The sequence below is a fragment of the Ahaetulla prasina genome, chromosome 2, assembly GCF_028640845.1.
Source record: "Ahaetulla prasina isolate Xishuangbanna chromosome 2, ASM2864084v1, whole genome shotgun sequence".
In the NCBI taxonomy this organism is placed as follows: domain Eukaryota; kingdom Metazoa; phylum Chordata; class Lepidosauria; order Squamata; family Colubridae; genus Ahaetulla; species Ahaetulla prasina.
The window spans coordinates 89570445-89642533 of NC_080540.1; the positions used below are offsets into that span (position 1 = coordinate 89570445).

Below are 72089 nucleotides of genomic sequence, written 5' to 3' on the forward strand. Positions count from 1 at the left end.
GAATTCTACATGCGTGGTGGGTTAATGTGACTGAGTGGGTGTGGCCAATTTTTTTTAACTTTTAAAAACATTTTTTCTACAACCTCTTCGGCCGAAGAAAAAGTGCTTTTAAAGGCTCCTCTGACAATCCCAGCTGAGTTGCTTGATCGTCAGAGGCTTTTAAAAGCATTTTTTTTTGCCTTTAAAAGAAAAAAAAGCCTGTGACGATCAGGCAACTCAGCTGGGATCATCAGAGAAGCCTTTTAAAAGAATTTTTTCTACAACCTCTTCAGCCGAAGAGGTTGTTAAAAATGCTTTTAAAAGCCTCTGACGATCCCAGCTGTGGCGCGCGATCATCAGAGGCTTTTTAAAAAAACTTTTAAAAGCGTTTTTTCGGCCGAATAAAAAATGCTTTTAAAAGTAAAAAAAAAAACAACCCACCTCTGATAATCGCTCAGCTGGGCATTGGGGATGGGGGCAGGGATTTTTGCTACCGGTTCTCCGAACCACCCGCCGCCATTGCTACTGGATCGGGCAATCCGGTCTGAACCGGGAGCATTTCACCCCTGATCTAAACCTTAAAAGGAATCCAAAATAATAATGGTTTTCAAGGTCAGTTAATTATAACTTGCCCCAACACCGCAAAGTTCTGTGTTGTCGTGATAAAGGTAGTGGGGCAGGAAGAACATTAAAGTTTCAGTGACTTTCTTGATTAGGCTGCAAAGGGGTAACCTCCTTTACCTGGAATAATCAAGTTGGAATTTCCTACCAGAATTCCTACAATGCTGTCAAGTCTCGCTTCTTGTACAAGGCAGCACTGAATAAAACAAGAGTTGGGTATTCAAAACATACACACAGAGGACTTTATTTTATAGAAATTGCAGAAGGTAGATGTTCTTCACAGTCTGGCTCCTTTTGGAAAGATACCGCTTGACTTCCTGTATTCCATTTTTCAGACATTTTTGACATACCTGTAGAGAATATGAAATTGGAAACCTATATGGGGTAATAAGTAATGGGATGACTAAGAATCATTTTCATATCTAGGACTAATACAAGAACAACTCTTAGTCCCAACTAAGCATTAACAAATTAGAGGAATACAGAGTGAGTTTCCATAAACGTTCCATGACAATCTGAGGCCTGGGAACCTGAGTGTCCCAAAATTAAAATAAATGCACGAGTATATTCGGTATGAGATCAGAACTTTGCCAAATTATCAGCAATGTTCAGGTGTGGTGGAGAAATTGTGCACTTTAGGTTTTACACACACAAATCTGCTTTTTCCAGTCAAAATCTTTTATCTTTTATTAATAAAAAGAGGAAGGATGAGACAGAAAGCCAATCCAGAGACAACACAATTTTGTACGTGCTGGACATAAAGAGAGACAAAGGACGACCCTTCTTGAAAATGAAAATAAAAAGTTGATTTAAAAAAAAAATAGCAGGAGGGAAGGGATGAGGTGTTTCCTTAAAAATATAACTCTTAAGTGTCGAGGAAAGGGAAGAAAGGAAGGAGAAACAGCAATTTAAAAAATTATTCAGTAAACAAAGCCAACTTTTTGTCTCTGCACATGCCTCTTCTGAGATATCTTCAGACATCCAGATCGTTTCAGTTAATGATACAAGGTGTATCCTATCAAGCCCATATCCAGGTCACTTGAAGCACACAGTTTCTTAGCTTTAAAAGTCATCAGTAAAAATAGTTATAAATTAAATTCAATCTCTGACATTTGTTTTTGTTGTTTAAAAATATAAATGAATAATTCCTTTCTAATTAATGTACTTCCATTCTTCAGGTTGAATTCCAAAGCCACTGCAGAGAGGAGAAAAAAACAGACAAAATTAGGAAAAGCACTGTGGTGGGGAGGTGACACAAAATAGGTGGTATTCCTGAAATTCTTTTGGCAATCGTTTTGCCCTAAAATGAGGTCTTCTTGTTGGGTCTTCTTAAAAGGAAGGTAGTTAAAAGAAGTGTTTCAAACAGATTTGGATATTCAGCAAATCCAGAAAAGAAGATTTCTCTTTTTCATCTCTGATTGAAGTTACCTAAAATGGAAAGTACCAGAAAACCTTAAAAAAACCCCACAAATGAAGCTAAAAGTAGCAGCAGTAGAACTTGATGAAATCATTAGGGTATCAACTTCAAAGCTATGGCGATCTGAAGCACAGAAAATTTCTGTAATGCAACGTTCAACGCCCCCCAGTATGGGATCAAAGTTGGGCATTAGAAGTCAAAAATATCTGGAGGTCATCTGACTGGGAAGAGATCTAATTTATAAATATCTAATGTAAACAGGATTGTCTGCAATGCTAAGACATTGATTAAATTAATTAAAACTCTACTATATTACAATCATGCATTAGTAAATATAACTAATAAAGACAAGGTGAAACTGAGATCAGTTTCAGCTCAACTTCTGATAATTACAGCCATGCAGATTTCCTGACAACATCTCAGGAGTATTTGCCATTGCTTTCTTCTCCTTTCAATCAAGGTGGTTTCACATACATGGTACATGCTATTCTTTGGGGAATGGAAAAGAAAATTAGCCATTGCCTTCCTTTGTACTTTGTTGTCTGTCTTCTTAGTCTGGATGACTGCCCAGTTTGGCCAACACAAACCATCTAAAGCCCTCCAAAACATCTTAAATACAACAGTCATACTATGCAGGGCAGACAGGCAGAATATTATCAGAGTACATCTATGAACACCAACTAGCAGTCAGAAGACACAATGAAGACTTCTAAATATCACAAAACATGGACAGACTCAACCATAGTTTCAACTGGGAGACTGTGAGCATCCTAGGCCTCGTCAAGTTGAAAAATGCTAGAGAATTCCTGGAAGCCTGGCACTCAGACAAATCAACCATGAACAGTTACATGGAAATAAAACATTCAAAGCAGACGATAAAAAACCCTAAGAAAAATATAAGAACCCATATACTCTCCACAGCAGCCAATAACCAGATAAGCAGGGATCACACACAGGGTTAACAATCAAGCAGTTAACAATACCCTTAATCAAGGAACTATCAAGGAGAAAACCACACACCCCACTAAAACTGGCAGAGTAAGGTACTGTATATTAATAGGGAGCAAACTCCACATTCACTGGCACGGATGTTATCTACCTGGATAATAAAATGTCTGCAAGCAAACAACCAAGCCCAAAGAGTAACAAGGACTCCACAATTCAATCCTGAGCCACAGTTACTCTTTATTATTGTAACTGCCATGGGATTTCTACGATGTCTCATCAAAATATTAACCTAGCCCAATCTTACTTAATTTGAAGGTATACCTCCAGGAGATGGACCCCAATCCCTTTGTTTCTCTCCCAGAACCCCTCTTGATTGTGTCCACAAATTTTAGTTGTGCAGTTCTTTGATATTTATAGGCGGGAAACGACAGAAAACATTTGTGTATGTCCTAAAATAGGTTGATTCGTTTCAAACAAATTGACAACAAAATGAAAATCCTGACCCCATCTTAGTTTTTATCTTTGCTCTTTTCACTGCATCCATAGCCCTTCCACTATATATTAGATGCATTCCCACATCTCACAAGGACTAAATGTGATGTGAATAGTGTTCCAATATCTCAGGGGCTGCCACAAAGAAGAGTGGGTCAGCCTATTTTCCAAAGAACTGAAGGCAGGACAAGAAGCAATGGATGGAAACTAATCAAGGAGAGAAGCAAACTAGAACCAAGGAGAAATTTCCTGACGGTTTGAACGACTTGCCTCCTGAAGTTGTGGATGCTCCAGCACTGGAGATTTTTTTAAAAAGAAATTGGACAACCATTTGTCCATAGAATTACAGGCAGTGGTGAAATCTAAATTTCTTTCCTACCTGTTTTGTGGGCGTGGCTTGGTGGGGGAGGTGTCATGTGACTGGGTGGGTGTGACTATGTGACTGGGGGATCAAAAGACAGAAATTCACTAACAATGTCCTGCTGGAGCAGGGTTGGATAAGATGACCTCCAGGTCCCTTCCAGCCTTGGATTATCCTCTGAAGCTTCGTTTAGTGCAAGGTTTGTAGTCCTTCCTTCCTCTCCTTTTTCCTCCCTCCCTCCCTCTCTCTTTCTTTCCTTCCTTCCTTCTTTTCTCTCTCTCTCTCTCTCAAACGAACCCCCCACCCCCCCACGTTTTGCCTAGCAGGCTTCATCTTTTTTACCTTTTAAAAAATACTTTTAAAAGTTAAAAAAAAAAAAGCCTCTGAGGATCAGGCACCTCAGCAGGGATCGTCAGAGCCTTGTTTTAACCCTTTAAAAGCATTTTTTTACAATCTCTTTGGATGAAAATGCTCTTAAAAGTAAAAAAAAAAAAGGCTCTGACAATCGCGTGGCTCAGCTGGGCATGGGGGGGGGGGGAAAGGAATTTTTGCTACCGGTTCTCCGAACCACCCGCCGCCATTGCTACTGGATCAGGCAATCCGGTCCGAACTGGGAGCATTTCACCCCTGATCTAAACCTTAACGGAATCCAAAATAATAACGGTTTTCAAGGTCAGTTAATTATAACTTGCCCCAGCACCGCAAAGTTCTGTGTTGCAGTGATAAAGATAGTGGGGCAGGAAGAACATTAAAGTTTCAGTGACTTTCTTGATTAGGCTGCAAAGGGGTAACCTCCTTTACCTGGAATAATCAAGTTAGAATTTCCTACCAGAATTCCTACAATGCTGTCAAGTCTCGCTTCTTGTACAAGGCAGCACTGAATAAAACAAGAGTTGGGTATTCAAAACATACACACAGAGGACTTTATTTTATAGAAATTGCAGAAGGTAGATGTTCTTCACAGTCTGGCTCTTTTTGGAAAGATACCGCTTGACTTCCTGAATTCCATTTTTCAGACATTTTTGAGATGCCTGTAGAGAATATGAAATTGGAAACCTATATGGGGTAATAAGTAATGGGATGACTAAGAATCATTTTCATATTTAGGACTAATACAAGAACAACTCTTAGTCCCAACTAAGCATTAACAAATTAGAGGAATACAGAGTGAGTTTCCATAAATGTTCCATGACAATCTGAGGCCTGGGAACCTGAGTGTCCCAAAATTAAAATAAATGCACGAGTATATTCAGTATGAGATCAGAACTTTGCCAAATTATCAGCAATGTTCAGGTGTGGTGGAGAAATTGTGCACTTTAGGTTTTACACAGACAAATCTGCTTTTTCCAGTCAAAATCTTTTATCTTTTATTAATAAAAAGAGGAAGGATGAGACAGAAAGCCAATCCAGAGACAACACAATTTTGTACGTGCTGGACATAAAGAGAGACAAAGGACGACCCTTCTGGAAAATGAAAATAAAAAGTTGATTTAAAAAAAAAATAGCAGGAGGAAAGGGATGAGGTGTTTCCTTAAAAATATAACTCTTAAGTGTCGAGGAAAGGGAAGAAAGGAAGGAGAAACAGCAATTTAAAAAATTATTCAGTAAACAAAGCCAACTTTTTGTCTCTGCACATGCATCTTCTGAGATATCTTCAGACATCCAGATCGTTTCAGTTAATGATACAAGGTGTATCCTATCAAGCCCATATCCAGGTCACTTGAAGCACACAGTTTCTTAGCTTTAAAAGTCATCAGTAAAAATAGTTATAAATTAAATTCAATCTCTGACATTTGTTTTTGTTGTTTAAAAATATAAATGAATAATTCCTTTCTAATTAATGTACTTCCATTCTTCAGGTTGAATTCCAAAGCCACTGCAGAGAGGAGAAAAAAAAAAAGACAAAATTAGGAAAAGCACTGTGGTGGGGAGGTGACACAAAATAGGTGGTATTCCTGAAATTCTTTTGGCAATCGTTTTGCCCTAAAATGAGAGTTTGTTGGGTCTTCTTAAAAGGAAGGTAGTTAAAAGAAGTGTTTCAAACAGATTTGGATATTCAGCAAATCCAGAAAAGAAGATTTCTCTTTTTCATCTCTGATTGAAGTTACCTAAAATGGAAAGTACCAGAAAACCTTAAAAAAACCCCACAAATGAAGCTAAAAGTAGCAGCAGTAGAACTTGATGAAATCATTAGGGTATCAACTTCAAAGCTATGGCGATCTGAAGCACAGAAAATTTCTGTAATGCAACGTTCAACGCCCTCCAGTATGGGATCAAAGTTGGGCATTATGGGGCATTAGAAGTCAAAAATATCTGGAGGTCATCTGACTGGGAAGAGATCTAATTTATAAATATCTAATGTAAACAGGATTGTCTGCAATGCTAAGACATTGATTAAATTAATTAAAACTCTACTATATTACAATCATGCATTAGTAAATATAACTAATAAAGACAAGGTGAAACTGAGATCAGTTTCAGCTCAACTTCTGATAATTACAGCCATGCAGATTTCCTGACAACATCTCAGGAGTATTTGCCATTGCTTTCTTCTCCTTTCAATCAAGGTGGTTTCACATACATGGTACATGCTATTCTTTGGGGAATGAAAAAGAAAATTAGCCATTGCCTTCCTTTGTACTTTGTTGTCTGTCTTCTTAGTCTGGATGACTGCCCAGTTTGGCCAACACAAACCATCTAAAGCCCTCCAAAACATCTTAAATACAACAGTCATACTATGCAGGGCAGACAGGCAGAATATTATCAGAGTACATCTATGAACACCAACTAGCAGTCAGAAGACACAATGAAGACTTCTAAATATCACAAAACATGGACAGACTCAACCATAGTTTCAACTGGGAGACTGTGAGCATCCTAGGCCTCGTCAAGTTGAAAAATGCTAGAGAATTCCTGGAAGCCTGGCACTCAGACAAATCAATCATGAACAGTTACATGGAAATAAAACATTCAAAGCAGACGATAAAAAACCCTAAGAAAAATATAAGAACCCATATACTCTCCACAGCAGCCAATAACCAGATAAGCAGGGATCAAACACAGGGTTAACAATCAAGCAGGAAACAATACCCTTAATCAAGGAACTATCAAGGAGAAAACCACACCCCCCACTAAAACTGGCAGAGTAAGGTACTGTATATTAATAGGGAGCAAACTCCACATTCACTGGCACGGATGTTATCTACCTGGATAATAAAATGTCTGCAAGCAAATAACCAAGCCCAAAGAGTAACAAGGACTCCACAATTCAATCCTGAGCCACAGTTACTCTTTATTATTGTAACTGCCATGGGATTTCTACGATGTCTCATCAAAATATTAACCTAGCCCAATCTTACTTAATTTTGAAGGTATACCTCCAGGAGATGGACCCCAATCCCTTTGTTTCTCTCCCAGAACCCCTCTTGATTGTGTCCACAAATTTTAGTTGTGCAGTTCTTTGATATTTATAGGCGGGAAACGACAGAAAACATTTGTGTATGTCCTAAAATAGGTTGATTCGTTTCAAACAAATTGACAACAAAATGAAAATCCTGACCCCATCTTAGTTTTTATCTTTGCTCTTTTCACTGCATCCATAGCCCTTCCACCATATATTAGATGCATTCCCACATCTCACAAGGACTAAATGTGATGTGAATAGTGTTCCAATATCTCAGGGGCTGCCACAAAGAAGAGTGGGTCAGCCTATTTTCCAAAGAACTGAAGGCAGGACAAGAAGCAATGGATGGAAACTAATCAAGGAGAGAAGCAAACTAGCACCAAGGAGAAATTTCCTGACGGTTTGAATGACTTGCCTCCTGAAGTTGTGGATGCTCCAGCATTGGAGATTTTTTAAAAAAGAAATTGGACAACCATTTGTCCATAGGGTTACAGGCAGTGGTGAAATCTAAATTTCTTTCCTACCTGTTTTGTGGGCGTGGCTTGGTGGGGGGGGTCATGTGACTGGGTGGGTGTGACTATGTGCCTGGGGGATCAAAAGACAGAAATTCACTAACAATGTCCTGCTGGAGCAGGGTTGGATAAGATGACCTCCAGGTCCCTTCCAGCCTTGGATTATCCTCTGAAGCTTCGTTTAGTGCAAGGTTTGTAGTCCTTCCTTCCTCTCCTTTTTCCTCCCTCCCTCCCTCCCTCCCTCCCTCCCTCTCTCTTTCTTTCCTTCCTTCCTTCTTTTCTCTCTCTCTCTCTCTCTCAAACGAACCCCCCACCCCCCCATGTTTTGCCTAGCAGGCTTCATCTTTTTTACCTTTTAAAAAATACTTTTAAAAGTTAAAAAAAAAAAGCCTCTGAGGATCAGGCACCTCAGCAGGGATCGTCAGAGCCTTGTTTTAACCCTTTAAAAGCATTTTTTTACAACCTCTTTGGATAAAAATGCTTTTAAAAGTAAAAAAAAAAAGGCTCTGACAATCGTGTGGCTCAGCAGGGCATGGGGGGAGGGCAGGGATTTTTGCTACCGGTTCTCCGAACCACCCGCTGGATCGGCTGATCCAGTCCAGACTGGGAGCCTTTCACCCCTGTTTACAGGTATAGGGTTTCTTGCTTGAGCAGGGAGTTGGACTAGAAGACCTCCAAGTTCCTTCCAACTCCGTTATTCTGTTATCTGACTTTATTGCAACTTGAAAAATTATTCTGCAAGAGTTTTATTTCTATTTGTTCTCTTCTAAGAACTGAAAATCATTGTTAAATTCTAGAAGAAAAAAAAAAGGTTCTTTCCCATTCACCCACTTCGAATTCAGTTTCACCTAATTGCCTTTCTATGTCTGATAACCTCCTGACATACCTACAGCTCCTCTTGTTCCAACTGAGCACAGGAAAGGATCAAGGATGATGGCAATAGATTAAGGCAGAGGTTCCCAATCTTTTTCGCCCGCGGCTCCCCCGGAAATCCGACCTGCAACTGCACATGCGCACCAGACGCGCCCGCGGCTCCCCCGGAAATCCGACCTGCAACTGCGCATGCGCACCAGACGCCCCAGAAATGGCACATCAGCGCCGGACCCAGCGGGCGCAGATATTCCGCGGCGCCCCCATGACGATAGCGCGGCTCCCTGGGGAGCCGCGGCTCACAGTTTGGGAATCACTGGATTAAGGAGTGCTCATCTAACATATAATTTTCAGGGATGGCTCAGCATACTTACATGTTCATGCCTCTTGAAGGTTATCCGTTTTCTGAAAGAATCACAAAGCAAATGATTTCAATTTGTTCTTTTCACACATAACACAGAGGAGATAATAATGTGCTAAGTAAGAAATGCAGACTGTGTGTGTGTGGGGATGGGGTGGAGGCAAAAAACACTCAAAGACTCCTAAATTCTTCAATGAAAAGAGCTCAGTTTCAAAAACACAGTTTGGCTTTGTGATGAAGAAAGATACATTTCTGGGGAATGATTAGACTATCTTTTGAGTAAATATGCTCTGAAGGTTCTGGAGGATAGGTAAAAGCTAAGCAAAGCAAGCTGAACACGAGAAATTTGCCCTATTCAACATGCGTTCAAAAGAATAGATGGAACGTTTCATACTAAAGAATCCTCGGCCTCTAAAATAACAAAAACAACAAAATCTGTCACTTCCTTTCTGATTTGGTTTAATCCCTTCCAATAAGAAGAAGCAAGTCTTTTAGATTATATTAAAAGAGTTATTTATGACCTTGTCTGTATTTCCAAATGAGGAATGTTTTTCAGTATCCCACCTCTGATATATTACCCAATCCACTACCTAGGCTAAAGCACCTCTTGCCCCAAAGGAATCTCCTAGAAACATGGCTTTTGTGCAGAAGCGCACAAGAAAATTACTCTTCCATTTAATAATATTCCTCTTCCATCACATTAGTAACAATCAACCTAGGGGATTTTCTGGGGGCCACGTGTGGCCTCGAATTGTACACCTGTGCTCTGAAAACAGTTTTGGAGCATACAAAAAATAATGTCATGAGCCTAAGGGTAGCTCTATATACTCACTGAACTAAATATATGCCTGAGTCAGATAAATACAGAACGATGAGACCAATTGCTCAAAGTCTACTGATCCATTCAATATGTCCCTGTTCAGGACTGTAACAAAACCAATTAATCATGAGGTGATTCCCACTCTGCGCACTCAATCCTATACTGGTTGATAGGAAGTATTTAATTTGTACCGGGTACATATATCATACAAAACAGTTCAAAAAAGGTCCCAAAGGTGCTTTTTCAAGAGGCAACTGGACTTTCTAGTTTTTCTTTGAAAACATTTCTCAGTGAACCATGTGCAGATATGTACATTGGGGAAACAAAACAACCACTTCATAAACACATGGCACAACATAGAAGAACAAACCCATCAGGACAAGATTCAGCAATCCATCTGCATTTAAAAGACCAAGACTGCACTTTTGTAGATGGCAAAGTCCACATTTTGCACACAGAGGACCACTGGTTTGAAAGAGGGGTCAAAGAGGTCATCTATGTGAAAACTGAACAGCCTTCTCTCAACAGAGGGGGAGGGATACAACATCATCTGTCTCCAGTCTACAACACAGTCCTTTCAACAGTTTGAAGAAGGCTCCATACCCATTTTGCACCACTCGGGTGATCCGGAGGACATAGATAAACCTCCAAGTGGCCTCAATGACTCTCTAAAAGAATGCAAATGACCAGCTGTCTGCAAGGAATATACCGTAAATCCTTCTATTCCTCACCATCCAGTCAAGAGCAGAAGAAAACTTGGATGAGAAGCGGAAATGTCTTCAAAGAGAAACCAGAAAGTCCAGCTTCCTCTTGAAAAACCATCTTTGGGACAACCATGACCTGGATGACTGAGAATCTTCATAGTTCAAAACAAGAATATTCTTTCCTACCTTCTTTTTCTTCTTTTTCTTCTGTGACCCATCTGCATCAAGTCCTGCCACATTTTTGCTCTTCTTTTTCTCTGTAAGACATTTAACAGTATAGGGTGAACAATTCAGATTGCATCTATAAAAAAAAAAAAATTCTGGAGCCACAAAAAAGCACATTCTCAGCTTTGAATCATTTTCAGTGCAGGACCACCGGTACCAAATTCCCCAAGATACTTTATTTCTTGGATTCCAACGCCATTTAAGGAAATGATTACTACAACATATCAAGAACCTGCATATTGTGAACGAGTGCCAAAGTGGTGCTACAAAAATCTAGTGCTATGTCAGTTGTTTTTCTACAAACATCCAGATTTGTACCAGAATATTCTATTTATTGCAATTGGATTTTATTGGCTAAAATTATATGCAAAGATACCTTGATTTGAACAAACTCACATTTAGCAGATTTCAAGTCCAATGGATCAATTTACCATCCTTCCCCCGCCCCAATAAAGGATAAACGCATTGTAAATGAATATTCTAGATGAGGCAGTTAAATTAATTTTCCTTCATTTATTCATTACAGAGCAATTTATACCATTTGCCTATAAACTGCCTCAGTAATGTACTTCAAAACCCTCTCCTCAAATGGACCATTAAAACGAGGTTTCACTGTGTTGTTGCTAATTTAATCCAGGCATGAGGTCTCAGGTATTTATTTCCTCACTAACTAGGATAGCAAAAAAGGTGGTATAACAAGGAAGTTCTCTGAAGGCAAGAAAATTAAGCCAGGATTAAACAATTGAAGGACCACAAGGAACTTTTAATGCAAGTAGTCCTCAATTTACAACAGTTTGCTTAATGACTGTCTGAAGTTACGACACTGAAAAAAGTTAGTTATGACCAGTTTTCACACTAATGACTGTTGCAGCGTCCTCATGGTCATGTGATTTACATTTGGATGCTTCACAACTATGACGGGTGAAGTGTCCCAGGATCATGTGATCACCTTTTGCGACCGTCTGACAAGCAAAGCCAATGGGGAAGCCAGGTTCCTCATTACAACAGGGTTACTAATTTAACAACTGCAGTGATTCACTTAACAACTGTGGCAAGAAAAGTCGTAAAATGAGGCAAAACTCTCTAACAAATTTCTCATTGAACAACATAAATTTTGGGCTCCATTGTGGTCGTAAGTTGAGGACTATCCGGAGTTGCTTGCTGGCAGGGACAAGCACTGGGCAGTTTTATTTTTATGCTCATCACCCCGTTTCATTTCACACTGCAAACTTTCAATTCAGGCATATTTGGAATGTTAACAGCATGTCTGGGATAAGGTCACAAGAACAGCTGCTCTGGGGAATCAGGGTTATAAAATAGCCATTTACTAGGAGGCTAATTGGTGTTAATGCTCCTTATCATTCCCTTTTGTCACTATGATGCTATTACCACCAACATCCAACATACCTTCGCTTTTTTTCCTGAACAGATGGGCACATTTGTAAATTTATCTGCAGCCATGTGCTGTTATTTTCTATGAATTCCTAGGAGGATAATTCCCAAGTCTTTCTTGGGCACAAAGATAATTCTTAAGCTTGGCTTGTACCATGTTAGTGTTCAAGCTTCACATACATGGCACCACCCAGAAAATCCCAATAACAATCTACACCATCATTTGTTTAACTCTGAACTTGGCTAAGAGAGTCGTTAAAACTCAAACATAACACCATGCTAAAGTGTATCCAGAGTGACACCAAATCTGCTTCACTATCTGGACACATAAACAAGACTAATGCAGAGCATACAACAGCTGACCATTTGCAGCTCAACTGACTCTTCTTCCTAGGAGAGAAGATTGCTCCATCTATGGAAATAAGATGGTATTCCTCTGAAAATTTAATATTTTCAGTATTTATAATCTGATTTAACAATGTCCTTGAGTTTATTATGTATTATACACTAATTCTGGAGTGACTTCAAATAGAAAAGATGGTATGATTTCCTGAAACCCTGAATAAAAATCTTAATTCACCATTTCCTAAACTGTCACCCTCTGAATATGTTGAACCTAGCTCCTGAAAGTCCTTTGCCAGCGTGGTCAAAGGCAGGTTGCTATTATTGCCATAAAATGTACTCCCTTCTCTTCTCTGAGTGATGGTGACAGATTTTATAAATCATGTTACAGACAATGAAAGATGAAAGCCTCCAAAAGCAAGATAGAATTATACAGATAGTGCTAGGGGAGTAAAAACAAGGGACTTTGGAGAGGAAAAGAACATTATTAACTCATGATTAGGGTCCCACTTCTACTGTTATGATCAATGAGTTTTTCTGGAGAATTCACTGACAGGAGAAATAAAGACTGTTGATTTAGACTAGAGTCTCCTTGAAAGACATAGTAATGTTAGTTTGGACAAAGAATCTCGTATCAGCTATTAAGTGTGGCAATAACAATGTCATGTGTTGGCAAACATTTTTCTGTTTCAGGACCTGGATGATCTGCCATCATTAGCTGAAGCTGAAATTCATAAATCAAAGCAATGATCTCAAAGGTACAAACTTACAAGGAAGTTTACAACAAAATGGACGAAGGAGGGCAAATTCAATATTTTGGAATGGTCAAGGCAAATTCCAGATCTAAAGCCCATGGAAATGTTGTGTAGGATTATGGAAAGAGCATTATGCCATGGATGAGTAGGCCAGAATTCTTACACAACATTAAAGACACACTGCCAATTACAAAAAGAGTAAAATAGTTACTGAATCTAAGGTATTTGTAATTATTTGTGTGTTGGGTTATTTTATTTCTGAAGTATAGTAAATGAAATCTGTCATTGACGTCAAATGTCAACACTATTTCTGCACTTGGGTCTTTTTATAGGTTTATGCCGATATAAATGCAGTCTACCTGTTTACTCAGATTCACATGAGACCCTGGCAAACATAGGATAAAAACCAGGAAATCTAAAAGAGGACAAATATGTACACAGAACAGAATATCTGGGTGGATTTTATATATGACAAATAATTTCCACCACATTTTTTTTACGTGTGCTTTTCTATAGCATTACTGCCTATTCTTATATACATTAGTCATGTGAAGCAGAGTATGGAAATAAATGGGGTTTTCCCCCCTCAGTAAAGAGGGTAACTTATATCAAGATCAGTAAAATCCGAGTCTCCATACAAGAGCCTCTTTCCTTCTTGTTCTCCCTTTCCTAGGGGAAGCCTTTGACCGTTTCTGTTTGAGAATCCAGAAGGCAACTCAAATGCCTCAACAGGACCTACTAAATTGGCTGGAGTTGCTCTTTGAATAGCAAGATTAATACTGCCCCAGCAACTTCCTCTCAGTGTTTACAGCTGTTCTCTAATTGCAGCCTTCTTAAGATCGACTCATCTGCACTGATATTCATGATTTATTCAGGTACTGCTGAATATGACCACTCAGCAGACTTCGTAGCTGAAGCGCCCTTTTCGGCTCTATCTGTGAAAACTTTGAGAATATGCCTGAGCTGGGAAAGTTGCCTCCATTTTAAAGCCATGCAGCAAAGGAAGCCATTTCCTAAAACATATCCTAGCTAGGCTCTTCAGCCTCCTCCATCTGTTCTCGCCAGAAAATCAGAAAGAAATCATGGGTAATTCTGTATCAAAACCGGTTAAATGCAGGAGTGTTGTATTTTGCCCCCAGGTCAGCATGTGCTTGCTACAGTACCTCCACTTCGGAAGGTAGAAGTGTTTTACCAAAAGCACTACTTCAGCTGGGAACACTGAGGGACATTTTATTTCAGGGGTGGTGAACAAATCCAAAACCAAAGGACTGTTAGTTTTGGATGGTGCCAGAGGAAAACTGATCTGGTGGGCTAATTCACATGGGGGTAAAGTAAAGGAACTGGTTATACTTGTTTTTAACTTTGGTTCTGTGTTGATTTAAATTCTTTTTTTTTTTTTAATTAAAATAGTTTTACAACAATTAAATTTTTCCCCCCTCCCCCCCTCCCTCCTAAACCCCCCTCCCCCCCCCGGACTTCCCGGAGCAAACACAAGGTATAGTTCCTTAAACAAAACAGTCATACATTAAATTTTTAAAATCTAACACAATTATAATCTTTCTCTCTCACATAACCTGACTTCTTCCATTAAAATCAAAATAACATCCTTCATTCAAAAGCAATCCGAAATTTCTTAATCTGATATCTATTTTGAATATAATCAATCCAGTTCTTCCATTCATTTAAATATTTTTCTTGAGTACTGTCTTTCAAGAAGGCTGAGATTTTAGCCATCTCAGCCAAATTGGAAACTTTCAATATCCATTCTTCTATTGTGGGTAATTCTTTTTTCTTCCAATATTGTCCAATCAACAGTCGTGCTGCTGTTATTAAGTTCAAAATCAACTTAGTCTCAATCACTGTACAGTCCGTTGTTATTCCCAAAAGGAAAAATTGCGGTAGGAACTTTATCTTCTTCTTCAGAACATTCTGCATAATCCACCAGATTCTTATCCAGAAAGACTTAATTTTCTTACAAGTCCACCATACATGAAAATATGTAGCATCATCACAATTACATCTCCAACATTTCGCTTGCATATCTGGATACATACATGATAATTTCTTAGGATCTAAATGCCATCTATAAAACATCTTAATAAAATTTTGCCTTAAATTCTGCGCTATGTAAATTTAACATTTCTAACCCAAATTTTTTCCCATGTTTCCAACATTATTGGTTCTTGAATATTCTGTGCCCATTTTATCATACAATCCTTTATTAAATCTCTTTCAGAATCTATTTCTATCAACACAGTATACAATCTCTTTATATGCCCCTGAGTTTGATTTCTAATTTGTTTAACCAAATTTTCTTCATTTTGAATGATACCAATTTTCTGATCTTCTTTCCATCTAGCCTTTAACTGTCCATATTGAAACCAAGTATAATTCCTCCCTTCTTCTTTTAATGTATCCAAAGATTTTAGTTGTAAATTTCCCCTCTCATTGTATAAAAGATCTTTATAAGTAATCATTTCTTGTTCCTGTTCTATATTTATATTCTCTACTGCGTGCCTAGGACATGCCCATATAGGAATTTTGTAATTTAACTTATAATAATATTTTTTCCAGACACGCAGAAGAGAAATTCTCAACACATGATTCTTAAAAGCTTTATCTACTTTCTTATCATACAATAAATATGCATGCCAACCATATAATAAATCATAACCTTCTATATTCAAAATCCTTTCCTCCGTCAAATTAAACCAATCACTTAATACCGAAAGAACAACTGCTTCATAATACAATTTTAAATTAGGCATTTTTAATCCTCCTCTTTCCCGTGTATCTTGCATTATTTTCATTTTGACTCTCGCTTTTTTCCCTTCCCATATAAATTTATTAATTCCAATCTGCCATTCATCCAAATTTTTATCTTTCTTAATTATTGGTATCATCTGAAACAAGAACAAGAATTTAGGCAAAACATTCATTTTTATAGCTGCTATTCTCCCTAACAAAGATAATTGTAATTTTTTCCAAGTATTCATTTCCTTCTGAATTTTTTTCCATAACACATCATAATTATTCTTATACAATTTTCCATTTGATGAAGTAAGAAAGACTCCTAAATATTTAACCTTTTTTACAATTTCAAATCCTGTTATTTCCTCTAGTTTTTCTTTCTGGTTCTTAATCATATTTTTGGTTAACACTTTTGTTTTATTTTGATTCACTTTAAACCCTGAGACCCTTCCATATTGATTAATTACTTCCAACAAATATACACTCGAATTTATGATTTAAATTCTTCTACTAAAAAAAAACAAAACCCAAAATAGGAGAGCCAGTAGTGGTAAGGCACCAGGCATATTCTAATTCTGTCTTAAGCACAAAGCCAATTGGGTGACCTTGGGCCAGTCACTTTCTCTCAGCCCTAGGAAGGAGACAATGGTAATCCACTTCTGGGAAACCTTGGCATGAAACTGCCAGAGGTGTCAAACTCGATTTCATTGAGGGCCGCATCAGGATCGTATTTGATTTCAGGGGGCTGGGTGGTGGTGGTCGGGGGCGTGACCAGCTTGATGTTACTCGTAGAGGCTCCCTTTTCGACCGTGGTGGCCTCCTGCAACCTCTGCCAGCAAAAATGGAGCACACTGTCTCCCTGGACCTCCGTTTTCACTGGCAGAGTGCAGGAGGCCATTGTGGCCAAAAACGGAGCCCGGTGGGCCATGTACAGCCTCCCTGAGCTCCATTTTCCTTGGCAGAGGCATTGTGGGCTGGTCCTCCGCTGTTTCCAGGGAGGCCCTGCGGGCCAGATCTAAGCACCCTGTGGGCTGGATCCTGCCCCTGGGCCTTGAGTTTGACACCCCTGAACTAGGCCAACTAGTTGAATTGACTTGAAGACACCTGCTCACACAAAAGTGCCTATGATAAAAATAAGGGACATTATAGAACAAACACAAAGTAGATAAGTGTAACATCACACTTTAAGGGAAACTATAAAGTTGGTGCATCCAAATCTTCTGGATCAACTCTGGACAGACAAATAAAAAAAGAAGGTGACCCAGAGGATCACAGTGGGATCAGATAATTGGGCATCAGTTCAGATGATCACTTGAATATGAGCCAGCAGTGTGCAGCAGCAGCCAAAAGAGTTAATACAATCCTGGGTTGTATAAACAGAGGCATAGAATCAATATCATGTGAAGTATTAGTGCCGCTGTACAAAACCCTAGTAAGACCACACCTGGAATACAGCAACCAATTTTGGTCACCATTCAGAAAAAAGATGTTGAGACTTTGGAAAAAGTTCAGAGAAGAGGAACGAAGATGATCAAAGACCTGAAGACTAAACCATATGAAGAGTGACTGCAGGTTTTGGGTTTGTCTAGTCTAAAGAAAAGAATTAGGGGTGACATGATAGCAGTATACCAGTATTTGAGAGGCTGCCACAAAGGAGAGGGGGTCAAATTATTCTCCAAAGCACCAGAAGGTAGGAGAAGAAACAAGGGTTGGAAATTAATCAAAGAGAGAAGCAACCTGGAATTAAGGAGGAATTTCCTAACAGCGAGGACAATTAATCAGTAGAACAGCTTGCCTTCAGAAATCATAGGCACTCCATCACGGGAGGTTTTTAAGAGACTAGACAGCTGCTTGTCTGAAATGGTATAGGTCCGTGATGGCGAACCTATGGCACGCGTGCCAGAGGTGGCATGCAGCGCCCCCTCTGATGGCACCCAGTTCAGCTCTGCTGCGCATGTGTACATGCCTCCTGCCGGCCAGCTGGTCTTTGGTTTTCTGCTGTGCATGCACAGGGGGCAGGTGTGCGTGCATGTGTGAATGCACGAGGGGTGGGCCATGCCTGCATGCGCAGGGGTGGAGCGTGTGCAGGGGGCTGTGCGTGCATTCACGGGGGTGCGGTGCATGTGCAGGGCCCGCATGCACTTTGCATTTTGGGGGTTGGGGCATGTGCTTTGGGAAAAGGTTAGTCATCACTGGTATAGGTTCTCCTGCTTGAGCAAGGAGCTGGACTAGAAGACCTCCAAGGTCCCTTCCAGCTCCTATTCTATTCTGTTCGATTCTGGGGCTCAAAAAGGACTGGGAGCATCATAGAAAAGGGGAAGTAGTTAAAGCAGAACAAGCCCATACAACGAAGAAGCTGGAAAAAAAAACAGGAAGCAGAAGAATGTTAAAGAACAGATAAATATATCTTCTGAAAAGCCTTCTTGCCTACCCTTTTCACTTAATTGCTTTTCTTTAGACTGGAACCAAGAGGTATGTTGGGATAGTTTCTTTACACAGGTATCAGGAGGGGGACATCAAGAGTGCTAAGGCTGCATATACTGAATAAACCTTTCCCCACGTATTACTCCCTTTACCAACACAAATGAATTGGTAAAGCATTGGTAACAACTGCTTATTGGTAAGCAATACCTCTTTACCACACGGGGGCAACAGAATGCATTAAATAATGAAGAAAAAAAAAATAGGACCAGGAACATTAATTAGCAGCCAGCTTTGATACACCCACATGGAATAGGGATGGAGTTCTTACTTTTATCAGACTTCTTATCTTTGCTGCCTTTTTTCTTTGTTGATTTGACGCTGTCTGAAGACTTGGATTTCTTTTTCTTCTTCTTTAGCTTTAACTCCTCCGCGCTCTGCATTTTACGCTTCTTGCCCTTTGAAGGCTCAGTGTCCCCATCTGCCAGTTTCCGTTTCTTGGATGGTTTCTCCTTCTTGCCATTTTTTGATGTCTTGGCCTTTGCCACGGGGTTAGCCTGGGCATTTCCAGGGGTTCCTTGTTCCGTATCCTGCTCTTTGTTCCCAAGGAGAGCTCTGAACGATGGAGCAAGTGATTCTGGCAACTGTACTGCAGATGTCTCTTGGGCTTGGCCATTGCTCTGAGCCTTTGCTGCAGCTTTCTTTGCTGGGGGCGGCTTGGAGCTAGTGCTCTTCAGCCCCTGTTTCCTTGCCCCCTTTCCCTTAGCAGCTGCTGCTTCCTTTCCAGAAGAAGGCAACAAGGTGATCTCTGTAGAAACAAATTTTTACAATTTAGCAACTATTAAGTCCTTTATAAAGTACTGCTAATTTGTGGGTAAATCATTCCAACTCAGCATCAAAACTTACGATGTAATATGAATAAATGATACTTAAAAGAAACGGCATAAGCTATAAAAGCTTTTTCCTTCCCTGTGCTTTGCTGCTTTCTAGGTGCTGACTGAGCATGCTACAATCCAAGAGTTTACTCGGCCATGGCTATATTCCCATTTCTGCTCGCTCCAGGAAATTCTCAGATACAAGATTCTATCTTCTGGTCGTACAATTATCTTAAATGCCATTTTACCACTCCACGCTCTTCAGATATGTTGTCTTAAAATTACTAGGCAATCTGGCCAATGGTTGGGAAGTATGGGATCTGATATTAATTTTCTTTTAAAGAAGGAATTAAGTCAAGATTATCTTAAAAAGAAAATTTCTGTAATGTACCTATGCGCATGTTCAAAGTATATCACATATAAAAGTATATGTTGAGCTTCATGTATCCAAACGGTTATCCTTTTGATGATTAGCTTTTAAGCTGTCACAAGACTCTTTACTGCTGATAAGTCAAACGGTCCTAGAACCAACTCAGCATTAATTCACCTCAGAATTCAACTCAACGTTAACATGCTTCCCCAGTGCTGCCAGAAAACCAAAAAGGGACCCAGTTCAACAACACTTTTGAACAATACCTTGATCTTTTTCTCTTCACACAATATAGATCTTTGGATTGTGAGGGGTGTTTCTTTTTTTTTTGGTCAAGCTTTCACAGCCACCTCCATTAAAGTAATTTAAGCAGGCAGCAGAAAAGGAAAGAGAAATCTGACATATAAAGATGCTAACTATTCTATCCGCCACCACTTCTGGGATTAATCTGCAAAATCTTATTCTCTTCAGGCCTTCTTTGAGCACACAGCAGAAAAACAGTGCGGCATATTTTGAAGAGTACCTGGTAGATAGCAAACGAAGTCTCTCAGTGAGGTTGTCAGCAGGCCCTTATTTTAATCATTTATCTGAAAGGCAGACATTTTCCTTTTCTTCAGACATGAATGAATATACCTGGTGATATGGTCAGCAGAATCAAAATCCTCATTTTTAGATACTAGGATTGTGATGAACCATTTAAAGCTTTTTGTTCAGGCTGGAGTAGCAGGGAAAACTTGAACAATTGTTGGCTGTGGCAAGTTGGCCATTTTTTTAAATTTACATTTATACCCCGCCCTTCTCCGAAGACTCAGGGTGGCTTACACTATGTCAAGCAATAGTCTTCATCCGTTTGTATATTATATACAAAGTCAACTTATTGCCCCCAACAATCTGGGTCCTCATTTTACCTACCTTATAAAGGATGGAAGACTGAGTCAACCTTGGGCCTGGTGGGGCTTGAACCTGCAGTAATTGCAAGCAGCTGCTGTTAATAACAGACTGTCTTACCAGTCTGAGCCACAGAGGCCATGGCGAGTTGGCTAAGGAAAATTGTCATAGACTCCCTAAAAAATGCTTTCCTTTTAATCTTCTGTACCAACAGTTCCTTTAAAGCTAACCTGTTTTCGATGTGACAGTTTCCTCAGCATCGCTATCGCTTGAAGAGCTATCAGATGATGAGGTGCTGTCAGTAGGAGCTGGCTTCCCAGATGACTTTGCTTGAGCAGTGACAGAACCCTGTTTGGAGAGCAGAGGACTTGCTGCCACAGTGGATGCCTGGATCTTGTGAGGACCTGATAGCCCCGTTAAAAGAGACTAGGAGTGGAGAAAAGAGAAAGAGAGAGAAATAATGTATGAACATGTGATTAATAGCAAGGGCAGTTAACAGAGTGATATATCCCAGTCTCTTCAATTAGCAAAATTTATCAGTATCTGTTTAGTTTAATACTTTTCACAACTTTATAGCAGTGCTGACACATGAGAGAAAAGGCATGAAACAAAAATTAACCGGAGCTTTTATTATTGCCCTCCAAGTTTGATGTCCATTATCCTGACTGGACATTTTGGAAAGAGCTCCACTCTTGATATTGTATGAAAGAGTCTGGATAGGGAAGGCTGTTTTAGATGTATTATTTATTAAAGAAATTTATCTAGCTGCTCAACTCACACATAGGTGAATCTTGGAGACTTACATTTAAAAATGTAAAAGACCTATCAAATAATAAAACCATTTAAAAATCCTACCCCATCCCCCATGATAGCAACAACACAATAAGGTTAGCTACTCAATTAGCTCCATTTCCATTTGTAACCCCGGTTCCACTGACATAGACACTTTTAGGGCCTTCCGGAAAAGAAGCAGGGTGGGGGTTAATATTGTTCCCAAAGGAAGGCAGCACCTGTCAGACCTGCCCCAGTCTGATCTCTTAGGATAGAATGACTCTCAACTCCATTTGGTTGAAGTGATAGATTCTTTTACTAAAAGATGTTGGTTGCAGTAAAGTCAGGCTAGAACTAATATTCCTGTGCTCAAAAATATAGAAAGTTTCCCCCCATTCCAGCCCTTCCCCATGACCAGACTGTCTTTAGCCAATGAGTCTACCTAGGTCAGAAGCTCCAATATTTGAGACTTTGCATCTGGCTGGGGGGAGGGGAAGAGGGGAACTGGCCTGCTGCTCACGTGGCCTGATTTTGAATAGGTCACGGCACAGTAGTGGGCGTGCACCTGGGGGTTGGGGACCCCTGGCCTAGGTGTTTTGAGAACGCAGAGATGTTCAGGGTAATTCACATTCTTTCTCAGGGTGCACAGCCTCATGTGGTGGCACAAACTAGTTCCAAACTCTCTCGCTCGTTATCAAGCTGTCATACCTGAGAAGGCCCTTTTTTGTGGTCCCATCAGATGACAAACCCTAATTCTTTGACGGCAAACCTATGGCACGCGTGGGCATTGCCCAGTGTGCTGCCGTTTCTGTGGGCTAACGCTGCTGTTCTCCTCTTCGCACAAGATCGCCCAGCAGCGGGCATGGAGAGGGAGAAGGGGGCAGTGGCAACTGCTAGCATTGAGGGGAGAGTGCCACACAGAAATGAGAGCATGCAGGAATGCCGCCCCCTTCTCCCTCTCCATTCCACTGCTGGCCGATCCCGTGTAAGAAGGGGGCTACCAGAGAGGGGAGAGTGCGAGATTGCTGCTTCTGGAATGAGGGGACCGGGGAAGCATCTGGGTCCAGCTCATCTGACTTCTCTTCCTTTCGCAGCCAGCTTTCCCAGTCTAGCTTGACGCAGGCTTCCTTCCCAGGCCCCATCCATTCTCCCCCCTAGGAAAAAGCTAGGCAAAAAGCCAGCCCTCACCGGCACCCAGATTCAACAACAGTGGGCTTGGAAAGGGCAATATGAGCTGCGCTGCCGCCTGCATCAAGCTAAACTGGGGAGGGAGAATGTGAGCGAGCACCGAGGAGACCGCGGAGGAGGGAAGCCAGGCAAAGGGGCGAGCGAGGGGCATCTGTAGCATGCCAGGCTTGGCAGACTTTCTAAGCCTGCCTAAAGCAGAGAGGGGGAGAGAGAGAGATCTGATCTAATCTCTCTCTCTCTCTCTCTCTCTCACACACACACACAGAGAGAGCGAGCTCCAATCCATTCTGAGAGTTATATTAGGGCTGGCAGCGGTGTGCACTCTCTCTCTCACACACACATACAAAAACAGATTGGATCTTTCTTTCCTCCCGTCCCCCCCTCCCACCGGAGACCCCTGAATTCCTTCCCCACCCCTGCCTGTCTCATACAGGCACCACTCACAAGTGACGTAGTTGGCCACGCCCACTCAGTTACATCACCCCCCCCCAGCCAATCCCACCCAGTCATTAAGAAGAACTGGTTGTTAAATTATTTGAATCCCACCACTGGTAGTAAAACCTTATTATTCAGGTTAAATTGCCGTGTTGGCACCTTGCGATAAATAAGTGGATTTTGGGTTGCAGTTTGGGCACTTGATCCCTAAAAGGTTCGCCATCACTGCCCTAATTGATGGAACCTGTAACACGCCCTGGCTTCCTGTCCTGGTGGGCAGGGTAGTTGCAACAGAGGGGAGGCAGTCTAAATTTAGTCAGTTTTCATTCCCATGGGACTCAAGTTCCCCTATATCATTTCTAAGTGTGCCTCCCCCAATAAGTTACTTGGAGGATACATGCGTTTAGGGGGCGACATTCTGCCTACAAATTGAAGAGAGAGGGCTGTCAAACAAGTTCTTGAAAAAAAAAAAAAGACACACAACACAAGGTTCAAGCTGCGCGCATACCCCATGCAAATCCAAACTCCTTCAAAGCTTTTGCTTTCTTCCTCTAACGAGCTTGTGTAAATGTGTAGGCTAAGCCATGAAAAAATGTGTAGGCTGTCAGCACACTTGTTCAAAAAAGGCAAACGGAGTGGGGAGCTGTTAAATGCTTCAATTTTCTAGAAAAGGAGGGGAAGTATTTATATGTTGTATGGATTTATAACTTGCAGGATAAATTTGCTTCTTTGTTCCTTCCCTCTTAAATATGAATATTACTACAGTCCCATGCTCGCATGCAGGTCTAATGTGTCACAGATCTACAGTTGGTATCACACATAAAGACATTTTTTATAGCTAAGGCACGGCTTAAATTGTAACTGAAAACTGCTGCTGCATGCATAGTATAGCTCCTCCTTTGGCTACTTAATGCTCTGTATTTTTCATTTTCATTAATTTTTTCATTTTCGTTAAATCAATCCACCCTGGCTAGTACAAGTTCAGAAAGCATGCCAGCCAACACGTTAACTATGGAGGTTCTGATTTTATAATCCTTTGTTTAGAGGCATACTGTAGGTTTATGGATTGTGCAGACAAGGCACACTTGTTGACTCCCAAGTGATTTTTATGGTGATTTTACGACAAAAGAAAGACCACCTCTCACTTTTTAAATTTACGTTTCTTTAACTTTCATCTTACCATTCTAAGATCTTTCTTAAACTCTATTCTATTGTCTTTAATTAGCTCTGTTTTAATTTCTATTTTTGTCAGCTTTACCAGGTAGACTCTATAGTAACAGAATCTTTAAAGTCTGAATGTGCTTCTCTCTCCCTTCATCCCCGGGTGAAAACCAGGGAGAAGCCTGCTTAAGATGCTTTCCCAAGTTATTTTCAGGCCACTTTTATCTGACTGTTGTCTTGGCAGCAGCTCTTCCTCCAGTCCTTCCTGGCTGTTCACCTGCTTTCTACCGTTTCTGTCCTATTTTCTACTATTGTTATTATTATACTATTCTCCTCCAGTTAAGTTCTGATTGCCTCCATTCTTATCCCCCTATCTGTAGATCCTAAATATCCTTCCCTTACACTATTTTCTTTCATTTAGACTTTCTCTCTATGCATCCTATTCTAGTTTGTCCGTTCTGTCTTAATACTATTGACGTCAGTCCCCATCAACCAGCTCTCCATGGATGAGGTCTCTGCTGGTTGGGACACTGCTTTTAGTGTTTCCTATTATTAGCACTGGGACAGTGTTTTCTAGGCCTTCTGAGGCCCCAATTTCAGCCTAGTTAAGCCACTACTTGGTATCTCTGTGCCTCTCAGCTCTTTCCTTTCCTGCCAGGAATCCACCTCAACTCCCTTCTGGCTGCTCTGACATTCTTCCTTGCAAGTTGCTCTTTCCTTGATCTTTGTTCACGCTGGGACGGTCCCTGCTCTTGGCTTTGCCGTCACACTTGGCCCTCCACCCATATGTGACCAGCTGCTGCTTTCCCCAGTATCCCCAGCAAGTGCAGTTCTTCAACTTGGTTAAGCCACTTGTCATGTCCCAGTCCTGATCTGATTGCCAGGCTTTTCAAGACTGCCTTCTTCCAAGACTGATGTCTGGCTACTTGTTCATATCCCAGGCCTTTCCCAACAACAATACTAGTACAAAATCCTGACTTTCTCCACTGGGCCAGGCTGTTCACCTGAATAGGGCCTCTGTGCCTCACACTGGTAAGACAGTCTGTTATTAACACAGCTGCCTGCAATTACTGCAGGTTCTAGTCCCACCAGGCCCAAGGTTGACTCAGCCTTCCATCCTTTATAAGGTAGGTAAAATGAGGACCCAGATTGTTGGGGGCAATAAGTTGACTTTGTATATAAATATACAAATAGGATGAAGACTATTGCTAATATAGTGTAAGCTGCCCTGAGTCTTCGGAGAAGGGCGGGATATAAATGCAAATTAAAAAAAAAATCTCAAACCCACTGGTTGTCCATGTTTGGATTCACCGGCACAAGAGATCCTCCTGACAACTTGGATCATACTCTTTCCTAATGACTTCTTCCTCCACCTTCAGGTGCCCAGTTTGCTTGCTTTCTCCTTCCCTCCCCTCCCTCTCTGTAAGATAAGTCAAAATATCCAATGATGCTAAGTGAACTTGTACCCGAGATCATGAAAAAATACCTGAGAAGCTTTTTGTTCTTCATCACTGGAATCCTCAGATGAGCTCTCTGATTCTTTTTTTGGCTCTTGTTTCTGCTGGGCAGCTGCAAAAAACAAACAGTGACCTCAGAGTCCTCGAAAAACTAAAAGCTGCTGTGACATAAACGTGTGGGAACTGGGAAGATCAAGTCAAATTAAGGTTTATCTTCGTTGTCCAGTCACAGAATGTGACTCTTTAACATTTTTAGCTTTTCTTATTATAAAGGCTTCATGAAAGTTCACGAGATGGGAATTGCAGCGGTACCTTTATCTTATGCAATGAAAGAGGTCCTTGCAGCAGTTCTATTCCTATTTCAATCACACTGTCATGTCTTTCACGAGAACAGTTAGCAACAAATGTCAACAGTGGAGAATTGAAATGTCAGTTTGAACCAGACTTGTTGATACTGGTGATTTAAAAGTTCAGATATATGAACCGTTGTGGGACTCTATCTGAGGGATCGGTGGGCTTTTTCTGGGTGAGGAATGGCGAGCGAAGACATCTGTGAATGAGCTGAGATGACAGCCGCAGCTAAGACCCAAGGATCAATGAGGAGACCAGTCTCATGGAACTTCCCTGGATAAGGAGGATAGAAGATCGTCCACTTGTGCTCTAAATGAATGCTCTTTACGAGAAAACCAAGACAGTGATTTCCCCTGAGTTTGAGGACTAGGAGATAAAAGGGAACCTCCATGCTCTCAACTGCAGAGCCTTTTAAAGGGCACTGACCAAGGTTAAAATAAGACATGCTTGTATAAATCTGGGATCCCTTTATGGGCTTTTTGCTGACACTATGACTGAAACGTTAACGATTTATGTATTTGTGTATGGCTAAGGGATGGGTTATGGGACGAAGAGTTATTTTCATATGATATTATAGGGGAATGAGGAATTATTAAGTTTGTACTCGTTATGAAGATCAGAAGCTACCGTTTTATATTCTTTTTTCCCCTTTCTTTTTTCTGTACACCTTTATTATTATTTTCTTTCACTTCTTTCTGAGTTTAACTTGTATTTTCTTTTACTATTGTTATTAAAACTTTCAATAAAAACATTTTTTTAAAAAAAATATATATGATAAAACTGTTATGCCCAGCTGTTTGCACCAAAAATATCCCAAGACTGGGGGAGGCTGAAGTGGAGGAACACTTAAAGGAAAGAAAGAAGAATTTCAGGAGCTCAGCCATTTAAAAAACAAAACAAAACTAAAAGCAAGTGCAGAGGTGTGATTTTTCACATAAACATGTCTCAAGTGGGCAACATTTTTTATTTTAGGAGCAAGCTGCATTGTGTGGGTAATGCCATCTTATGCGCATAACAAGCTGTGCTTCCAAATATCTACTCTTCACTGGGCTTCCAAACTTCCAAGGGTTTGTGAAGAGAGCCTGCTGCCACCCACCCCTGGTAGAATCTGGCTTCTCTTACCAGGCTGTGTCTGAGGCTTGGCTGTTGTCGAAGTTTCTGCTTCTTCCTCACTGCTGTCTGAGGAACTGTCTGAGGAGCTCTCCTTATGTATAGTGATTCCAGAGGACTTAGCAGTCAGAGCCTGTCCATGGCTCAGTTTAACCTTTGGGGAGGGAATTTGTTCTTCCTTCCCTGTTGCTTTTGTGGCAGATTTCTGGGGTTTGTTGGAAACAACACTGGATGTATTTAAGTTGGTCTGTACATCCTTTCCTGAAGGAATGGCTACTTTGCCAGCCACCAGCTTAAAAAAAGGGTGAATAGGAGGCTGTAGAGGGGCGAAAAAACATAACCGGAAATGCATTTTAAAACGTGTTATTTTCTCAGAAACAACACACATTTGTGTCTGAAACAAAACCAATACTGAATTGCCATCGATCATAGACTATGCAAATCTGCTCAGGATGCCCCAGTTTCTATTGCTGACTGTTTCACAGAAGTTCAATACATACACAAAATACCCTTAAAGATAACCCTGTTTGATCTTTAATGCAATTAGCCATTCCAAAATTTCCATAAATAATTTCTACATTATCTGCACTGCAGAAAAAAACACACTCAAACCATTAGATTGCCAACTCTCACCAATGCCAAGATGTTGATTCCTTCCCCGGTTCCAATAAGAGAACCTGTAAGATTAGCCTGACCTGAGTGGCTTCACTTATAATATCTTATCTACCCTGAGAACAACCTTCTTGAAGAGTGGCTTCTTGTAGGGAAGAATGACCTCTCCTTTTACCTGCTTTGCTGGCTTCTCAGCTTCTTCGCTATCTGAAGAATCAGAGCTGCTGCTTTCTGAGCTCTCAGAAGCTTTTGGAACAGGGACAGTTCCTGCTTTTGTTGAGGGTGTCCCCCCTTTCTCTGCTGGCTGAGGTTTGCTTGATGTGAGCCCTGCGTTCTTGGCTGTCACGCTTTTCACAGGACTGGTAGCAGGTTGACGTGTTACCTGAGTTGGTTTCTATGAAAATAAAAATATTGCAGAATTAGACTGTGGCGAAGATAGAATAATTCCCGATTCAAGGGAATGAAATCAGTAATTCAGTTGCCTGAACATGGAGATTAGCCACCTTAGAATTGACAATGAAGATACTGAAGTGGTGAATAGCTTCCACCTTTTAGGATCAGCCAATAAAGGAGCAAGCAGTCAAGAAATAAGCAACAGAATAGCAGTTGGTATAGCAACCATGGAAGTCTTGGAAAAGATATTGAAATGTTGTGCGTAACAATCTCTACAAAGATTAGAATCACACAAACCTTAGTATTCCCTGTGATACTCTATGGAAACATACGCAGGATTTTGAAAAATAAGAATTTTTCCAGAATAGGAAGAATACTGGTGCTTTTGAAGGTTTTTGTTAGAAAAATCTCCTGAGAATACTGCAGACGGCCAAAAAAACAAACAAATGGATCATTGAACAAATCAACTCTGAGTTCTCCCTTGAGCACAAGTGACCAGGCTCAAATTATCCTAATTTGGGTACATTATATGAAGACCTAGATCTTAGGAACAGGATCTAATGCTGGGAAAGGTGTAAAGAAAGTGAAGGTGACCTGAAACAATGTGAATGGACTCAAGTAACAGTGGCAATGGGCACATTATTGAAAGATCTGAAAGAACAGGTTAGGAGCAGACTGTCATAGAGAAGATCTATGTGGTTGCTAAGAGATGATACTGATTTGATGACAGATCATCAATCAGTTGCCTAACCATTATCCCTAGTTGTTTCAATTGTTTTCTAGAGGCTTGGTAAGTGTAGGAATTAAGGTTGTAGCAGCATTCAACACATAAGCTCCTCCTATCTGGTCGTAGCTCTATAGAAGCAGTAAATGGCCTAAAACATGGACGGGCAGGAATTTGAGCAGACATTCCTTCATTTGTCCCGGTGTCAATCATTTAAGTGTCTGCTTCAAAACAAGGGAATCTTATAAAAGCTGGAATCTGCTTCTACATTAGCTTCCAAGATGGTGTTCAATCTTCAAATGTCAACCTTCATTTTCCTTTCCGGAAAAAATACCCCTAGTGTGCCTACACGTTTGTAGTTGCTTGGTTTCCAAGATGCCAACAGACTTTATGTTTGCATGCAACCTCCATTACAGGAGGCCCCACAACCACTAAGCAGCTTACTATCTTGTTTCAGCCAATCTTCCTTTTATTAAAACGAAAGGCATGTGGGGAACAACTAAGTTTGCTACTTCATCAGTCTTGTTCGGCCCCCCAAGCGTCTCCCTAATTCACCTGAAGGAACCGCAAAAAGGAATGGTGTGTGTGGTTGAGTTATAAATATTTAGGATGTTGATTAGGACTTAATGTCAGCAATCTCAGGGCTATTTTTAAAATGTGCAAAAAAAAAAAAAGGTCTCTTTAGCACAAACAACACTGATGTTAGAAAGGGGCTTTCTGGATTTTGTCCTTTTATCAGGTGGAGAGATATCAGGAGAAACTGGGTAGGGATTTCAGCTCAAAATATGGGTACCCTTTGTGAGGGAAGAGTCTTTGTTTTGCCCTGAGGACAAGCTTATTGGAAGGGCCTTGTAGTGATTTTATTGTCTTCCTGTAGCTGGAACTGGAATCCAATCTACTATACAGAGCTTTAAGAGGGATTCATCTGGGGGGAAACACAAGGCATTCAGTTGGTAATGTGATTGTGTTTGTCAACAGATACAGATCATGTGTTGCCAAACAGAGCTGTAGGCTCTTTGGCCTTTTAGCTACTACTCTTAAGAGTAGTACATTTTTATTTTATTTACTTCTTTTGCTGTTTGGGTTTGGGCTGCTATATTGGAACTGCACTGAAAACAAATTATAGCACTCTAGAGAAGTATAAAAATTAAAAAAGAAAAAGAAAATCATGAAATGAAAAAAAAACCCCTACATAGATTTATGGTTTCTATTGATTGACATCTTATTCCTTCCTTTTCTTCTCTGACCCTTTTTAATCCCCCAATGCATAAACCATCAATTCAGTCTTTTCTTCTTTCAACGAAAAGCAGCTTTCAGTCTGAGGACCAACATTTCCCAAGAACTACAAAACAAGAGTGTCCTGCAGAATTTCTCATTTCCATCATCAAAAAAAGGCAGGAGAAACTACAAATATTAAGCAAGTGTGCACAGATGGGCTTCCATCTACTGTATACATGGCAGATTTAGAGGTTTTCTTTTTGATTTAGAGCACATCTAATTGCATACAAAGGCTTCCAGCTCCCAAAATCCCCTTTGCTGAGACTTCAAATCTTCCGAAAGTCAGAATGACAAAAGTAAATTCAATGGAATAGAATTTGTGTGACAAATTTCAGATCCACGTCCCTTTCAAAAATCCAAAGCCAAAAACCTAATAAATGTCAGTTTTTGGGCCTGAGTACATACAGTTATCTTACTGTGTCAAAACAGAGAAAGAAGAGATTCTCAGACTACAAACTATAGCCTGAACTCCATGCAATTGAGAGTTCTGTCAACCACCCACTTCGTATTCACAATCAGTAGCAATTAATCACCGACTGCATTTGCTTTCCCCAGATGGCACACTCATTAAATTCAATGGGGCTTAATTCAAAGTAAGGGCGCACTAGACTGTTTTTACAGTCCAATGTTATACTTCTTCCTACAATCCTGTCTCTTTTTTTTAAATTGCCACACAAAATACACTGTATTATATACACTGTAAGCCGCCCTGAGTCTTCGGAGAAGGGCGGGATATAAATGTAAATAAAAAAAAAATAGTCTTTCACATTTACTTCTGATCAATTCTAAACACTATATTTTTTTCTGTGCGCTCCCATGTACCCTTCATATTCATCTCCTGAGGCAACAACATATAAATGTATATATCCAACATATTTTTTAAACAATAGACATGCTTTCTATGTAACAAAGCACTGTTTTCTCTCTCTCATTCTCACAGCCAGATCAGATAGCATATTAACCTCCTCACCCACCCCAAATCAAAAACTCATCAAAAACTCTGTACGCAATTTTCCTGCCCTCTCACCCCATTCTTTTTTTTGAGAACAACTGCAGCAATTGGCAGTTCTGCTCAAGAACTCGTAGTAGGGAGCCAATTCTGGCACTTAGAACCTGAGTCACCAAGGCTCTGGAAACAGGGCAAGAGAAAAAGAAAATATAATTGGACAGGAATCCACTCTGCCCATCTGCAGACATTGCTTGGACAGCCAAGGTATCACTTCTAGCCTGGAATTCTAAACTTGCTGCTGCTTCTGTTGTCAGCACCACTTTACCCACAGTGCACCCCCTTGGCCTAGAAATTGAGGAAACAGCAGTTCAATTATACAATAACCCCAAATTCCTGGCTGGGGAATTTTGGGAATTGAAATTTGCACTTCTTAAAGTTTCTGAGGTTGGGAAATACTAGTATAAGGTAAAGGTAAAGGTTCCCCTCGCACTTACGTGCTAGTCGTTGCCGACTCTAGGGGGCGGTGCTCATCTCCGTTTCAAAGCCGAAGAGCCAGCACTGTCCGAAGACGTCTCCGTGGTCATGTGGCCGGCATGACTCAACGCCAAAGGCGCACGGAACGCTGTTACTTTCCCACCAAAGGTGGTCCCTATTTTTTTTTACTTGCATTTTTACGTGCTTTCGAAACTGCTAGGTTGGCAGAAGCTCGGACTAGTAACGGGAGCTCACCCCGTTATACGGCAGCACTAGGCCTAACTGCCGACCTTTCGATCGACAAGCTCAGCTGTCTTAGCCCCTGAGCCACTGCGTCCCTCAAATACTAGTATAGAGAACTCTAATAGGGAATCAGGCAACAGGAAACGGTTGTGTTTCATGATTTTAATCTTTTATTCCAGTTACCATTCCATTTTCTCAGGCAAGAGTCTTGGAGCTGGGGAGTGGATGGGTGGCAGTTCGTTACCAGGAGATTTTCTCCTGTCTCCTGCTCTGAAATTTGTGGTATCTATATTAACTGCTATGCATTAAAGGGATGGAGTTAAGCTAAAAAACCACGGCTTGTATCCCACAGGCCACATTTTCATCAGGAGCACCACAGATGAGATTTTTCAAAATCGACCACTGATGCAGCCAACCTCCCTTCTCCTTTTTCTTCCAGTGGAAGGATGTAAAGAAATTCCAAAAGAACTAACCAATGGATTATTAATTCTCTTCGTCATTCCTTTGTACGGGTTCTTACCATCAAAACTACTTTCCAGCACTGGATTTTATAATTGTAACAATTTTGTTAACTTTCCCTTACAGTTTCCAGGCTGAAGTTGAGGGAGAGAAAAGAGGGAGGACTGTAAGCAACAAGCAACACCTGTGTGAGGCAAACTCTTCTCTTATAGAAGAAAAACTTCAGTAAAGATGAGCTCTGGAATGGAAAGTACTTGAAAAATAGATTCTGTTCAGCTTATATAGCAGTTGGATAGGATTGGAATTATGAATACCATTTGTTAAAAGGGAATTTGTAGGTTTTAACTAACTGCTTCTGGGAATGTTTGTGACTCATAAAGAATTATAAGATTGGGTCAGTATAAGAAAACAAAACATATAGGAAATATTTTTACTACCTACAAAGAAAAAGGGAAAGGAAGCAATTATTGAAACAATTACAGAGGCTTCCTCCTTATATGAAAGATTACATGGACAAAAATGTTCTAGTGTTCAGACTGGCAACAGAGAGAAAAAAAGGAGAAACTTGGCATAGCTGTGGCATTAACGGGAAAAAAAATATCCCTGAATCCAAAATACTATTAATCTCATTAAATACAAATTGAGTCAATTTACTTAAAAAAGAACAATTTTTAACAAGCTCAAATATATAAAACTTATATTTTTGATAACAAAGAAAAAACTAATCCAAGGCAAGCTAAGACAGTGTAAAGAAAAGAGAAAAACTGATTTTAAAAAATGGAAAAAAATGGCTCAGGTATAAGGAACTGTAAAAGTTTATAAAGCAAAGCAAAGTATTTAGGTATTACTTTGTAGTTGGGAAAAAAATGAAAAGAAGGCATTGAGTTGTAATTGTGGTATTAATTGTGGTATTTTTAATCACACCATATCTTCTTACATCCCATATTTAATTGCCCACTTTTGTACAATGATGATGAAATAATAAAATTAACCAAATACTCTATCTGTATCTTTATTCATTCATAGCTTTGTTTTTGAGGTAGAAGCCCCCTTTCAAGCCCCTTGTTCTCCTTCTTACTGATAAAACAACCAATTACAAACAACGCCAGAACGCTCACAGCCTAAAAAAACCAAACCCCAAAATCCCTCCATTGGGTTTTGTAAAAAAATAATAACGGTAGGTAACAGTGTTTCTCCTTCCACAGATTTTTCTATGGTTACCTGAGTGGCCACTTTATCTTCCTCCGAGTCAGAGTCATCACTTGAATCTTCACTGCTATCTCCGCTCTGCTGGGCTTTCTGATGTGGTCCCTTTGGAGGCTGGGGTTTCACTGTACATACACTTTGAGCTGCAGGAGTTGCTTTGGGGGCTGAAAGCAATCAAGAGACAGAAAAGTGACAACTCGGCCAGTTCTAAAAGGTTGCAAATTAGAAAATGCAGCCTCACTTCCTTCTTTGTCTTTGCTGACTTTTGCCAAGAGTCCTGAAGATGAACTGAGGTTTTCTTAAATGTCTGATGAGGCAGCTCAAGCAATATGATTTCAAGACAAGATACATTCTGTTATCTGCATTTTGTTGGCACGTGATGAACTGCCTTTTTGAAATACATTTTTATATCACACGCAGGTTAGAAATACGTTTAAATAAGTATAGATGATCCTCGGCTTACAACCAAATTTGTGTTGCTAATTTGTTAAGTGAATTTTGCCCCATTTTGTAATTTTTCTTGCCACAGTTGTTAAGTGAATCACAGCCGTTGCTAAGTTAGGTTACTAACTTCATTAAGTTCATTAAGTGAAGTTGGCTTTCCCATTGACTTTGTCTGTCAGAAAGTTACAAAAGGTGTTCACATGACCCTGGGATACTGCAATGGTCATAAACACGACCCAATTGCCATGTGTCTGAATTTTGATCATGTGACTATGAGGATGCTACAATGGTTGCAAGTGTGAAAAACGATCGTAAGTCATGTCACTTTTCTCAGTGCTTTTGTAACTTCCAATTGTCACTAAATGAACAGTTTGTAAGTAGAGGACTACCTGTTTCAGAAAAAAAAGGTTAATGTTATGGAGAAGGAAGACACAATGTTGAATGTTTGCCCTATGCACAAAAACCAAACACATCTTAGATATAGCCACTGTGTTCTTCAAAAAATTATTTTGTGAAACTATCTACAATTTCCTGATACTGAAAAAAACAAAATCAGTCATGCTGATTTCCCCCCTCCCCCAAGGCAGCTTTGGGACAAAAAGGCTAGGAAAACTGTGCACAATTTCAATTTACAGCATTGATATTTAATAAATCTCATTAGCAGTTACCTGGTTATGACAGACACGGTATTTTCCTCACTTTGAAGTCAGTCACCGTAACAGCGGGGCTGACTATGGATGCTGCAATTTTTTCAATAAACAAGCTGAGGTGGACTTAAGACTTAACACCATTTGTTTAGTGACCGTTCAGATGGCACTGAAACAAGGACTTCATATTTACGATGGTTGCAGCCTCTCCATGGTCACATAGTCAAAATTTCAGTGCTGGGCAACTGGCATTTACTTATGAAAGGTCCCAGGGTCATATGATTACCCCTTTAAACTTTCCCAGCGGGCTTCCAACAAGTAGTTAATGGGAGAAGCCAAATTTGCTTAACAACCTGATTCACTTAACGACGACATTGATTCATTTAACAACTGCAGCAAAAAGGTTGTTAAAAAAATGAGATACATTTTACAACTGTCTTGCTCAGCAATGGAAATTTTGGGCTTAGTTTTGGGCTGTAAGTCAGGATTAACTGTACATAGCACTATAATATTAATAATAAAATCTAACTGCAAAAAGATGCCTTTAGTTTAAAATTTCAAAATACACACCACTAAAAACTGCTACAGTTCTAAAGCTGTGTGCCAAACCTACTTTAATGATACCAAGGAACTGGTGAAGATGGTAAGATTTTAAATTCCAGGAGAATCAGATTTGTTTAAAAAAAAAAACTTCTAAAGATGTTTTGAATTCCTCAGTCAATTGTTTTAAAGTGCCACGTGACATCATCTCTCATAGTTATTAACAACTCAACACTTGTTACAGCTGTAATAGATTTTTCACAGATCTCGGCAAGAACAAATTTATGAGATCTGTCAACTGCTGCAGAACTGATAGAAACCCTCAACACAATTTGCTAATCTCTGTATTTCTATAGGCAAAACCACACAAGAAACTATTTCTGAGATACATTTGAGAAAGAATGTGTTTTCAGATGTTTGTAAAATACGGCACAGGTTCAAAAGAATTTGCACAGAGAAGTAAGAATGAGAACAGTTAAAAGTTGAAAATATTTCTGAAGGAGTTTATATTAACAAAGGGAAGTTTTGTACAAAATCTAGGTACAATATGGTGGAGAAAGTTGCAAATAAAAGTAGAAACTTATCTTTAATGCAGCACTCTAACAGATGAAAATACTGCCTACCGATGATGGAGGAAAATAAGCCAAAAACGTAAGACACTTAGCAGATTCTTATTTTTACTACTGTTCAATTAACAAGATCCTCCATGCTCCATTATCTGACACCATTAATCACAAGACAGCTATGCTTGGGCTTCTTCGTAAGAAAGAGAACCATTAAAATTAACCATATTAAGAAATATCAACTGCTTTCAGTTGTGAATAACCCAGAATCATGAATCTGTTTATTACTGGTTCTCTTCCATCTTTAGAAAAACTCATCATTCAGAAATTAATCTGGGATTGGCAACACCACAAAGGACAAGAACATCCAATTTCCTTCAAAAATAAAGGGAGCATCAGCTAATTGGTGAGACACGCTGAAACTATAGGCTAAAGGCAAAACTCAAGATGCTAACACATCTCTCGTGTCAGTTTTGAAATAACTGGCATCAGTGCTGGCACTACTGAATGCATTTTGTGCATCCCCTTGTTATTTGTGTCTTTTCCCTGTCAAGCTGCTAAAGCAAAGAAATTATTTAGAGCTGCTGAAAATAAACGTTTTTTTCCCCCCCTGAGCATCAACAGGGCTGGAGCCTTCTTACTAGACGGAGCTGGCAATTTGGATGTTGTAAGATCAGTTTCCTCCTCACTGTCAGACGAGGTGCTGCTTTCATTCTGTGCTTCCTTCTCCTTCGAAGCACCTGGTGCAGCTTTGGGTAGGATCCCAGACTGACTGGCCTGATTTTGTCTGGTCCTCACAGAAGGACGTGGAGTTGACAAACCCTGCACCACAAGGGGAAAAAACAGGCAGACATACATGTAAAATGCATTGATTTCTCATATACCTTTCCTTCCATCTTCAATTTCTAACAGAACCAAAACGATGTATTCCCACCATTAAAAACAGCAATGATCACAACTGGGATTGCCGTGACTAAGTATGATGCTTTGCTTAACAACCGTTTCACTTAGTGATAGAAATTCTGGTCCCAATTAGAGTTGTAACCTGAGGATTACCTGTATAGCCTGAAACAGGCACAAAAACTTAATCTGCCTGCTAAAATGCTTAGATATCTTTAAATATCAGACTTTTTTTGTGTGTAACATTTTTATTTAAAATAAAAATACATTTCATAGTATTTTATGAATGTCTTTTAGTTTTGTATAGTTTTGATTTTGTTAAGATTGTAAGCTGTCCAGAGTTACTTTGTGGTAATATGGGCAGCCAATAAATTTTATAAACAAACAAACAAATAAATGATTAACATTTAAATTGGTTAATTTGTCAGATCAACTGCTTCTTAAATGACACACAACAAATACCTGATTTGAAATCCTTTGGTCTTGCTAGTATTAAAGGTGGACCATGCCCATGGTATAAACATTACAACCCCTGGAGATGTATTTGCAATTGAGTTTATTTTGGAAAAAAGGGGGATAAAGCACTACTTTTATAAAAGACAACCAGCCATTCAATTGCCCTAGAAGGAAGCCACGCAGCAGTGAGCGATACAAGCTCCAGTTGCCCGAATTACACCAGACTTCAAAGTCCCCCAAAGGAAGCTAAATCAAAGCCATCTTTTCAAGAAACTCAGCATCTGGTCTGCTGTATTTTTAAGAACACTGGGGAGAATAACAAAAAATGAGGCAAGAAAAGAAATCATTTTCTGAGCAGCTTTTATCTGTTAAACAGGGCAATGCCGAGGCTGCTAGGTCGCTAACAGCAGTTCTTTCTTTCTTACTCCTCTGTGTGACAACAATGAATATTGTACGACGGTGTAAAATGTGGTGCAAAACACACCTGACAATCGCTGGTGAGAAAAGGCATGTTCTCTATAAAAAGGGGAAAGGAGTTATGTAATTGGATCTTTTTCTTTCTTTCTTCCTCCTTTGTAAGTCTTCAATTCCAGTAATTTGGATGTTTGTGTTATTACTAGTCAGTTGATATGCACAATTTTGTCATTTTTGGCCTATTTCCCCCCCCAAATCAATGTAACTACCCTGTGTTAACTGAACGGATATTTTGGATGATGTAGGTGCCTGCTTTTACACAAATATTTCATTCATATTTTCTCCTGGCCCGTCAAAAGAATTTGAAGACCTGGCTCTGCAGACTCCCATGGAGCAATCAAAGGAGACGTATATGAAACATTTGGAAAGGAACATATCCATTCACCTTCTACTGAGAAGTGTACACAAAAGCCGTGCTATGGAGAATGACAGAGTTATCTTGATGGAGGGAAGTCAGGAAAGTACAGCGGAGACCAAATTTTACCGATGAAAGATCGGGCAGATAATAGGTGTACCGTATGCTAGTCTTTCGAGACGCCAATGGAGACAGCTAGAACTATACTGCTTTATGATGTGGGGTACACACATTAGCAAAGGAAGGACCATCATGTGTGAAATTATTCTGTCTGATCATCCAGAGCAGAGGTGGGGAACAATGGAACCTTTCTGACTTGTGGACTTCAGCTCCCAGAATTCCAAGTCATTAAAGGGCCATCATTCCCCACCTCTGCTGTAGAGGAAGCCTGGTTAAGATCACTGACATGAGAGCTAAAAGGCCATGGACCAGAAGGCTGTCATTTTTTGTCATACTTTATGGAATATGCACTCCAAAAGTTGTCTTCACCTCTTTTTATATTTTTAGGAAATTATTCAAAACCTGATGATCCTGATGTCTAGTTGTGGAAAAAGGGGATGACCATTTTATCTGATTTACTGGTATGACATTTTTGACTTGTTAGTATATTTTAGCAGGTTACAGAAGCTACCCTGGAGGCTGTAAATATCTTATTAAAAATAAGCAAATAATCTTACAAATGGCTGGTTCATGCAAAAACAAAGACCCAGAGGAAAAACAGCAACCTTCTGACTTATGGGAACCGGCAGAGTCTCATTGTCACTTTCAGATGATGAGTCGCTGCTGTCTGAGCTCTGGGCTTCTTTTGAAGGAGGTGGTGGTTTTGATAAACTGGTTGCGGGGGCCTTCTGGGTGGATTTTGATGGAATAGAAGCAGAAACTGTCTTCTTTGATGGACTTGATGCTGCATTTTTCCCTGGTGCTTTGGAGGCCTGAGGATTTTTTTGGAGATAATTTTAGCTATGGTTAGATATTAGAAAAATGGTAAAAATGAACTTGAGTAAGACATTCTGGTGTACTAAATGAAAATGAAGGCTTGGGAAATAAGTTAATTGTTCTGTAACTACATCAATTTCTTTTCCCTGAATTTTATTTATAAGTACAGAACATTATGACAATTTAAATGAAGAAAAAATAAATATTTTGTGTGTATATACCTATAGAACTTTCTAAATGCTTCAAGTAGTTCCAGGGTAAGAATAGAATACTGTACATGCATAGTAAAAGTGTACCAAACAGAACCAGTATTTAAAAGTGATCCTGAACTACCTGTTTAGCATTCATATTGTTTTATTTTGTTACACTATCCAGAAATACTACCCTGGAGAGCTGTAGTTGTCTTTTTAAAAAACAAGCAAATCATCATACAGATGGTTGGCTCATGCAGAAAGGAAGATCACCATTCCTAGAGTTTTGAAGAACACCAACCTTCTGACTTATGGGAACCGGCGGAGTCTCACTGTCACTCTCAGATGATGAGTCACTGCTGTCTGAGCTCTGGGATTCTTTTGAAGGAGGCGGTGGTTTTGATAAGCTGGTCGCGGAGCCCTTCTGGGTGAATTTTGATGCAACAGAAGCAGAAACTGCCTTCTTTAATGGACTTGACACTACATTTTTTGCTGTTGTTTTGACGGCCTGAGGGTTTTTGGGAGATAATTTTAACTATTGTTAAGATATTAGAGAAATGGTATAAAGTCAGAGTTCCTGAACCTGACCAAGACATCCTGGTGTAATAGATCTTGGGAAGCAGGTTAAATTGTTCTGAAGCTGTGTCAACTTCTTTTCCCTGAATTTTATTTTTAAATACAGAGCAATGTAATTTTTTTTTAAAAAAATAACTTGTTTGTGTGTATATACCTACAGAATACACATGCTGTATGAGCAGGGTAAAAGATAATCTGGTAAATTTGCAGCCTGAAAACAGCCATAAGGGTGAAATCTTTGTTCAGCAGCAAGTAAAAAAAAATTACCTTTGTGGGCATTATCTGTAATCTTAAAGTCTGGTGAAATTTACAGAAGATTATGTTAACTAAACACTTGGTTACTTTATATTCCAATTTCAATCTATCATACCAAAGTGAGAACCTAGTTGTCACTATAACATTCTTATCTCTCCAAATTATAAATCAGCTCTCACAGCTCTTTAGATTCCACAGGAATAGTTGGGAATGAGATAGTATTTGCCCAATAATTCCTATACAGCGGATTTCCAGACACTTCATTGGACTGATCAGTTTTAAGCTGTTTTCCTTTCCTACATTTTGTACCTATTGGCTTCAGATGTTGGAATCAGTGTCTTAGCCAACTTTACCAATGCATCTCACCTGTGATACTGAAGCAGGTGCTTTAGTCTCACTATCCGATGAGTCAGTAGTTTCTGAAGTGTCTGTTGATTCTGGGCTTCTGTTTGCATTTGCAGATTTCGCACTGGCTTGCTTTGCTGCAGTTACCTTTACTGTGTTTCTTGCACAAGAACCAGGAGTGACTGGTGACTTGTTCAGCAGTGGACTATTGATCGGGGAATTTTGCACAGCTGCTTTAATCTAGAAGGAAAGATAAAAAAAATGTTCTTTGTATTGCAGGGAGAGGTGAACAGCATAGGTATTGGCTATTAAAGATGCATACTCTATCTCAGGGCTGTCAAACTCCCGCCCCACAGGCTGGATGTGTCACACACTGCCCTCCCCCACGCCCAGTTTAGTGAAGGGGGGAAAAAAAAGTCCTGATATGTCACGTGATGCCGTTGTGACGACTTAGTTTGACATCCCTGCTCTAGCTAATATATTGGAATAGTCAAGTTGGGACAAGAAGAGGATAAAACCAGTTAATACCTGAAGCATATTTGATCCAGTAATGTCATTCTATCAAGTCTTATCTATTCTCTAACTTGAACGAGATAAAAGTAGAGGACAATATATCCTGTCATATTCCAGTGTTATTCTTTGGTATTGACAAAACTCAGGAAAGTTGCTTATGTAGGTTTAGGACAAAGGAAGCAAAAGGTTGGTATTGTTTTCTTTTGCATTTTCTGGAACACTTTTGGGCAGGAGAAGTTTTCTTTCTTTCCCATTAGGAGAAGGAAATGAAGAAGAGGGTCAGCTTAGGGAGAGAGCCTCTTAAGAAAAGCAATTTGGAGGGAAAAGATAAAAAGGAAAAAAGAAAAAAGGGGAAAAAAAGAAAATGCAAAAATAATTATGACTGGGGCGGGATGTAGAAAAGGAAAATTGAACCTGCCCATGGTTCACATGTCAAAGTTAGAGAGATAAATCAACCCTATTTCCTTTTTGATCAAACAAAACCACACTACAGAGGAATTTCTCTTCAAAGTGAGATGCTAAATTTGACTATAATAATCAATGCTAGCCTGCCTGCTCTCCCATTATTGGAATAGGAATTACATTCTGCTCACAATTTCAATTTCATATTCTCATAACCATCCTGGTGTCCACTTTCCCCCTCTACAGAAGTAGGAGAGTAGTTTATAATGTATTCCCTTCCTCATTCTTGGAATGAAGTCCTCATGTGCCAATTCAGACATCAGCACTGGAGACAATGTTGTTGTAGATTCAAAAATGCACATGAAAGAAAGAAATGGGACAAACAATTCCACTGAAAGTATCCAAGCGTAAGAATTTCCCGATAGCCTTAAAAGCTAGTGTCTGGCACAACAGTGGAGATCGGAAAGCTCCATCCCAACATCTCAGGTTTTCATAAGACAAAAACGTAGTGATATGGCAAGCGATTCAAATAATGGGGGCAGGTTCATTTAATTTAGAACCCTGTCAAACATGAGTGCATATTTTAATTAGCTCTATAGTGTTTACTGGTCATTAGAGGACCGATCTATTCCCCCATCTCTATTTCGTTGGATTTGTAATTTCTTCTCTGAGCATCTTCTGAAGACAAAAATGCTCACTAAACAAACTAAACAGTGTCTGGAGGTTGATACTATGGAGCTGATGTATGAATCCTATAAATTTTCCTCAATATATTCATCACTTTGAAAATGGCCAAATGGGGAGAAGCAACAGGTATTTTTTCTCAAAGGCACGTTCCCTGCTCTGCCTTTGTCGACTGAGTGAATTATTTAACCAGCTTGCAGGCACAGACAAAAAGGACACGCCCTTCCACTAATTTAGAAAACTGTTAACTTTGAGTTACTTGGACTGTTGGTGCTTTTGTCCCATCCTCAGAGTCAGAATCATCACTCGAGTCCTTGCTTGTGTTTGTCGCCTTCTTTAAAGCTAAAATATAGAAAAGAGGATTTGATGCCAAAGGAGATCACTTTTTAAAAATATTTAATATTTATAGCTACCAATATTAAACTATAGGATATCCCTTTATCCTATAGCCATCTTTGTTGCTCCACATATCAAGTTTTAAAACATTAGTACAGATTTTGAAGTGGGGCCAATCCATTCCTACCATCACCAAACACAATAACCAGAAGTAGATTCAGCATCTAAGGTTCTTGCATTGTAACAGGTAGGTTTTGCTACCTCTGCGAAAGATGCTGATGCAAAATAAATAAATAAATAAATAATGTTTCTGTGATGCTGCAAAGATACCCTTCAATCCTTATCCACATATTCAGAACACAACGATCACATGTTGATCACACAATTACATACACTCCATCATGACAAGCTTCTTTTTGGCTCAAAAAGTTGTTTTGAGTCCCAAATTTGTAGAAAAACTCTAATACCTATCTTTCTTGAAGTGCAATCTTTATAGATAGCATTTGGATTGGCATCAAAAGAAACTTATTTTTGCCAGCTCAATATAGAGATGTTATACTGCATAAACACCCATCCTATAAGGCAGACTCCGTTTCTGGAATTTCCGAAAATTCCAGTAAACCCATCAAGTCTTTCTGAAGGATAATGTTTGGCCAAGGGTATCTTAAGATGTTTTCGTAACTGGCAATAGGAATGTTTTCCTTGACAGTGAATTTAGAACTTTCTTTTCAGCTTTGAGTAAGAACTTTGAGATTACCTAAGTGAGGGAGAGTCGTAAAACTACTGTAGCAGATCTTCACTGTTATTGGTAAAATAATAAAGATGAGGCCTTTTCTGCAAATTTAGAGTGCTATCTATGCAACATTGCAATGAGAATTTTAAGCCATATACTTACCTAGTTTGGAAGGTGGGGCTTTTACTGTGGTCAAAGTTGTTTCCTCCTCACTCTCGGATGAGCTGCTGCCGCTGCTGCTTTCAGAAGTCTCTGCTGTCTTTGTGGTCTGTGTTGTTTTTTGTCCTCCTGAAATTAGTGACTGCGAAGAAGGTCCTTCTTTACCAGAAAGGCCTTTTCTCGCAGCTGGAGGCAGGGTCTTATTTGAAGCAGATTTGTCCTGCTCTCCTTTTGCTTGGGCAGCAGCAACAGTCACCCCCTTCCCTGGGACAGAATTAGTATTTTGGTCAGCCAATTGCAGAAGTTCAGTTTTTTCCCCAGCCACAAGGTTTTTCTCCTACAAGAAGAAAAGTTGATTAAAAGAGAAAAACATTCCATGATATTTGTCAAAGCATTTTTATAGATAATTCAGCATATCCTACGTTCAAAGAAACTTTCTGACCCAAGGTTTCCCAGACTTTGTAACAACAATTGCCTGCTTAATATGTGCTCGAGAGCATATGCACCAAGACAAATTCCTTGTGTGTCCAATCACACTTGGCCAATAAAAATTCTATTCTAAATTGATGAACACATCTGTTCTCCCATTCCGGAGCGATTACCTCAACAGAGCACAAAGTGGCTACCTGAAACAGGGCATGGCAGTCAAGAGCTGGGGGAGACACCTTGTCACCAGCAGACTTAGTGGCTTGTGTAATGAATGCTTTCCCATCAATAGTGATAGAGATCTTTTGTATGCTAAAATGAGCTTGACCCTATCCCAAAGGTGTTTTGGGAATGGAAGGATTTATATTTCTCTGGAAAAAAAATGCAGACTACAGGAACCAGGAGCACTACTCAGGTGACTCTGAGGACACAGATAAACCTCCAAGTACTTCAATGACCCTCTAAAAGGATGCAAATAACCAGCTGTCTGCAAGCAATATGAATCCTTCCATTTCTCACTAACCTGTCACAGCTAAAGAAGCTTCTTGGATGGGAAGCGAAACTTCCTCAAAAACAAAACAAAGAAGTCCAGTTGCCTCCTGAAAAAAGCACATTTGGGACAACCATGACCTAGATGACTGAGAATCTCTACAGAGGTTGACCCTAGTATAGAGGTATAAAAGTAAGATCTGGCCAATACCAGAGGAGGCTGTTTCAGCACCCCCTCTCTTTAAGATGGGAGAGTTAAGGAACAAATTGTATATATTAAACCTTGCAATGGCCGAAGACATCTAGCTAATGGTATACTTTAAAATTATGAACTTTTTCCCTCTGTGTGTGTGTCTTTGGTATGTTCTGATACTGTATAGCACTGAATTAAAGACATCATTTGGAATCAATATTGAAGACAACTTTTCCCAAGTAAATTACATGTTTACTTTTTTCTCTTAGTTAACACTAAGATACGTAATATATACCATACTTTTTGGAGTTTAAGATGCACTCCCCACCCCCAAAGTAGGTAGAAATGTCTGTGTGTCTTATACAGTGAATGCTGCCAAAGCCCCACCCACCTGCTGGCCCCCACCCTTTGGCCATTTTCGGCCTCCGCACACTCCATTTTAGACCTGTTCCAGGCTACGGGGATCGCCACAGTACATCGCCACTTCCGCGCATCGCGTTTTTGGCCTCTGCACATCCTGTTTTTGGCCGTTTCCAGGCGGCAGAGACTGCCACCGCCACCAATCCCCGCTGCCTGGAGCCGGCTCAAACACAACACGCAGAGGCCGAAAACATGACACATGGCAGCCAAATACACAACATGCAGAGGCGGCAATGGGTTGTGGCGATCCCCACAGCCTGGAACAGCCGATTGGCGGTATTCTGGGAAGCCGATCCAACTGCCAATCAGCTGCTCGTGCTGAATGAGGCTGCAATAACGTGCTGAAGCTGGCCAGGCTGTTTGCTGCAAGGACGCTAGCCAGATGAATACTGATGGATGCTAGTAGGCAGAGGCAGAATTTTTTTGCCTTGTTTTCCTCCCCAAAAACTAATGTGCATCTTATATTCCGGAGTGTCTTATACTCTGAAAAATACGGTAGTTTGCTACTGAGGCATTTATCTGTAAAAAAACAAACTTGACAATACAACCTATGGACTCTGTTTTTGAAATGCAGGTAAATTTTTAGTCAAGACAGTCACTTTTCTAAATTGCATCTGACTGCAGATTTTAAATAATTTTCTAGGACGTAATATTTAAAATAATGAGTGGTGCGGTGGCCTAGAGGTGGAGTTCTCACTTCACACTTAGGAGACTGTGAGTTCGATCCTAGGTAGAGGCAGATATTTCTCTCTCTGGGCACACTGAGAATATATCTGCTGAACAAAACTCTGCATTGGCGACAGGAAGGGCATCCGGCAATTAAAACACTCTGCTAGCTCCATTCAGTTGCCCAGACTCCACCCCGCAAGGGATTATGGGGTCATTAAATGAAGGTGATGATGATAATGTTTAAAATAAGACATCTGGGTGCAGTCCTAATTGACCATCCTAGATACACTCCTGATATTTTCCAGCAGAATAGCAATGATCAAAGTCTTTTTGCTTACAGCCTTTTTGGCAACTGCTTCCTCTTCCGAAGATGAATCTGAATCTGAATCTTCGCTGCTACTCTCTTCTTTAGTTACTGTCTTTGCTGGCTTGGTGCTGTTATTCACACGCAGATTAGCTGGAACACCCATATAAAAGCACAACATATTGATAGAATTGAATGCAATTTTTTTTCAACTTATACTACAACCAACTAGAATGGAAAAGATTCTAGAAAAGGAGATGCCAAATTGAATCATTAAAGAGGGCTCCGCTCTCTACCTTTTCTATCAAAGGATAAATGACCAGGTAGGAAATAGAATATGCTGATTAAAAAAAATTTCTTTTAAGCATCTGGTTGAAATGATTTTGTCCATGCTAGTACAAATGGGCACAGTCTCAATAATCTCAATATAAGCCACTCTGTGCACAAGCAATAATAAATGAAAACAGCAATAATACATGAAAGTGTACTGAGGCTGTCCTGATTTAAATCTTCTCAAAGTTAATTATTTTCTACTCTTGAATTCTCAGTTTTATTATTTCAAATATGGGCAGTTGTGATGAAACACACAGACTTTTAACCAAGTATTGCAAGAAAAGGATTAACTAGAACAGCTGATCTCCAAAATTAAAAATAAGTTGCTTTATAATTGCCAAATCTGTACCTTAACAATGGAAGCTTTTAGACAATGATGAAAAAGTTTTGCTCATAGGTATGTTGGTATACATAAGGTTAAAAAAAGTCATAGATGCAATTCGAATTTTAAATACCTAAAGTGTCAAACCACAATTTAATTAATCTGGAATGCTTACACTATATAGAGCTAAGGTGTCACAAAATTGTGATGAAGTAGTATTCCAAATATTGTGAACTTGTAATGCTGGCAGATTAGTATATAAATGCATAAATTAAAAAAAAACCCTAAAATTTCCCTCTTGTTCCTAATCTTATTTTCTTCTGTATTACATTAATACGGGTAGGGATTTATTTTATGCTTTTTTCACATATTTTTGGAGTTTATAGCAAATGAGGTACAATGTTCTTAAACGATACCCATGCCATTAATGTCCCAGCCTTCCAACTTTCTTGTTCTCCACTAAGAAATAATAAATCAGCAGGTTTTAGGATTTAGGCATCTATATCTCTCCTTTTCGTGGACCTATCTTCTCAAAGTCAATCATTTGAATAGATTTCTGAATGGTTCATTCCCACTGGTTCTTACTTTTCATGGTTTGTGCTGGTTCCTCCTCCTCTGAGCTCTCAGAGCTGCTCTCGGGGTCAGGAATTCTGAGCTTTACTGGAGTGCCACTCTTGGTTGCTACGGTCTTTTGTTTTGGAATTTGTGAGAAAGCCCTGTTAAACAGATTTTATAAGGACGCTGAATTGGAGTTAATAAGGCTTGTTAAGATTCTCAAAATGTATTCAACTCTGTGCCCCTCTTCAGAAGCACTTTCTTTATTGTGGCAGAAATAAAAGCTGAAATTTAAAGAAAGGTAAAGACCTTACACACACAAAAAAGCCCTTGATCTGATTTGATACAGTTTGATCATTTTCTCAAGAAAATATAAGGCCAGCAGACTTCAAATTTAATATTAAAAATATAATTAGAGCTGTACACATCCTATGCATGGCCATGAAATTATAATGCAAAACTTAATTAAATCCAGTAACAATCTAAGCTGCAAGAACATGGTCCTAGGATTTTCTTAAAGTATTTCTATGCATTGTGTAAACGTTTAAGCCATGTCATATACAAGAGAACAAACACAAAGGACAAAACAGCTTAGCTAAATGTATCATAGTTTTATATTCATATGCTATTGTAATTGAATGCACCAGGAGATTACTGGGCTTTGTACTAACTTATTGTGTAAAAAGGATTATTCGGGTACCAATAGTTCAAAAAAGCTTAAAATAGTGATATTCTGAAGTAAGAAAGCTAATTTAAGTATCTGTCTTAATATACTGTATTTTTCGGAGTATTAGTTCGGAACTTAGTTTTTGGGGAGGAAAATGGGGGGAAAAAATCTGCCTACCAGGTATTCATCTGGCTAGCGTCCTTAGTCTGGTCAGCTTCAGCACATTAGTTTGCTGGTTTTTTTATTTTTTATTTTTTTATTGGGGATAAAAAACAGCTTCTAAGGCACAGCTGAGAGGAAGCAGCAATGAGAAAAGCAGGCAAAGCACAGGGAGATCCTTCACTCGGCTAGCACCTAGTTAGGGCTGAAAAAAAGCTTCTAAAGAATAGCTGAGAGTTGGAGCAAAGCATGGAGATGCTTCACTAGCTAGCACCTCGTTAAAGCACAGCAGAGAGTTCAGGGAGCAGGCAAAGCTGGGAAGAGGCTACACTCACTAATGCCTCGTTAGCACCTCGTTAGGACTGAAAAAAGCTTCAGCCTCTTTTAGGGGGGGGAAAGTTGTGTCTTATACTCCGAAAAATATGGTAGTTGCAACTATAAGCAGCATTTTTGAATAAGCTATTGGCAACAAACAAATTCTCTGCTTATATTGTTGTTTGAAACTAGTCCAGAACCCAGTACTAGATCTGTGATACACTATTCACAAGATCAGGACTGTTAAATCAAGTGCAAAAACAATTAAATAACAATTAAGTATAATAAGGTAGCAACAGGCAAAACATCTCTAACCACTCTCCAATAATAAACAGAAAAACTTACTTTTTCCACTGAGTGATGATCTCATTCAGAGAAATAGGAGATGATGGGAAAGACTTCTGTACAGGAAGAAAAAAATATTGGACCAATATGATTAAATCATTTTATTATAGTACAAAAACTCTGGATTAAAGTTACAATCCTAAACATGCATCTATTAAGGAGAACTTTAGTCCTTAAAACAGAGGTTGGTAATTAATTTTCCAAAAGGCCACATAGGAAACTGGAACTGTCACGGAGGACTGCCACTGCCCCTGGTTCTTTAATATTTAATAAGCTTTAATAGTCAAACGAGAACATGTATCATTTCCCATCTTTTACTTTTCAACAAAACAAAACGGTAAATGGTTTTTGGCTTCCTAATCTGTAGGTTGATGGGTCAAGTGAAAAGGCCAATCAATATGAAGAAAACAGGTAAAAAGGATAATTTTAATAGGGTATTTGCCACCAAATAGAAAAAATGAATGAAATAAAGTTACGTGTATGGCTCCTATAAAAGTCAACAACAATCTTCGTTTTTCTAAGAACAAAAATGTATTAAATTTGAGGGGTTTAAATGTTGCTCTTTATATCCTTCTAATGTAGGGGTAGGCAACAGTTGTCTACATGTTATGGATCACAACTCAAATAATCCCAAATCTATTTAAAAAATTGGAATACAATACATCTGGAAATACAAAACTTCTCCAATCTTGTGTCCTTCAGATATTTGAATATGGTTGTTGGTCATGTTCTTGGTATGGAAGAAATTGAAATAATTCTACTCAAAATTGTGGAAAGCTCGTGGGAATTGCTTCAAATTCTTTTATTTTTTTTTCAAAAATGAGTATATTGGTGTTAAAAAGTATTTTACTAATTCCAAGCTATTTTACAAGTGTATTTCTTTCAGTGATCCCAAAACTCTCAATTTTCTTAGTTGATACAAAATTAAAATAAGGGGAAAAAAGGCCTTCATATCTTTACAATATCAAAGACCCTATTACCAGGCTTACTATAATGTCATTCGAGACAATGACGAATCCGCATACAGACGAGAGGTCGAACGATTAGCCTTGTGGTGCAACCAAAACAATCTGGAACTGAACACACTCAAAACCGTAGAAATGGTGGTAGACTTTAGGAAAAACCCTTCCATACTTCCACCTCTCACAATACTTGACAACACAGTATCAACAGTAGAAACCTTCAAATTTCTGGGTTCTATCATATCGCAAGATCTCAAATGGACAGCTAACATCAAAAACATCATTAAAAAAGGACAACAAAGAATGTTCTTTCTGCGCCAACTCAGTAAGCTCAAACTGCCCAAGGAGCTGCTGATCCAATTCTACAGAGGAATTATTGAGTCTGTCATTTGCACCTCTATAACTGTCTGGTTCGGTTCTGCAACCCAACAAGAAAAACAGACTTCAGAGGATAATTAGAACTGCAGAAAAATAATTGCTACCAACTTGCCTTCCATTGAGGACCTGTATACTGCACGAATCAAGAAGAGGCCATGAAAATATTTGTAGATCCCTCGCATCCTGGACATAAACTGTTTCAACTCCTACCCTGCACACCAGAACAACTAGACACAAGAACAGTTTTTTCCCGAAGGCCATCACTCTGCTAAACAAATAATTCCCTCAACACTGTCAGACTATTTACTGAATCTGCACTACTATTAATCGTTTCATAGTTCCCATCACCAATCTCTTTCCACTTATGACTGTATGACTATAACTTGTTGCTGGCAATCCTTATGATTTACATTGATATATTGATCATCAATTGTGTTGTAAATGTTGTACCTTGATGAACGTATCTTTTCTTTTATGTACACTGAGAGCATATGCACCGAGACAAATTCCTTGTGTGTCCAATCACACTTGGCCAATAAAATTCTATTCTATTATCCTTATTACATTCTCCAACAGATTGCTGCCATATATTTGACAAAGTTTTGGCATCAAAAGACCTATAAATGCTTTATACCACTCTATAGGAGCTCATCTATTTTTGGAATTTTATATCTTGTCCAACTTTTTTAAAAGCACTTTCTATGTGTCTTTTTTTTTCTTTGACAAAGTATTTTTATCTTTGTGTTTGGTTTTCTCATTTTTGTCACTATTTTAAACATCAATAAAAGAATTTAAAATGTAATAAATTGTCAAAGAGCTCATAACTGAATCCAAGTTCATATTGTCCCACTTAATTACAATAAAATACAATAAAAGTTTCTATTAAAAGAACTCCCAAGAATATTGCAACGTTCTGAAAACTACCTGCTAACCCTCAGCTCCCTGGCCCTCTATCTTAGCATCCTTACCGGAGCACATGAATTATGCTTTGAGCAAATTGAGAGCTGCAAGAATAATTTTTTTATTTGCCAGAGAACACCCACATCTGTGGAGGAGCTAAATGCTATTCTTGAAGAAACACATCTCCCATGCAACTCTGAGTGGGCAATGCCAACATCAAGGGAGAAGATGTGGGACCCATTGACGAGTGGAATTCATCTCAACGTGCAGATTTCTTCTCAAAGGGATTTCTTTCTGGTCAAGATCTGCTGTAACCATGGCTTCAATCTCAATGCTTTTCAAATCCTGTAAATTACAGCTTATTCAATAAAATACACAGTACTAAGGTATCAATGGCTTGCACAATGTGTGATGTCACCCATCATTTTTATTGATTTCTCTACGTTCATCCCACAAAGCAGGGCTGTGCACAATTCAAAAATGATCTCAAAGAACTGCTTCAGAAATTACTTATTAAAGTGATTCCCAAACTGCACACATAGAAGCCTAAAAACATGGCTCACACAAAGCCCGAGTTTCTTTCCAGTATGCACAACTCCACTAGAAAGTGGCTTTAGCAAGCAATTATGATTACATTATGACCCAATATGCTTAAGACACCCTTTTTTTCAGGTTGGAACTCTGATGCACAGCAGGTAATTGCGATCAAACCATCTACAATATAAAGGTAAGAAAATGCTACCCTTTGCAGTAAGTGTTCAAAATAAAGAAAAGATACAACAGGTCTTCAACAGACAAGAAGATATACAAATATAAATGCATAGGAGTTGAGGACCTTAATAAAACTATTGAAACTACTATTAACCATAATTTTCTATGAGCAACCTCACATACTGATAGTGATTAAAAATTACTGCAGTATTTTGCTATACCACACTGTCAACCAATTTAAGCAATATAAATAATTTGAAAGACCACAATGTTTTCAAAAGAAACACTAGAACAGGGGTCTCCAACCTTGGTCCCTTTAAGACAGTGGTTCTCAACCTTTATAGTGCTGCGACCCCTTTAATACAATTCCCCACGATGTGGCGACCCCAACCGTAAAATTATTTTCGTTTTGAATTTATCGCACCTGAAGCTGTATTGGCTAGCGATCTGAACTGCTTGCAATTGCCTTGAGGACGGGCATTAAAGCGGAGACTCCTCCCCTATTAAGTTTATCGCGCCTGAAGCCAGATTAGGCTAGCGATTGGGAGTGATTGCAGCTGGCTTGAGAGGGAGACATCAGAGCAAAGATTTCTCTCTTTTTTAATTCATCGTACCTGAAGCTGAATTCGGCTAGCGATTTGAAGAGCCTGCAGCTTGCTTGTGGAGTCAACCATTGGAGCGCGATTCTTTGATTCTCAAGTATACTTCCCATATTTCTGATGGTCTTAGGCGACCCCTGGCAAATTGTCATTCGACCCCCAACGGGGTCGCGACCCACAGGTTGAGAACTGCTGCTTTAAGACTTGTGGACTTCAACTCCTAGCAAAGCTGGCTGAGGGACTCTGGGAGTTGAAGTCCACAAGTCTTAAAGGGACGAAGGTTGGAGACCCCTGCACTAAAATGCCTACTTCAATCAGCTGCAGCTAACCGTTCTTTATCACCACTCTAAAGTTAAAATTGCAGCCTAAATCCACCCTCACTATAAACAAAATTTAAAGTGGCTTCACAAAAGGCTAAAGAGAGCCTGTGGCCTGCTGTATGTGTGCATTTGCAGGTGTATGCACACATATATAGAGTCCGTTTTTACATTATTAAAACTTTGTATTTTGAGGCAGGGCTTGAGGCCCACCCTTTCTTCCTTTATGCTTTAAATGTATTTAATATTTAGAACTGAGAGATACTTTATGTCAAGCCCACTTCTATCAAGCTCGGTTACAGAGAAGGATCCTGATAGTTTAATCAATGCAACCTGGAGTGCACCAATCCTGCCAGTTTGAGCTTTCTGGAAAAATACTATGGGAGACAGGAAGTTCCTTAAGTAACCAGGCCCTAAGTAAAACCAGCACCTTGCATCACATTTAGAAGCAAACTCACAACCAGTGCATCTCACAAAGCAGAAATGTTACATGGGAATACCAAGGCATGCCATTACTGCTTGCGCTGCTGCTAGTTGAAGCTTCTGGGTGGTCTTCAAGGGCAGCCCATGTAAAGCACATTGCAGTTGTCAAGCCATAAAGTGACCAAAGCATGAGTGACAGATGATTTGGAAAGTGCAGAATGAGGCAGCTATACTATCTAAGATATCCTTCAGAAATGGCATAACACAAATCCTAAAAGAATTGCATGGTTACTCCAGCATTACTTGTCAGACACTAATCTTTTAGCAATGCTATTTACAGTAGTGGCCAAAATTGTGGAAACCTTTTGGGAAAAGTGTATTTTCTAAAACTAGCTAATAACACCACTTTTTTTTGGTAGCACCATAAAATTATATATCAATGGAAAGATAATTTAATCAAGAACGTAATGCAATAACTTTAATGAAGGATTTGCTATTAGAATAGCAGTTACAGTATAAAGAAGAACAGTGAAACATGTAGAAATGAGATATACAAAAATTATCACCATGTCAGTTAATAGTTGGGTAACCTTTAGCTTGAATTACAGCCTTACAATGTCTTCCCACGGAGTGAACCAAGTCTTTTAGTTCTGCAGCTGTTATAATGTGAAACCAAGATTGAATGATTGCCTCTATTAACTGGGTTTTATTGCTGGATCTCTTCCGACTAACAAGTTTCTTTAGTTGGCTCCATAGATTTTCAATTGGATTAAGATCTGGGCTATTCCTAGGCCATTCCAGCCATGGAATTTGATTATCTTAAAACTCCAAAAAAATAATAATAATAAGTGGTGTTATTAGCCATCAAACCTCAAAAATACACTTTTCCCAAAAAGTTTCCACAATTTTGGCCACCACTGTAAAGATTCAAATGGTTTAGAAATCCAAAACTTGAGGAAACAAGTGTTTCCCGCTATGTTCTTACCCCAAAATCAAGACTTTTAGGTACGGGTCTTGTTCTTAGCATTCTGACACAACAGGCTGCGTACTATGTGGGACCACAGGAAATGGTTGTAGCCCTTTGGCTATTTCCCTGGAGACCAGGTTTGCACTGATGCCACCTGCCCCAGCATCCATAGACCTGACCATGACTTTAATCTGCAAGTGTCTCTTTGTCAGTGTTAATTTAAAAAACACAAATCATAGCAAGTTATTTATTTTCCTTGATTTGCTTTCAGGGATGGTCACTTGCCACAAGACCCTACAAGCACGCAACAGATATTATAAGTAAGTAAAATACATAATGGGAAGCGCTTTTAGATTAGTTCTTATTCAAAAACCGCATTTTCCCCACTTAATGGTGTATTCATTCAGCTATAACTCACTAAGCAATGTCTGCAGAGGTCTGCCAGTACCCTTTTAGGAACAGAAAGTAGAAGCAGTTTAGATGAATCATTATTTCTATATTACACTAGCAATAGCACTTAGACTTATATACCGCTTCACAGTGCTTTACATCCTTAAGCAGTTTACAGAGTCAGCATATTACACTAACTGATTGCCTTTTTGATACACAGTGAGTAGAATCTCAAGCATTCCAAGTACAATATAAAGAACCCAGTTAACAAATTTGAAGATATCAGCCCAAGTTGTAATAAGCAATGACAATGCCCTATGAGTCTTTAGCTCTTCTAATGTATTTTTCCATTTGAGCATCATTACAAAACTATGTTCAGTGGGAATATAAAAACATAGCAGAGACATACGTAGCATTTATAGAAAAACATAGCATTTTAATTTTCATTAGTCAAGTAGTAACAATTAAAAGCAAAAATGTATGAATTATAATCCATGCAGAGGTAGTGGCCTGTCACACTGCATATTAACATTTCTATCTTGCTCTCTCTGATGTGTTTCTTTAACTGATATCCCTATTAAAATAGATGCCATCCTATAAATCTGGAAATTGAATATGGAGATCTGTGACAAGGTTGATTTCCAATCCATCCAAGAGGACATTCATTTCAGCTCTCGAAATCATTGTAAATGGCCAGTTTCAGTCATACGTGATGGGGCAGTATAGAGCACGCTTATCAACCAACCCTTTTGGTTTAATTTGTCTTGCAAACAGAGACATAGGAATGCCTACAATGGGCAAAAAGTCTTAATTATTTATAGCCTCTGATTGCAGTAGAGTGAATGAATCTCAACTTATAAACAAAATACCCAAACTGATGGAGGACCCTTACTTAATTAGACAACAGTTGCCATGATGGCCTTCTTCCATAATGAAACCGAACTGAAAATAGGGGAAGAAAAGATTCTTCCAGCAAAGTGTTTATGATGAGCACTACAGTGCAGTTTTACTAAATGTTCATTTTACATAAGCTAGTATCACATCTCTAAGTGAGTTATGAACTTCAAGAAGGATAATATTTGTAAGGTAGAATCAGGGCATCTGGCAATTCATATGCCTGGAAATACATCCATCAGAGGCTAAAACAGGCAAAATTAGAGTAAGGTGCAAATTTGCCTAATACCTTTTGGATGATCATTTTACTTTTATTATTCTGTATCACCCCACAATGACCATTGTTTATTTAGGTATGCTACACGGCCACAGGAATGCTTAAAAGGCGGAAGTGTGCCTAAAATTTGTACGATGCATAAGTATTCAACCTCTTCAATATAATCCCTATCCGGAGAATGTACATATTCTGATCACTGCCCTAAGTGTCCAAAGAGAAAGGAGAGACTGTTTTTAATCACAAGAGTAAATTCTTCCAGACAGCTCTGTAAAAGCAGGTAAGTATTAGCTGTGATTTCCAAGCCCAGATGGTGAAGCTACTGGAGGAGAGCACCACAAAACCGTAGGTTTGCATGCATGCATCAATACATACATACATACATCCCTCTACTTAACTCCCTTTAGAATTATGTGGCTTCCAAATTAAAAAGAAAAGGAGGGGAGGGGGAAGCCACAACAAAACTAACCCAAGGACCAGGGTTAGTGCCCTGTTTCAACGATGCAGAGGAAGCTGCTTGCAGCCTCGTTATCAGGCCAACGGAGAAACTCTGCGAAGGGAAGGGGCGGTTCAACTTGCAACCTGGCCCGCAGCTGCCTTTCTTTCCACGAAAGCAGCAATGCTGCCGGTCCCCATGTTTCCAGCCACGTGGGCCAACGGCGCCGTTACCTGGCCGCTCTGCTCCTGCAACTCCTTGGCTGCGCTCTCATAACCCATCTGGATCAACTGCTGGTGCATCAGAGCCAGCAGCTCTTTCTGCTCTCGCGCAGATTTCGCCATGCTCTCGCCCAGCGCGCGCGTGTGCGGGCGTGTGTCTGTATTGTGTCTGGTGGGGAGAGACGCGGGAAGCAGCAACCTCTACTATCCCACAGGCATGACTACGACCGCAGGCCCCGCGTGGAGAGCAGGCAGCGGACTAACCACATGCTCCAAAGCTGCCTGTACCTCTACCCTTTGCCCATGCACCAGCGCGTACGTCACTTCCTCTTCCCATCCCTACCGGTCCTCGGGCTTCTGGGAAATGTATTCTGAGTGCGAAAGGTTACTCGGTGTGTGTCCTTTTCGGCGTGTTTTGTCATTTATTTATTTTTTTAACAACGAAACAGTGGTGAGCAATTGAAATAATAGCACCAGGATTCGGATTATTTGGGAAGGTGTAAAATACCTTGGTATTTGTTTTCTGGAGCAACAGGAAGAGAAACACTCACTATGTTATTTCCCATCTGAAATCTTAACTGGAATAAGTCTCTTGCTACATGGCATTAAAATATTAATGTTATATCTTTAAGGCGTCAATAGGTTTTTTTTCCTATAACTTTTTATGGTTACTCTAATTATGGTTACACTAATTATTTAAAAATTTTAATTTATATGCTGCCTATCTCACTATCCACATACTAACTAGCTGTTAGCAACATAGATTCAGATGAAAATTTGAATGAACAAATGCTGTGCTGTAGGTGCTGACCAAGCTACAATGGCTGAGCTCCAATATAATACTAAACTCACCAGTACTAAGTTCACACTATAAACAATGGGTGAGTTTACATATCCTGCTAAAATGAAAACCAAACTAATCACATATTAATGGTAATATAACTGATTACCAGATTTGCGGAAATAAATGCAGCTAGTTATAGGGAGAAGCGATATACATAAACCACAAGAAATTGGAAAACATAAACATAAACCATATACATAAACCACAAGAAAAGAACCACATTTCACTAGTATACTCAATATCTGTGAGTAGCATAAAAATGAACTATAGGAATTTACATTGTAAATGAACCAAACTCCAACAAATAGTTGAGAGGGTATGCCCATCCTCAATTATATTGTTTCCCCATGCATACAAACTTGTTTGGGGAAATGTTTGATTTGATATTCACGCTTAATAATAATAATAATAATAATAATAATAATAATAATAATAATAATAATAATAATAATAATAATAATAATAATATTTTAATTTTTATACCGCCCTTCTCCCGAAGGACTCAGGGTGGTTAACAGCCAGATAAAATAACAATAAAATACAATACAATAAAACCAAAATTAAAAAACTTATTCAATATAGCCAATAATTTAAAAAATAAAATACATTATAAAACCCCATTTAAAACCCAATTTAAAACCCGTTTTATGCCAGTCCTGCGCAGAAAAATAAATACGTCTTCAGCTCGCAGCGAAACGTCCGGAGGTCAGGAAGTTGACGAAGTCCAGGAGGAAGCTCATTCCAGAGGGTAGGTGCCCCTGCAGAGAAGGCTCTCCCCCTGGGGGTCGCCAGCCGATACTGTTTGGCTGACGACACCCTGAGGAGACCCTCTCTATGGGAGCCCACCGGTCGGTGGGAGGCAAATGGTAACAGAAGGCGGTCCCGTAAATATCCCGGTCCTAAGCCATGGAGTGCTTTAAAGGTGGTAACCAGCACCTTGAAGTGCACCCGGAAGACCACAGGCAGCCAGTGCAGCTTGCGCAGGAGAGGTGTCATTGATGGGAATTAGAGTTTTTTTTTTTTTTAAAAATCTAGGACCTAATCAGGGGTGGGTTCTACTTACCTTTACTACCGGTTCGCAACAGAAGCACATGCGCACGCTTCTGCGCATGCACAGATTGTCAATTATGACAACCAGGCGGGTGGACGGAGCCTCCTGTCGCTTTTACTACCAGTTCTAAAGAACCAGACAGAACCAGGAGTAACCCACCACTGGACCTAATCCATTCTTCTGAATTAATATTAAAATCAATGGAATCTGATCAGATCTGCTCTCCAGGAAGGCAGGTCAAAATAGGCAAGAAATTGGTAAGAGAACACCTATCCACTTTAGATAAGTTCAAATCACCAGGATCGGATGGTTTACATCCAGAGTTCTGAAGGAGCTGGAAGAAGTGATCTTGAAACCACTGACCAGAATCTTTCAGAGCTCTTGGAGCAGAAGAGCCAGAGGACTGGAAAATAGAATAGAATAGAATAGAATAGAATTGTTTATTGGCCAAGTGTGATTGGACACACAAGGAATTTGTCTTGGTGCATACGCTCTCAGTGTAAAAGAAAAGATACATTCATCAAGAATCATAAGGTACAACACTTAATGATAGTCATAGGGGACAAATAAGCAATCAGAAAACAATATCAATATAAATCATAAGGATACAAGCAACAAAGTTACAGTCATACAGTCATAAGTGGAAGGAGATGGGTGATGGGAACGATGAGAAGATTAATAGTGCAGACTTAGTAAATAGTTTGACTGTGTTGAGGGAGTTATTTATTTAGCAAAGTGATGGCGTTCAGGAAGAAACTGTTCTTGTGTCTGGTTGTTCTGGTGTGCAGTGCTCTGTAGCGTTGTTTTGAGGGTAGGAGTTGAAAGAGTTTATGTCCAGGATGTGAGGGGTCTGTAAATATTTTCACAGTCCTCTTTTTGATTCGTGTAGTATACAGATCCTCAATGGAAGGCAGGTTGGTAGCAATTGTTTTTTTTCTGCAGACCTAATATGGTTCCAATCTTCAACAAGGGGAAAAAGGTGGATCCAGAAAACTAAAAAGCAATCATCTTGGCATCAAACAACATCCAGGTAAAATCCTGGGAAAGATAATCAAGCAGTGCATTTGTGAGCATCTAGAAATGAGCAAGGCAATTACTAGAAGCCAGCATGAGTTTGTTAAAAGCAGATTATGCCATACAAAGTTTATTGCCTTCTTTGATAAAGTGACTAAATTAGTGGATCAGGATAATGCTGTGGATGCATCTACATGAACTTCAGTAATGAATTCGACAAAATAGACCTTTCTTGGTAAAATAGAAAAATGTGGGTTAGGGCCACCACCGGATGGATTCGCAGTTCACATGTAGTCCTCAATGGAATTACATCTACATGGAGGGAAATATGCATTGGACTACGTCAGGATTCTGTTTCGGGGGCAGTATTCTTTAATATCTTCATAAATTATCTTGATGAGGGGCTATAAGGAGAGCTCATTAAATTTGCAGATAACACCAAGCTGGGGGAGAATTGCTAACACTCTGAAAGATGGACTCAAGATTCCAGATGTGAGCATGGGGCCCTACGCAACAAGATGCAGTTCCTTGAGGAGAAAAGCAAAGTTCTGTATTTAGGCAGAAGACCAAAATGTACAGTATAGAATAGACAGTACCAACAGTAGTAACTATGAGAGGAATCTAGGTGTCCTAATGGATCACCATTGAAGTATGAGCCACAGTGTGCTACATCTGTTTAAAAGGCTAATGCAGTCCTAGGATGCATCAACAGAGGGTTCCATTTTCTCTCTCCCTCCCGCTGTCCCTCCTCCTCTCCCTCTCTCTCTCTCTCTCTCTCTCTCTCTGTATCTTTGAAGTCAAGTCAATATTGACTCTTGGCAATTGCCTGGATTAGTCTATGCAGTTTTCTTGGAAAGTTTTCAGAAGTGGTTTTCCATTTTCCTAGGGCCAGGAGAAAAATGTCTACTGTAGGGTGACTCTTGCCTAAAGCAAGACTAGAACTCACTATCTCCCAATTTCTAGCCTGGTGACTTAAAGCGCTATACTAAAGAGTCTCTCTCATTCATATTCCCTGGACCCTTCTAACCAGTAGGCATTTATAACCTCCATCCATTAAGAGAACAGCATTATGTGTGAGTATGAAAAGCTAACTCAGAAAAAAAGCATCAAAAGAACAGGCTTGCAAATGCTTGCTACAGGTGATGGCTTCTGGGTTTGCCTCTGATCATCAAACTCTATATTATCTGTTCTGTAACAGATTTGAAACAAAAGAATGCTTTGGGTTTTTTAATTTTAATTTTTAAAAGTACTTTGGAATTGAATTGCCAAAATTGTAGAAGCTGTTCACCAAGAAGGCAGAATAGTTCTATATGTATGAGGTCATTTAAAATTTTTCCTGTTCTAAGAGAGGATTCACTTCACACAAGCATTAGATTATGCAGAATGGTTTTTTCACTCCTCACCTGAAGAGCATATAGGTTTATACATAGATAATCAACATCTCTTTCTAATTTTCAATCCTAATTACTATTGGTTATCAGGAAACCAGTCATTTACAAGTAACCTCATTGGTTTTTCAAGAATTGCAGTGTACTGTAGACGGTCTGTTATTTAGAAATGTTCCTTAACCAACTATAGCTTGAGTCCTTATTTACATTGCATGTAAATAATTCAATATTTTATGTAAATATTGTTCTATGTTAATAGCACTTCCTCGTTTCAAAATAGTTGATTATATATGAACACTTATACCAGACCATCTGACCATCTGGCTAAATAAAGTTAGTTTTGCAAGCAGGTAGTTTATACATAGGTACAAACTATAGAGCAATTAGATTGTGAAGGTGCTAAAGTTAGCACTTTAGAGGATAATATTGACTGTGTTCAATCTTGGCAAAGAAAGATGTTACTATTTTAGATATCTAATAACACCCAGAGAAGGCTTCTTTAAATACTGTGTGTGTGTGTACATATATTTTTATAGTTATAATGTACACTGAAGATGGCATTTAATTTCGTTGTATGAGGTGGAATGACAATAAACTAAACTAAACTAAACATTGTACATAGAGGAATCATAGTTCCATTTTACAAAAAAAAAAATTGCTTTTCATGCACATGATTCATGAGAATACAATTTTCAGATCTTAGTACCATCACATAAAATACTCCAAACTCTTCTTTGTTAAAAAAAAAAAAGTATGCCTGAAACTGTGGAGAGGTGCTGTCAATCAATATAATGACTAGGCTGTAGGATCAAATGGTATGTGGATGAGAAGCTAAATGTCTTCAAAGAAAAACAAGAAAGTCCAGTTGCCTTTTGAAAAAGCACCATTGGGACAACCATGACCTGGATGAGAATCTCCATTGATGATCAAATTGTATGATTTAAGATACTTGCGCATGAATATTTTGTTCCACTTTGAAAGTAACTCTAGAACTATCATGACCATAAGCTGAGCTGATATATTTTCAGTTCAGCTGCAGCTAAAACTATTGCAAAGCTCAGCAGCAAACCTTTAGAATAGAATAGAATAGAATTTTATTGGCCAAGTGTGATTGGACACACAAGGAATTTGTCTTGGTGCATATGCTCTCAGTGTACATAAAAGAAAAGATACGTTCATCAAGGTACAACATTTACAACACACGCCCAGAAATGGAAAAATTCACAATTTTTCATGGAATGGGATTGCATAGATGGCGAAACAGCTTTGATTAAACAAAAGACTTTGTCTAGCTTTGTTTCTATGTTGAAACCATTTTTGGAGTTTTTGCTTGAAATTGAAATAAAAATTTAACTTTGGGATTTGACAGTTAAAATTGTCTATTATTATTTTATTTCTATTTATTTACTGTATGCTAATGGTTAATTTCAGAGCAAAAGCTTGTTGTATTTTATGTTTTTTTTTCCAAAAAAGTTGGAAGTTATTCTTTTCTATATTTTTCTTTCCCTTTTTTCATGTACACCCAGTTTTGCTTCTTCCCTGACCTCTCTTTTTTTCCTTTCAAATCCCCCCACCCCATTTTCTTGTATTTTATCTTCTTTCAAACTTAAGAAAGTTTTGCAAAATAAGAAACTATTGCAAAACTAGGAATTTTTTAGACATCCCCTTTCCAATAGGAAAAAAACTCTTATATTCCTCCTTGATCTTGAGTTTTAGTCCAAACACGAAGCACAAGGATCTAGCTGCTTGTCTATAGAACATTTTCTACATGAAATATTTTGTATCTTCCTAGAAAGGTGTCGCTGTGGCTTTTATCCTCTAGTCATGTCCAACTTTAGGTGGTGGTACTCATTTCTGTTTCTTGAGCCAAAGAGCCTGTGTTGTCTGAAAACATTTCCGCAGCCAGCAAGACATCGCGACGCAGTACAAAGCATATGATGAAACACAGAATGCTATTACCTTCCCACATGGTACCTACTTATATACTTGCATTTGCATGTGTTTAAACTGATAGGCTGGCAGGAGCTGGGACATGTGATAGGAGCTCACTCTATCACACAGCACTCAGGTTTCGAACTACTGAACTGTAGATCTTTAAGGTCTTTAATCTAAGACTCAGCATCCTAACTACCCGCATTTTTAGGAATGAAGGAAGGAAATACATTATTTGCTCTGAAGGACACAGGCTGAAAAGTAAAGTTTAAGAGTATTAATCAAGGGGAAGTTGAACAGAGATACTGTTGTGACCTAGGCCCAAGTAGTTATTACCAGACCCAATCAGTCCTAAACAAACATATTTTATTAGAACAGCTGAGAATGAAGTAATTAGTCCAAAGTCCAAAACAAAGTCCTTCAGAAAAAGTCCTTCGGCCTTATCACAAACCTTTGTCTTCTTTGACGCCCTGCCAAAGGTTTTTCTTGGCAAGAACCCCACGAAGTTTAGAAACAGGAAACAATTGTAGCAACGGTTGCTTTTCTCTTACAAAGAACCCAAGAACTGTTGCTGCTCTTTTAAGCTTTATGGGAGGGGCCAATCATCTCCTGGCCTTACTCCCGAATTGTCCTTTTTGCTTTAGCTGCTCTTGCCTTCTGGCAGCTCTTTGCATGCATCCACTAGGAACAGGCTCCTCCTGTTCCTCTGCCTCTTCGCTGTCTGCCTCTGGAGGCTCCGGAGTCAGTGCATTGTTCCCAGATGGCCCTGGCCCCATTTCTGCCTCCGACACAGAGCCCTCGTCTGGGCCTTCCCCTGACTCCAGGACTGACCCATTGTCCTCCCCAGCCTCCTCACTGTCCGACTCCACTGCCAGCTCCAGAGGCTGCTGGTGGACCACAACAGATACAGAAAAGAACAAAGAGGAAGTCTCTTGTTTGCTTTCTCCCAACAGTTTTGTGATCCACAGAATATAAAGTGTCAAGAGTCAATACTTTTAGAGCTCCATAAGCAAACAGCTTATGAGGGTTAGGAAATAAAAACAGCGCTGAAATAGAAGTGCCCTTACTTTAAGACAGCTGTGTGGAACTTCTAAATACTCATGTAACTGACTTCTCATGAATTTTTTTGTGGTTTGAGATTTTATAAATTCCAGTGAGTAAAGTGGGAAAAGAAAATTGGTACTCTATCAATTCTCTACTATCTATTCAATCACCTGTATCTTAAAAAGTATAGAGAAAAAAATAAAAGGAAAACAAATTGCCATACCCATACTTTGGGTCATAGTAACTCAAGATCCAAACCTCCTACTGAGTGCAGACCATGTTTCTAATTCTCAGCACAAATGGTCAGGGCAATAGATTATTAGGGCAGGAAATGGCCTTCATTTTTACATTTACTGGACTTTAAATATCAAGACGTGCAATACAGAAAAATACTGCATTGCAACTTTAAGAATATAGATCAACACTAGTTTAGATTAACAAAATTCCAAGTGGAATTTGCTTTTATCGTTTGTTATTAATTGTTCCCATTTCTCTTTCTTAGAGCAATTAAATTGCTTTCTGTGAAGCAATTTAAACTTTGTAGGCAAAGAGCAAGGTTTTTTTTTCAAAATGCCGTAAGTAGAAATGATCATTACTTAGAGCAGTGTTTCACAGACTTAGTCACTTTAAGATGTGTGGACTTCAATTCTCAGAAATCCTCAGTCAGCATTCTAGGGAGAATTCTAGGACTTAAAGTCCACACATTTTAAAATGATTAAAGTTGAGAAACACTGACCTAAAGTTATAGATTCTTTCAGAATTGAGTTTATCAATGCAGGCTAAATCCTAACCTTAAAATTACATAGGTGCTGTTCAAACATTACAGTAAGCCAGATTTATAAACTATGGTTTATTAAATCACGATAGCCTGGATCATATATAACACTAACCCATAATGTCACACATTTTGTACATTGTGTTAAACCATAAGCGATCTTTAATATATGTTTATGTGTTTACTTTACATAGTATTTTACATCGTTCACTGGATAGTTTACAATGTTAGCATCTTGCCCCCAGCACTTTGGGTCTTCATTTTATTGACCTCGGAAGGATGGAAGACTAAGTCAACCTTGAGCTGGCCAGGATCGAACTTAGGACAGAGTTAGTTTGCAATACTGCATTCTAACCACTGCACCACCTGGGCTCAAAATGCATTAAGAGTACAGAGAACATAATATTTTGATGGTAAACTATGAGCTATATCTAGGCATTTGTGCTTGTTTCCATGATCCAGGCTACAAATTTTAGATGACCATAAGATAGTAGTAAAAGCACCAACTTCTACTCTTAGCTGCCATCTATCTCCCAGTCATCTATATTTTTGTAATCCTGATCTGGCATACATAGTTTTTCTCTTTTTCTCTATCATACATTTTATCCTCAAAAACAATACAGTATAATACATATTATAAAAGGAAGAAAATAATACCTGCCTGGGTGTCTTGGAACAGCCCCCTCAAACCTCACTCCCTTTGATTAGACAAGCTGATTGGGAGGACCAGGTTGGGGTGTGATTGGGGGAACAAAGTATCAGTATGGATCTGAAGCATAAGAACTGAACAGTTCCTTCCTCTGATTGCTACTTACTGAGGTTTTTATCGCTGCTTCCTGTTTCATTTGCCCATCTTTTTGTAAGAATACAGAGAGACAGCAAAGTCCTGCATGGAGCCAACACAAGTGTTTTATTATTTTCTGACAGTGTATTATTTCTGGACTTAGGGGCAACTTGTTTACCAAGCTTGTTTCCAGTATACGATGGTGACTTATTGTTTTATTATTAACAAAGTCAGACCTGCTTTGTGTGTAGAATATTACTGTATTGTAATATTTGCAAATTGTCACTAGATGGTACTATAATGTTGTTTCCGTAGCTAAAGCATGAAACAAAAAAGAGTCTCCTTAGAAAACAGCTCATTCTTTGTTTAGTCCAGGGGTTCTCAACCTTTATAGTACTGAGACCCCTTTAATATAATTCCCCATGATGTGGCGACCCCTTTAATGCGATTCCCCATGATGTGGCAACCCCCAACCATAAAATTATTTTCGTTTTGAATTTATCGCGCCTGAAGCCATATTGGCTAGCGATCTGAACTGCTTGCAATTGCCTTGAGGACGGAGGCATTAAAGCGGAGACTCCTCCCCTGTTAAGTTTATCGCGCCTGAAGCCAGATTAGGCTAGCGATTGGGAGTGATTGCAGCTGGCTTGAGAGGGAGACATCAGAGCAAAGATTTCTCTCTTTTTTAATTGATCACTTCTGAAGCCAAATTCGGCTAGCGATTTGAAGAGCCTGCAGCTGGCTTGTGAAGTCAACCATTGGAGCGCGATTCTCCAACTCGCAAGTATACTTCCCACATTTCCGATGGTCTTAGGCGACCCCTGGCAAATCGTTATTCGACCCCCAACGGGGTCCCAACCCACAGGTTGAGAACTGCTGGTTTAGTCTCTATGATGGGAATTGCTTAAAGAACAGTATATACAATATCCTGACTGACTTCCTTAGTACAGTATGCCTACATTTTGCTAGTTCCAATAATAGCATAATGGAAAATGGGAGATAGGCAGTGGATAGAAAATTAACAGTTCATATGGTCTGTGCTAGCACTATGAATGCACTAAATCACTAAAACACTTGAGTTTTACAAGAACTGTTCCCTTTCTTTCTCCATTATAACTTTATATAACATTTTCGCTTCATTTTTACATGAGCTGTCATTTGTTTAATCTGAACTAGACAGATGTGATTAATATTTATCGTGGTTTGTTGTAAAACTCATAATGTATTTTTAAAAAAATCACTGCAATGTAGAGCTTGGAGGGGGCAGTGCTAAACTAATCTCAAGCAAATACTGAAGCATTCTATGTCTTTTTGTGAGCATATTAAAAGAAACTGAGGAGCTGAGGATACATAGGTTTGCTTCATCTCATTTTTCAGAACATATACCATCTTCATGAAAATTGTTGTGAAGTAAAAAACATCTTTCTTTTTTCTTTTTTGCTAAAGCTCATATTACATCTGCAAATCTGCTTCATTCCAAAGCCAGTTGAGCCCAGAAGGTTTACAGCTTCATGAATGAATAGCCATGAGCACATTTTGGAGGGGGGGGACATTACAGTTATAGAACCCACTTAAATGGAAGAATCTGAGAATTTTCTTGACCCATAGTTACAGGCACAGAAGGTGTTTGAGTGCTTTCATAAATATGGCAGATAATAAATAGAACTATTCAGCTAAGCAAACATTTGCATCATTATAAATAGGAAAGAAAACTGCCATGTCGAAACTCTGGCACAGAAGGAACACCACCGGACAATTATCAAAAGGTGAGAGTTTAAACTCATGTCGTTTCAACCGGAGGCAGACTATTTGTTCCCTGTATTTTTAGAACCGTGCAATGTCCCTGTACAGGGGTTTGAAGATCTCAGATTGTTAGATAAGTGATTCAGTGCCAGGGGTGAAAGAGCAGGAAGTGGATCAGGTGAGCCAGTGGATAGAGATGCAGTGACCAAGAGATCAGTCTGTAGACTAGTCATTACCCCCAATCTCTGGGAAAAGGTTTTTCTTTGCTTTTGGCTTGGTCCTTTGTTCCTACTTGCTGGATTTCATTCTTCCAAGATTTAACACAGTATTGCATTCACCAGAAGCGAGCTTTTGGTTAGAATCTTATCAGGAAGCTGGAGAACTGTTATAATTTGTTTCATGTTGATGTATGGAAATGAGCAAGTTTTAGTGTTACCTGCAAGAACCTAAAGGCCTTGAGAATTTTTACTCTGTGAGTCTAAGAGGCATAAGGCAAAATCCCTGTAACCTATTCAGATCAGAAACTGAATATTAATTTCTGCCACTTTTCTACACATTCATGAACATTTTACCCCTTAAGCAGTGTTTCATAACTATGGATTTTTCATTTTGGTGGAAAATTCCAAACAATTTTTGATGCAGAGAAACAAGCAGTTGAAACTTCTCAGTTCTTGGATATAGTGTTCTCAGGCTACCATATCTGGGCCATAACAAATCCTGACAACCTTAGATGGTGGCAAATAAAAACTATTTTTTTTCCAGTCATGAAGTGATCACCTGGATTTCTGCTTCCAAGACCTGGCAGGCATACAATCCATTCCTACAACAGGGAAGTCCTTTTATTCCTAACTATGATAAGTCTCCACATTGGCAAATTGAGATATTCCCACACCAGGACTTAAAGAGTTCTGAAGCTTCTAGAGGGAACTGCCAAGCAATTGTCTTCTCCTATATCCACTGTTGATTCCATCCAGATGTTTATGTCACTTATTAACTTGAACTCTGACTACTCCACTTAGTTCTCTGTTGGGCTCTGAGTGAAACTACACTTAATTCTCATAATAGGTTCTTTAATAATCAGCTTAATCCCAGTCTCCCTTTCTTAGCCTAAGAAATGGAATGTTGTTGTTGTTCGGTTGCTAAGTGATGCCCGACTCTTCACAACCTCATGGACCACAAAAGGCTAGGCTCCCCTGTCCTGAAAAGAAGGATTAGGGTTGACATGATAACAGTGTTCTAATATCTCAGGGGCTGCCACAAAAAAGAAAGGGTCAATCTATTCTCCAGAGCACCTGAAGGCAAGACAAGAAGCAACGGATGGAAACCATTCAAGGAGAAAAGCAAACTTGAACTAAGAAATTTCCTGACAGTTTGAACAATTAATCAGTGGAACGACTTGCTTCCAGAAGTTGTGGGTGCTTTAACACTGGAGGTTTTTAAGAAGAGATTGGGCAACCTTTTGTCTGAAATGGTATAGGGTTTCCTGCATGAGCAGGGCATCTTCTAGTCCTGCATGAGCAGGACTAGAAGAACCCCAAGGTCCTTTCCAACTCTGTTATTCTGTTATTCCTCCATCATCTCTCAGAGTTAGCCAAATTCATGTAAGTTTTCCATTTTCCTCTTCTTGGGAAGAGGAAAATGAGATTTTATCCATTTCTCCAGCATAACTGTTTTGACTAACAACTGCCATGCAGTTACTATTAGGAAGTGCCAAAGAAAGCCTTCTTTCAGATTTAATAATCTAGCATTGGTAGTGATAAAGGATTTGGTTTAGAACCATGGTACAGCAAAAAAAATCCTTCCATCCCTGTTTGTGTAGTCTTTGTCTAATAGAGCCTAGAGGCAACAGTTCTTTCTTGAAAGAAGATATATGAAATATCAAGTGACATTTTTTAATTCTCAGCCTTGTTTTAGGCAGAGGTTGTTTTGAATTAGAGTCCAAGATTCCCTGTAACTTTATAGCAGAATTTTAAATAGCTTCACTGAAAAAAATAAACATCCTCATTCAACTAAATGTGAGAAAGGTCATTGACAGAGATAGAATGAAATTATATTCCCTTGGTTTCCATAGAATATTCACAATTAAATCCAGTCACAAGGACTTTTGTGAAATCTGTATCTGGGATACTTGTACTGTCATGAAGCTTTTTAAAAAATATATTTTTGTTAATGATATCCTGAAGTTGAAAGGAAAATTCTATTCCAATACAGGAAAAGCCCTTCTATGATCAAAACTCAGGCAGGACTCAAAGATAAACCAGGTATCAATTATTTTAAGTTTTTTTTATCTAAGTTAAAAAGGAAGGATAGGATATGAATCATTTTTGTGGTGGTGCATTTACATGTATGTATGTATACAAAAGGTAAAGTAAAGTTTACCCCATCTCTGACTCTAAGGCATGGTGCTCATCTCCGTTTCTTAACCAAGATAGCCAGCATTGTCCAAAGACACTTCTATGGTCATGTGGCCAACAGGACTATATGCTGAAGTGCATGGAACACTGTTATCTTCCCACATTTTGCATGTTTTGAAACTGTTAGGTGGGAGCAGTTGGGGCAAGTAATGGGAGCTCATTGTATTGCGCAGCGCTCAGGTCTCAAACCTGGGCTGTCAACTGTCAGCTTCCAGCTGACAAGCCTACCATCTTTAACCGCTGAGACATTGCACCCGCCTCTACATATACAGACATAGTTTTTCTTACCAAAGTATTGTGAATTTGGATTGATTAGAAGAGACTAAATCTTGAGATGCAGGCATAATCTTTCCAGAACTTTAGCTCATCACAACCTGCAGAGTCATGAAATTTGATTACCTCAATGAAGCCTTTTGTTTAAGCTAATCATCGATCGATCCTGTCTCCCACTGATATAATATTGTTCATCATCACATTTGTATCTACACAGATCTCCTTTTTTCTGCTTTTGTGAACCTAGGAAGGAAAAGGAAAAGTACCTTTCCCTTTTCCTCAAATGACCTCATTTAAAATGTTTTCCACAATCTAAACAGTCATCCTGAAATGAGAAGTTGGCTTTGTTTTATTTTAATTACTACGTTCCCAAGATGTAGGGAGAGGATGCTTACTGTTCAGTTGAGAATCTCCTCCCCATTTTCTTTTCATTAACACAACTGCTGGCAGAGCATTCCCCAGGTTAACTATTCTCAAAAACAAATAACAGGATTTTTTTAAAAAAAAAATTCATGCATGTCTACACTTCAAAGTCTTTTCTCTATTAAAGACATATCTGTTCCTCTACTACTGGTCCATAGGTGTTGATGTCCAGCTACCCTGTTTCCCCCAAAATAAGACATCCCCTGATAATAAGCCCAACTGGGCTTTTGAGCGCATGGCAATAAATCCTTATGATTTATATTGATATATTGACCATCAATTGTGTTGTAAATGTTGTACCTTGATGAAGGCATCTTTTCTTTTATGTACACTGAGAGCATATGCACCAAGACAAATTCCTTGTGTGTCCAATCACACTTGGCCAATAAAAATTCTATTCTATTCTATTCTATAAGGCCAAGCGCTTATTTCAAGGTTCAAAAAATATATAAGACAGGGTCTTATTTTCAGGGAAACATGGTAGCAGCTGAGTTTATGGGAAACATCAAAGGATGAAACAGATATCTAGGGAGTATAGTATTTTCTGAGAAAGGAAAGCTGCTTGAGGAAATCTCCACAGCAAGCTCACATCAGCTCACATCAAGACCAAGAGAAAAGAGTCTGGCAAAACAATACTGTTGTACGTATAAATTTTCTTTGATTGGTCATTTAGGAGAGGACAATGTGGGCATCACCAGAACTGTCTACTGCCCAGAACTTAGTTTCATTTCTTTCCACAAGAAGAAACATGTATATAATGGACCAAGACAAAAGGAAGGAGACTTTGAAGGAATTAAAATACAGCAGTGTAAGCTACTGGTGGTAGTTGGGGTAATGTTAAAGATCCATCAGGAAGTAGCAAGAGGGTGACATTTTTCACAAAGAAGAAAAGATGTAGAGCTTTAAAATGAAAGCAGAAGAGTAGAATTTGGGGAAACACAAGTGGTGGAAGCAAGGAGCAATAGCAACACATTACGTAAAAGTAGTGAAACAGTAGAACAGAAGGATGAAAGATAGGGAGCAGAAGATAAAAGGAGACACCTTGCTTTTTTCTATTATGATTTGATTCATTTTAATGTAGATGTATTGGCATTCTTTTACCAGATGTTTGTCAGACTGGTGTGCTTGATATAAAACAGAAAGCACTGTTGTTGCTCAGGAGATTGGAGTCCTTTGTGCTCTTAATAGAAGAGCACAAAGAAGCTTAATAGAAGCTATATATGTATTTAAATAACACATCTAGGTATGGGTTGCTAAGGCTGGGGTTCTGAGAACAGCTGGTGAGTGTTTGATCCAGAAGCCAGCACTGCTGCTTTTCTAGGTCACGCCAAAGGCATCATTTTTACTGCAGTATCATTGGGGAAGTCTCCCCCATTCTTCTGCTTGTAAATGTCCAAGAGACAGAAGAAAATGCCATTTTAAAATGTCCATGCACCACAATGAAAAACATAAAGTGTGTCTGCTTAATGAGTGAAGGTCGATATTTTCCTCTTGGTTTATTTGGGCATTAATTTCTTACATGGAACTTTGCAGTAACGACACAGATACAGTTACACAAATGTAACTCATTTGCATTCTCTGGGAACAAAAAATAATGGAATTCTTTCTGAGTTGGTGATTTGAATACTGTTGGATTTTTGTTAGCCACAAATGTAACAAAGACCCATTCCATCACTTTCATTTAGATTTCCCACCACAGGTTCAATATGACTGATTTCTAGATAAGTATTGTAGCTGGGGGGTTTTGTGTGGCAAAGTAGTATGTGTGTGTGTGTGTGTGGCAAATTTCACAGCATTAAACCAAACAGAACAATAATTAGAGCTCATCCCCACAGGTGGATTTCCCAGTAATATTTCCAGATAGAATAGTTGAGTTTTTGCTTGCCACTTCTTTTTTTTTTAAAGTTTTTTATTTTATAGACAAACAAACATTTAGTACATCAATCATTCCTTCCATGTGTCATCTTGGTGTTTTCTTCATGGCTCCATCTTTTTTGTTGTTTCTTCTTTCTTCACTTCAATTTAATCTATTACCATTTTTTCACAAGCACAGTATTCTAATTATACCTTTCTTTTGCATAATTACCCGTTGCTTTTCTGTCTTTTTTCTAACCAATGGCAACGTTTATCCCATATCTTACCACTTCTTACCACTTCTGTGGGTAGCGAACATCACCACCAAGTAGATCGGATGGCTTCTGAATTGTCTGGAGAAACACAAGTAAAATACTGGTTTAGCAACACATTATGGAAACACCTATGAAAGGTAGTACTTGATTTCTCCACTTGAATACTCTCTGTAAGTAGAACAATAAGCATATATATTGGGAATTGTGAGAGTTGAAGTCCACACATTAGGAAGTCAAGTTGTATAGTAATTTATTATTATTATTTGATGAGAATGATGAGAACGTAATAGAAGTAAGCATATATACAGTCCAGATAATTATAAGTAAAACTTCTATGATGGTATGGCACTGGCCTCGTAACTGGCTATCCAGTTCAACTATGCAGGCGATCACCTCTGGTGTTGCTTCATGCAATTCTTCAAGGGAAACAGAGAATGCCTGTCATGGGCAATCTGGCACAATATGTTTAATAGTTGCATATCAGCATCACAACTGCAACAAGGGGAATCTTTCCATCTCCACTGATTCAGGGCAGAGGCACTTCTAAAACCAGGTGGTTTGGTAGAAGAATCACTAACGGTCAGGACACAAGAAGGTACCTCGGACCATTCCTCTTCTCAGGGTTAAACTGGGTAGATGTTAAGTGAAGAGCTGTTTTCTAAGCTGGCCTATGGGATTTCAATCTTGTGGTGGGCTGTGCATTGCCCTGGTGAATAGGGAGGGTCTTGTTCAGCATCCTTGACTGTAGTCGAACAAGCGCTTGTTGTCTTCTAATGTTG

The 72089-nt window shown here is 39.2% G+C and overlaps 1 protein-coding gene across 3 annotated transcripts; it reads right to left on the minus strand.

The window, feature by feature from the left end:
- Positions 1-4740: 4740 nt before the first annotated feature.
- Positions 4741-55815, minus strand: TCOF1 (treacle ribosome biogenesis factor 1). 3 transcript variants are annotated; one of them, XM_058170215.1, is made up of 19 exons: positions 55509-55815; positions 48025-48080; positions 46569-46699; positions 45363-45481; positions 42831-43164; positions 41859-41941; positions 40022-40240; positions 39126-39332; positions 38375-38629; positions 36154-36334; positions 33334-33482; positions 27768-27986; positions 26993-27296; positions 25549-25631; positions 20738-20933; positions 18706-19182; positions 10675-10745; positions 8978-9008; positions 4741-5694 (listed from the first exon to the last, which is right to left on the minus strand). In XM_058170215.1, exons 1-18 carry the CDS (start codon positions 55617-55619, stop codon positions 8982-8984), a joined length of 3222 nt encoding a protein of 1073 aa, XP_058026198.1. In that variant the 5' UTR covers positions 55620-55815; the 3' UTR covers positions 4741-5694; positions 8978-8981. The 3 variants fall into 3 exon arrangements, with proteins under 3 accessions (XP_058026198.1, XP_058026200.1, XP_058026199.1); XM_058170217.1 differs by having other exon boundaries at positions 46569-46724; positions 55509-55585; XM_058170216.1 differs by having other exon boundaries at positions 4742-5694; positions 38423-38629; positions 55509-55814.
- Between the last annotated feature and the right edge of the window lie 16274 nt (positions 55816-72089).

Excerpts from the sequence above, each read along its gene's own strand:
- TCOF1 (XM_058170215.1), bottom strand. The coding sequence starts at position 55,619 with ATGGCGAAATCTGCGCGAGAGCAGAAAGAGCTGCTGGCTCTGATGCAC. Across the intron at positions 27,987-33,333 it reads AAGATAAAGTGGCCACTCAG|AAACCAACTCAGGTAACACG; the intron begins GTAACCATAGAA and ends TTATTTTCATAG. Across the intron at positions 27,297-27,767 it reads CTGAGAAGCCAGCAAAGCAG|CCTCCTATTCACCCTTTTTT; the intron begins GTAAAAGGAGAG and ends GCCCCTCTACAG.